Source organism: Haliotis rufescens, unplaced genomic scaffold (genome assembly GCF_023055435.1).
Source record: "Haliotis rufescens isolate VD_foot unplaced genomic scaffold, xgHalRufe1.0.p SCAF_22, whole genome shotgun sequence".
NCBI classification, from domain to species: domain Eukaryota; kingdom Metazoa; phylum Mollusca; class Gastropoda; order Lepetellida; family Haliotidae; genus Haliotis; species Haliotis rufescens.
In genome coordinates, this window is record NW_025963913.1 from 27,663 (window position 1) to 99,751 (window position 72,089).

Below are 72,089 nucleotides of genomic sequence, written 5' to 3' on the forward strand. Positions count from 1 at the left end.
GCCATTCAAAGCAAAAATATAGTAAAAAAACACCTGAAAAAAGCAAACAAAACATCAAAAGAATTTGTACAACAAAAATCAAGAACGAAAAAACAAGAAAACAAACAAGCAATGAACCCAGAAAGGAAAATAACTAACAAGTAACCAAGAAACCAAACAAAGAAACGACCTAAGAAACATTCAAATAACTAACAAAACAAACAAGTAACAAAGCAGCAACAACAAAGCGAACGAATGAAGAAGCAAACAAACAAACTGAAAAATAAAAAGAATAAAAAAACTACAATCAACAGAATAAAACAATAGAAACAAGGTATAACAACTAAACAATGACAAAACCCAGACGAACATCAATAATAAACACAAACAAACAGAAGGTACTCAACCATTCAAACAACAAACAAAAACATCACAAGAATAAAGAAAAGAGACAACCAACAAAACCACTAAATAAATAAACGAAACAATATATAAACAATGAAAACTACAAGCCACTTAACAAAGAAACAAAATTAAGAAAAAAAGGAACTAAACAATCAGCCAAAAAGCAAATCAAACAATCAACAAACTGAACAACTAAACAAAAAGAAACAAAAACACAGAAACAGATACATGCTCAAACAACAACAAAATTAATACCAACCAAACACAGACAGGCAAGAAAATAAACACCAAAAAACAACAACAACAACTGAACAAGTGAATGAAACATACAAACAAAAAGTTAAAAAATGAAAACATACCTATCAACACAAACGAGAACCACAAACAGGAAAATCAAACACTACCTTTGAAATTAAAAACTAACAAAATAAGAAAAAAACCTGCACAAAAACCAACACCAAAACAGTGCATTAAAGAAGCAAACCAATTAGACAGCAAAACTAACAACATAAAATAAAGAAACTAAACAAGAAAAATCAACAAACTAAGCAAACATGCATCTTAACAATAATTTAAAAGAACAAGAATGAAGAATCAAATTTAAAACTTAACAAATGAATCAACAACCAGCCAGCCACTCAAACAAATAACAGAAAGATACAAAGCACTTCCGTTCAACTAAAAAACAAAAAACAAAAAAACAAAAAAATCATCAAAGGGAACAGAATCAAGAAACGATCAATCAGCCACCAAAGGAAACAAAGAAAGACAACAATTAATGAAATAGAGAAACCAAAAGCAAACGAACAAACAGAAAAGAACTAGCATTAAATCAACAAACAACCAGAAATGCTGCGCAACCAAACCAAAGCAACAAAAAAAAGAAACAACCAACTAATTAACCGAACCAAGCAACCAACAGACAAAAAGTCAACTAAAAGACAAAAAGCAAATTATCAATGAGGAAAACAACAGAAACCAAACGAACACATCTATAAACAACAAAATCAGCAAACAACTAGTAACTAAGACTAACAATACGAACTAACAAAACACAGCCATTCAAAGCAAAAATATAGTAAAAAAACACCTGAAAAAAGCAAACAAAACATCAAAAGAATTTGTACAACAAAAATCAAGAACGAAAAAACAAGAAAACAAATAAGCAATGAACCCAGAAAGGAAAATAACTAACAAGTAACAAAGAAACCAAACAAAGAAACAACCTAAGAAACATTCAAATAACTAACAAAACAAACAAGTAACAAAGCAGCAACAACAAAGCGAACGAATGAAGAAGCAAACAAACAAACTGAAAAATAAAAAGAATAAAAAAACTACAAGCAACAGAATAAAACAATAGAAACAAGGTATAACAACTAAACAATGACAAAACCCAGACGAACATCAATAATAAACACAAACAAACAGAAGGTACTCAACCATTCAAACAACAAACAAAAACATCACAAGAATAAAGAAAAGAGACAACCAACAAAACCACTAAATAAATAAACGAAACAATATATAAACAATGAAAACTACAAGCCACTAAACAAAGAAACAAAATTAAGAAAAAAAGGAACTAAACAATCAGCCAAAAAGCAAATCAAACAATCAACAAACTGAACAACTAAACAAAAAGAAACAAAAACACAGAAACAGATACATGCTCAAACAACAACAAAATTAATACCAACCAAACACAGACAGGCAAGAAAATAAACACCAAAAAACAACAACAACAACTGAACAAGTGAATGAAACATACAAACAAAAAGTTAAAAAATGAAAACATACCTATCAACACAAACGAGAACCACAAACAGGAAAATCAAACACTACCTTTGAAATTAAAAACTAACAAAATAAGAAAAAAACCTGCACAAAAGCCAACACCAAAACAGTGCATTAAAGAAGCAAACCAATTAGACAGCAAAACTAACAACATAAAATAAAGAAACTAAACAAGAAAAATCAACAAACTAAGCAAACATGCATCTTAACAATAATTTAAAAGAACAAGAATGAAGAATCAAATTTAAAACTTAACAAATGAATCAACAACCAGCCAGCCACTCAAACAAATAACAGAAAGATACAAAGCACTTCCGTTCAACTAAAAAAAAAAAAAAAAAAAAAAAAAAATTCATCAAAGGGAACAGAATCAAGAAACGATCAATCAGCCACCAAAGGAAACAAAGAAAGACAACAATTAATGAAATAGAGAAACCAAAAGCAAACGAACAAACAGAAAAGAACTAGCATTAAATCAACAAACAACCAGAAATGCTGCGCAACCAAATCAAAGCAAAAAAAAAAAGAAACAACCAACTAATTAACCGAACCAAGCAACCAACAGACAAAAAGTCAACTAAAAGACAAAAAGCAAATTATCAATGAGGAAAACAACAGAAACCAAACGAACACATCTATAAACAACAAAATCAGCAAACAACTAGTAACTAAGACTAACAATACGAACTAACAAAACACAGCCATTCAAAGCAAAAATATAGTAAAAAAACACCTGAAAAAAGCAAACAAAACATCAAAAGAATTTGTACAACAAAAATCAAGAACGAAAAAACAAGAAAACAAACAAGCAATGAACCCAGAAAGGAAAATAACTAACAAGTAACAAAGAAACCAAACAAAGAAACAACCTAAGAAACATTCAAATAACTAACAAAACAAACAAGTAACAAAGCAGCAACAACAAAGCGAACGAATGAAGAAGCTAACAAACAAACTGAAAAATAAAAAGAATAAAAAAACTACAAGCAACAGAATAAAACAATAGAAACAAGGTATAACAACTAAACAATGACAAAACCCAGACGAACATCAATAATAAACACAAACAAACAGAAGGTACTCAACCATTCAAACAACAAACAAAAACATCACAAGAATAAAGAAAAGAGACAACCAACAAAACCACTAAATAAATAAACGAAACAATATATAAACAATGAAAACTACAAGCCACTAAACAAAGAAACAAAATTAAGAAAAAAAGGAACTAAACAATCAGCCAAAAAGCAAATCAAACAATCAACAAACTGAACAACTAAACAAAAAGAAACAAAAACACAGAAACAGATACATGCTCAAACAACAACAAAATTAATACCAACCAAACACAGACAGGCAAGAAAATAAACACCAAAAAACAACAACAACAACTGAACAAGTGAATGAAACATACAAACAAAAAGTTAAAAAATGAAAACATACCTATCAACACAAACGAGAACCACAAACAGGAAAATCAAACACTACCTTTGAAATTAAAAACTAACAAAATAAGAAAAAAACCTGCACAAAAGCCAACACCAAAACAGTGCATTAAAGAAGCAAACCAATTAGACAGCAAAACTAACAACATAAAATAAAGAAACTAAACAAGAAAAATCAACAAACTAAGCAAACATGCATCTTAACAATAATTTAAAAGAACAAGAATGAAGAATCAAATTTAAAACTTAACAAATGAATCAACAACCAGCCAGCCACTCAAACAAATAACAGAAAGATACAAAGCACTTCCGTTCAACTAAAAAAAAAAAAAAAAAAAAAAAAAAATTCATCAAAGGGAACAGAATCAAGAAACGATCAATCAGCCACCAAAGGAAACAAAGAAAGACAACAATTAATGAAATAGAGAAACCAAAAGCAAACGAACAAACAGAAAAGAACTAGCATTAAATCAACAAACAACCAGAAATGCTGCGCAACCAAATCAAAGCAAAAAAAAAAAGAAACAACCAACTAATTAACCGAACCAAGCAACCAACAGACAAAAAGTCAACTAAAAGACAAAAAGCAAATTATCAATGAGGAAAACAACAGAAACCAAACGAACACATCTATAAACAACAAAATCAGCAAACAACTAGTAACTAAGACTAACAATACGAACTAACAAAACACAGCCATTCAAAGCAAAAATATAGTAAAAAAACACCTGAAAAAAGCAAACAAAACATCAAAAGAATTTGTACAACAAAAATCAAGAACGAAAAAACAAGAAAACAAACAAGCAATGAACCCAGAAAGGAAAATAACTAACAAGTAACAAAGAAACCAAACAAAGAAACAACCTAAGAAACATTCAAATAACTAACAAAACAAACAAGTAACAAAGCAGCAACAACAAAGCGAACGAATGAAGAAGCTAACAAACAAACTGAAAAATAAAAAGAATAAAAAAACTACAAGCAACAGAATAAAACAATAGAAACAAGGTATAACAACTAAACAATGACAAAACCCAGACGAACATCAATAATAAACACAAACAAACAGAAGGTACTCAACCATTCAAACAACAAACAAAAACATCACAAGAATAAAGAAAAGAGACAACCAACAAAACCACTAAATAAATAAACGAAACAATATATAAACAATGAAAACTACAAGCCACTAAACAAAGAAACAAAATTAAGAAAAAAAGGAACTAAACAATCAGCCAAAAAGCAAATCAAACAATCAACAAACTGAACAACTAAACAAAAAGAAACAAAAACACAGAAACAGATACATGCTCAAACAACAACAAAATTAATACCAACCAAACACAGACAGTCAAGAAAATAAACACCAAAAAACAACAACAACAACTGAACAAGTGAATGAAACATACAAACAAAAAGTTAAAAAATGAAAACATACCTATCAACACAAACGAGAACCACAAACAGGAAAATCAAACACTACCTTTGAAATTAAAAACTAACAAAATAAGAAAAAAACCTGCACAAAAGCCAACACCAAAACAGTGCATTAAAGAAGCAAACCAATTAGACAGCAAAACTAACAACATAAAATAAAGAAACTAAACAAGAAAAATCAACAAACTAAGCAAACATGCATCTTAACAATAATTTAAAAGAACAAGAATGAAGAATCAAATTTAAAACTTAACAAATGAATCAACAACCAGCCAGCCACTCAAACAAATAACAGAAAGATACAAAGCACTTCCGTTCAACTAAAAAAAAAAAAAAAAAAAAAAAAAAATTCATCAAAGGGAACAGAATCAAGAAACGATCAATCAGCCACCAAAGGAAACAAAGAAAGACAACAATTAATGAAATAGAGAAACCAAAAGCAAACGAACAAACAGAAAAGAACTAGCATTAAATCAACAAACAACCAGAAATGCTGCGCAACCAAATCAAAGCAAAAAAAAAAAGAAACAACCAACTAATTAACCGAACCAAGCAACCAACAGACAAAAAGTCAACTAAAAGACAAAAAGCAAATTATCAATGAGGAAAACAACAGAAACCAAACGAACACATCTATAAACAACAAAATCAGCAAACAACTAGTAACTAAGACTAACAATACGAACTAACAAAACACAGCCATTCAAAGCAAAAATATAGTAAAAAAACACCTGAAAAAAGCAAACAAAACTTCAAAAGAATTTGTACAACAAAAATCAAGAACGAAAAAACAAGAAAACAAACAAGGAATGAACCCAGAAAGGAAAATAACTAACAAGTAACCAAGAAACCAAACAAAGAAACAACCTAAGAAACATTCAAATAACTAACAAAACAAACAAGTAACAAAGCAGCAACAACAAAGCGAACGAATGAAGAAGCAAACAAACAAACTGAAAAATAAAAAGAATAAAAAAACTACAATCAACAGAATAAAACAATAGAAACAAGGTATAACAACTAAACAATGACAAAACCCAGACGAACATCAATAATAAACACAAACAAACAGAAGGTACTCAACCATTCAAACAACAAACAAAAACATCACAAGAATAAAGAAACGAGACAACCAACAAAACCACGAAATAAATAAACGAAGAAATAAATAAACAATGAAAACTACAAGCCACTAAACAAAGAAACAAAATTAAGAAAAAAAGGAACTAAACAATCAGCCAAAAAGCAAATCAAACAATCAACAAACTGAACAACTAAACAAAAAGAAACAAAAACACAGAAACAGATACATGCTCAAACAACAACAAAATTAATACCAACCAAACACAGACAGGCAAGAAAATAAACACCAAACAGCGACAACAACAACTGAACAAGTGAATGAAACATACAAACAAAAAGTTAAAAAAATGAAAACATACTTATCAACACAAACGAGAACCACAAACAGGAAAATCAAACACTACCTTTGAAATTAAAAACTAACAAAATAAGAAAAAAACCTGCACAAAAGCCAACACCAAAACAGTGCATTAAAGAAGCAAACCAATTAGACAGCAAAACTAACAACATAAAATAAAGAAACTAAACAAGAAAAATCAACAAACTAAGCAAACATGCATCTTAACAATAATTTAAAAGAACAAGAATGAAGAATCAAATTTAAAACATAACAAATGAATCAACAACCAGCCAGCCACTCAAACAAATAACAGAAAGATACAAAGCACTTCCGTTCAACTAAAAAACAAAAAACAAAAAAACAAAAAAATCATCAAAGGGAACAGAATCAAGAAACGATCAATCAGCCACCAAAGGAAACAAAGAAAGACAACAATTAATGAAATAGAGAAACCAAAAGCAAACGAACAAACAGAAAAGAACTAGCATTAAATCAACAAACAACCAGAAATGCTGCGCAACCAAACCAAAGCAAAAAAAAAAAGAAACAACCAACTAATTAACCGAACCAAGCAACCAACAGACAAAAAGTCAACTAAAAGACAAAAAGCAAATTATCAATGAGGAAAACAACAGAAACCAAACGAACACATCTATAAACAACAAAATCAGCAAACAACTAGTAACTAAGACTAACAATACGAACTAACAAAACACAGCCATTCAAAGCAAAAATATAGTAAAAAAACACCTGAAAAAAGCAAACAAAACATCAAAAGAATTTGTACAACAAAAATCAAGAACGAAAAAACAAGAAAACAAACAAGCAATGAACCCAGAAAGGAAAATAACTAACAAGTAACAAAGAAACCAAACAAAGAAACAACCTAAGAAACATTCAAATAACTAACAAAACAAACAAGTAACAAAGCAGCAACAACAAAGCGAACGAATGAAGAAGCTAACAAACAAACTGAAAAATAAAAAGAATAAAAAAACTACAAGCAACAGAATAAAACAATAGAAACAAGGTATAACAACTAAACAATGACAAAACCCAGACGAACATCAATAATAAACACAAACAAACAGAAGGTACTCAACCATTCAAACAACAAACAAAAACATCACAAGAATAAAGAAAAGAGACAACCAACAAAACCACTAAATAAATAAACGAAACAATATATAAACAATGAAAACTACAAGCCACTAAACAAAGAAACAAAATTAAGAAAAAAAGGAACTAAACAATCAGCCAAAAAGCAAATCAAACAATCAACAAACTGAACAACTAAACAAAAAGAAACAAAAACACAGAAACAGATACATGCTCAAACAACAACAAAATTAATACCAACCAAACACAGACAGGCAAGAAAATAAACACCAAAAAACAACAACAACAACTGAACAAGTGAATGAAACATACAAACAAAAAGTTAAAAAATGAAAACATACCTATCAACACAAACGAGAACCACAAACAGGAAAATCAAACACTACCTTTGAAATTAAAAACTAACAAAATAAGAAAAAAACCTGCACAAAAGCCAACACCAAAACAGTGCATTAAAGAAGCAAACCAATTAGACAGCAAAACTAACAACATAAAATAAAGAAACTAAACAAGAAAAATCATCAAACTAAGCAAACATGCATCTTAACAATAATTTAAAAGAACAAGAATGAAGAATCAAATTTAAAACATAACAAATGAATCAACAACCAGCCAGCCACTCAAACAAATAACAGAAAGATACAAAGCACTTCCGTTCAACTAAAAAAAAAAAAAAAAAAAAAAAAAAAATTCATCAAAGGGAACAGAATCAAGAAACGATCAATCAGCCACCAAAGGAAACAAAGAAAGACAACAATTAATGAAATAGAGAAACCAAAAGCAAACGAACAAACAGAAAAGAACTAGCATTAAATCAACAAACAACCAGAAATGCTGCGCAACCAAACCAAAGCAAAAAAAAAAAGAAACAACCATCTAATTAACCGAACCAAGCAACCAACAGACAAAAAGTCAACTAAAAGACAAAAAGCAAATTATCAATGAGGAAAACAACAGAAACCAAACGAACACATCTATAAACAACAAAATCAGCAAACAACTAGTAACTAAGACTAACAATACGAACTAACAAAACACAGCCATTCAAAGCAAAAATATAGTAAAAAAACACCTGAAAAAAGCAAACAAAACATCAAAAGAATTTGTACAACAAAAATCAAGAACGAAAAAACAAGAAAACAAACAAGGAATGAACCCAGAAAGGAAAATAACTAACAAGTAACCAAGAAACCAAACAAAGAAACAACCTAAGAAACATTCAAATAACTAACAAAACAAACAAGTAACAAAGCAGCAACAACAAAGCGAACGAATGAAGAAGCAAACAAACAAACTGAAAAATAAAAAGAATAAAAAAACTACAATCAACAGAATAAAACAATAGAAACAAGGTATAACAACTAAACAATGACAAAACCCAGACGAACATCAATAATAAACACAAACAAACAGAAGGTACTCAACCATTCAAACAACAAACAAAAACATCACAAGAATAAAGAAACGAGACAACCAACAAAACCACTAAATAAATAAACGAAGAAATAAATAAACAATGAAAACTACAAGCCACTAAACAAAGAAACAAAATTAAGAAAAAAAGGAACTAAACAATCAGCCAAAAAGCAAATCAAACAATCAACAAACTGAACAACTAAACAAAAAGAAACAAAAACACAGAAACAGATACATGCTCAAACAACAACAAAATTAATACCAACCAAACACAGACAGGCAAGAAAATAAACACCAAACAACAACAACAACAACTGAACAAGTGAATGAAACATACAAACAAAAAGTTAAAAAAATGAAAACATACCTATCAACACAAACGAGAACCACAAACAGGAAAATCAAACACTACCTTTGAAATTAAAAACTAACAAAATAAGAAAAAAACCTGCACAAAAGCCAACACCAAAACAGTGCATTAAAGAAGCAAACCAATTAGACAGCAAAACTAACAACATAAAATAAAGAAACTAAACAAGAAAAATCAACAAACTAAGCAAACATGCATCTTAACAATAATTTAAAAGAACAAGAATGAAGAATCAAATTTAAAACATAACAAATGAATCAACAACCAGCCAGCCACTCAAACAAATAACAGAAAGATACAAAGCACTTCCGTTCAACTAAAAAACAAAAAACAAAAAAACAAAAAAATCATCAAAGGGAACAGAATCAAGAAACGATCAATCAGCCACAAAAGGAAACAAAGAAAGACAACAATTAATGAAATAGAGAAACCAAAAGCAAACGAACAAACAGAAAAGAACTAGCATTAAATCAACAAACAACCAGAAATGCTGCGCAACCAAACCAAAGCAAAAAAAAAAAGAAACAACCAACTAATTAACCGAACCAAGCAACCAACAGACAAAAAGTCAACTAAAAGACAAAAAGCAAATTATCAATGAGGAAAACAACAGAAACCAAACGAACACATCTATAAACAACAAAATCAGCAAACAACTAGTAACTAAGACTAACAATACGAACTAACAAAACACAGCCATTCAAAGCAAAAATATAGTAAAAAAACACCTGAAAAAAGCAAACAAAACATCAAAAGAATTTGTACAACAAAAATCAAGAACGAAAAAACAAGAAAACAAACAAGCAATGAACCCAGACAGGAAAATAACTAACAGGTAACCAAGAAACCAAACAAAGAAACAACCTAAGAAACATTCAAATAACTAACAAAACAAACAAGTAACAAAGCAGCAACAACAAAGCGAACGAATGAAGAAGCTAACAAACAAACTGAAAAATAAAAAGAATAAAAAAACTACAATCAACAGAATAAAACAATAGAAACAAGGTATAACAACTAAACAATGACAAAACCCAGACGAACATCAATAATAAACACAAACAAACAGAAGGTACTCAACCATTTAAACAACAAACAAAAACATCACAAGAATAAAGAAACGAGACAACCAACAAAACCACGAAATAAATAAACGAAGAAATAAATAAACAATGAAAACTACAAGCCACTAAACAAAGAAACAAAATTAAGAAAAAAAGGAACTAAACAATCAGCCAAAAAGCAAATCAAACAATCAACAAACTGAACAACTAAACAAAAAGAAACAAAAACACAGAAACAGATACATGCTCAAACAACAACAAAATTAATACCAACCAAACACAGACAGGCAAGAAAATAAACACCAAACAACAACAACAACAACTGAACAAGTGAATGAAACATACAAACAAAAAGTTAAAAAAATGAAAACATACCTATCAACACAAACGAGAACCACAAACAGGAAAATCAAACACTACCTTTGAAATTAAAAACTAACAAAATAAGAAAAAAACCTGCACAAAAGCCAACACCAAAACAGTGCATTAAAGAAGCAAACCAATTAGACAGCAAAACTAACAACATAAAATAAAGAAACTAAACAAGAAAAATCAACAAACTAAGCAAACATGCATCTAAACAATAATTTAAAAGAACAAGAATGAAGAATCAAATTCAAAACATAACAAATGAATCAACAACCAGCCAGCCACTCAAACAAATAACAGAAAGATACAAAGCACTTCCGTTCAACTAAAAAACAAAAAACAAAAAAACAAAAAAATCATCAAAGGGAACAGAATCAACAAACGATCAATCAACAAAACACAACCATTAAAAAATATAAGCAAAACCAAAGAACAATAGAAATGACTGATCACAAAAACAAAAACCCCAAAACAATCCAACGGAAAGCAGCAACAAAGAAACCAATTGCCAACAACTCCAAAGAACATAAAAGAAAAAAAACAAACAAAATATTCAACTGGAGATACAAACAATAAAACAAATAATAGGACACAAAGCAACCAAATAAGCGTCAAGCCAAGAACTGACTGAAGACATACAAAAGAATGATAAACAACTAAAGAAATGAAATAAACACAAACAACCAAATTGACACTCAGATATAAAAAAAACTAACGAAACAAATGACAAGAGAAATACTAAAGAAAAAACAAGAAAACAAACAAACACATGCAAGGAAACAAACAAAAGAACGACGAAAACAAACAAACACAGAAAATGGAGAAAAAAAAACAAGTAAAGAACTTATATAATAAACAAACCAAGGTAATAACGATTCAAACAAAGCAAGAAACAATCAACCAAACAAACAGATCCAACAAGTTAAACAAAGAATAAAAACACCTTAAAGAATTAAACACATACACAAAGAGAGAAAAGAAAGAAAATCAATGAAACGAAACAGAAAATAACCAACCAACTAAAAGAAGAAACACCTGAACCAATAACGAATCAAACTAAAAAACAAACATGTAGGAAGGAAGAATGCGAAAATGGGAATAATGTCCGGAAAAATAATGAGAGAGGAAGGAGGAGAAGTACGTGTAGGGTATGTAGAGGGGAGAAGTAGGAAGCCTTGATCAGGGTATTGATGACTGCAGATGTATGGATGAACATACATACAAAAAAAACAAAAAAAACAAATACAAGCAACCAACCAACAAAAAAACAAACAACCCATCCAACTAACCAAATAGAAAAACAAACAGAAAACCAAACAGACGACCAAACACATGAGCAAAACAACCAACCAACAAAACAAACACTTAGCAAAACAAAATTTATAAAAAGAACGAGCAAATAACCAAGTAAAAAAACAAAACGAAAGGAAAAATATTTCCTTAAACTAACAAGAAAAAAAAGTAAGAAAACACACAAAAAAATCGACATAAACACCAAAAGCCAAATAAGAATGACAATAAACAAACCACCTAGCTCATCAAACAACAAACAAACAAGTAAAAGAACAATTTAAGTATATATCAACAAAATAAAACAAACAACTCAAAACAAAGAACCTAATAATCCAAGAAAAATATAAACAAGCAACAAAAGAACAAAACATATAAATAAACAACAAACAAACAAGCAAAAGAACAATTTGAATCAACAACCAAAGACAGAACAACAACAAGAACAACCAAACAAGTTGATAACAAACAACCGCTAGAAATGGAAACTAATCAAACCGACACGAACAAAAAAGTATGGAGGATGGAGAGGTAAGTAGGGAGTATGGAAAGTGAAGTATGGAGGATGGAGGGGGAGAATGGAGGATGGAGAGGGAAGTAGGGAGGGTGGAGAGGGAAGTAGGGAGCATGGAGAGGGAACTACAGAGGGTGGATGGAATAGTATGGAGGATGGAGAGGGAAGTTGTGAGGGTGGAGGGTTAAGTAGGGAGCATGGAGGGAGAAGTATAGAGGATGGAGGGGGAGAATGGAGGATGAGTATGGAGGGAGAAGTATGGAGGATGGAGGGGGAGCATGGCGGATGGAGAGGGAAGTAGGGAGGGTGGAGAGGGAAGTAGGGAGCATGGAGAGGGAACTACAGAGGGTGGAGGGAAAAGTATGGAGGATGGAGAAGGAAGCAGGGAGGGTTGATTGAAGTTGGGAGTTTGGAGGGGGAACTACGAAGGATGGAGGGAGAAGTATGGAAGATGGAGAGGGAAGTAGGAAGGGTGGAGAGATAAGTAGGAGCATGGAGGGTGAACTACGGAAGATGGAGGGAGAAGGATGGAGGATGGAGAGGGAAGCAGGGAGAGGAAGAGGGAAGTAGGGAGCATGGAGAGGGAACTATGGAGGGAGTAGGAAGCATGGAGGGGGAACTGCGGAGGATGGAGGAGGAGTATGGAGTATGGAGAGGGAAGCAGGGAGGGTGGAGAGGGAAGTAGGGAGCATGGAGTGGGAACTACGGAGGATGGAGGTAGAAGTATAGAAGATGGAGAGGGAAGTAGGAAGGGTGGAGCGATAGATACGTAGGAGCATGGAGGGTGAACTACGGAAGATGAAGGGAGAAGGATGGAGGATGGAAAGGAAAGCAGGGAGAGGAAGAGGGAATTAGGGAGCATGGAGAGGGAACTATGGAGGGAGTAGGAAGCATGGAGGGGGAACTGCGGAGGATGGAGGAGGAATATGGAGTATGGAGAGGGAAGCAGGGAGGGTGGAGAGGGAAGTAGGGAGCATGGAGTGGGAACTACGGAGGATGGAGGTAGAAGTATGGAAGATGGAGAGGGAAGTAGGCAGGGTGGAGCGATAGATAAGTAGGAGCATGGAGGATGAACTACGGAAGATGGAGGGAGAAGGATGGAGGATGGAGGGGGAAGTAGGGAGAGTTAAGAGGAAAGTAGGGAGCATGGAGAGGGAAGTATGGAGGGAGTAGGGAGTTTCGAGGGGGAACTGCGGAGGATGGAGGAGTATGGAGTATGGAGAGGGAAGTGTAGGGGATGGAAAGGTAAGTGAGATGGTGGAAAGGGAAGAAGGGAGTATGGAGTGGCAACTGCGGAGGATGGAGGTAATAGTATGGAGTATGGAGAGGGAAGTATAGGGGATGGAAAGGGAAGTAGGGGGTGTGGAGTAGGAACTACGGAGGGATGGAAAGGGAAGTAGGGGGTGGAGAGGGAAGAAGGGAGTATGGAGTATGGAGTGGCAACTACGGAGGATGAAGGGAGAAGTATGGAGTATGGAGAGGGAAGTATAGGGGAAGGAAAGGGAAGTAGGGAGGGTGGAGTAGGAACTACGGAGGATTGAGGTAGAAGTATGGTGTATGGAGAGGGAAGTAGAAAGGGTGGAGAGGGAAGTAGGGAGCATGGAGAGGGAACTACAGAGGGTGGAGGGAAAAGTATGGAGGATGGAGAGGGAAGTTGTGAGGGTGGAGGGTTAAGTAGGGAGCATGGAGGGAGAAGTATAGAGGATGGAGGGGGAGAATGGAGGATGGAGAGGGAAGTAGGGAGGGTGGAGAGGGAAGTAGGGAGCATGGAGAGGGAACTACAGAGGGTGGAGGGAAAAGTATGGAGGATTGAGGTAGAAGTATGGAAGATGGAGTGTGAAGTAGGAAGGGTGGAGAGATAGGTAGGATCATGGAGGGGGAATTACGGAAGATGGAGGGAGAAGAATGGAGGATGGAGGGGGAAGCAGGGAGAGTGAAAAGGGAAGTAGGGAGCATGGAGGGGGAACTACGGAGGGTGGAGAGGGAAGTAGGGAGGGTGGAAAAGAAAGTAGGCAGCCTGGAGGGGGACATTCGAAAGATTGAGGAAAAGTAGGGAGGATGGAGAGGGAAGCAGTGAGGGTGAAGAGGGATGTAGGGAGCATGGAGGGGGAACTACGGACGGTGGGGAGGGAAGTAGGGAGCCTGGAGGGGGACATACGAAAGATAGAGGGAGAAGTATGGAGGATGGAAAGGGATGTAGGGAGGGTGGAGAGGGAAGCAGTGAGGGTGAAGAGGGATGTAGGGAGCATGGAGAGGGAACGATGGAGGACGGAGGGAGAAGGATGGTGGGTGAAGTTGGGAGGATAGAGGGTGAAGGATGGAGGATGGAGGGGAAGTAGGGAGTATGGACGATTGAGGGTGAACTTTTGAGTATGGAAAGGAAAGTTGGGAGGATGGAGAGGGAAGTAGGGAGTATGGAGGGGGAACTACGGAGCACTGAGGGAGAAGTTTTGAGGAGGGATAGGGAAATAGGGAGTATGGAAGGGGAACTACGGAGGATGGAGGGAGAAGTATGGAGCATGGAGAGGGAAGTAGGGAGGGAGGAGGAGGAAGTAGGGAGCATGGGGACGGAAGTAGGGAGTATGGAGGGGAAAATACGGGGGATTATAGAGGATGGAAAGGGATGTAGGGAGGGTTGAGAGGTAAGTAGGTAGTATGGAGGGGGAACTACGAAGGATGGAGGGAGAAGTATGGATGATGGAGAGGGAAGTAGGGAGGGTGAGAGGGAAGTAGGGAGCATGGAGGGGGAACTACGGACGGTGGGGAGGGAAGTAGGGAGCCTGGAGGGGGACATACGAAAGATAGAGGGAGAAGTATGGAGGATGGAAAGGGATGTAGGGAGGGTGGAGAGGGAAGTAGTGAGTATGGAGGGGAAGTATGGAGGATGGAGGGAGAAGTATGGAGGACAGAGAGGGAAGTAGTGAGGGTGAAGGGTCAAGTATAGAGGATGGAAAGGGAAGTAGGGAGGGTGGAGGGGAAAATAGGGAGTATGGAGGGGGAACTACGGATGATGAAGGGAAAAGTATGGAGGATGGAGAGGGAAGTTGGGAGGATGGAGAGGGAAGCAGGGAGTATGGAGGGGGAACTGCGGAGGATTGAGGGAGAAGTATGGAGGATGGAGAGGGAAGTAGGGATGGTGGAGGGGGAAGTAGGGAGCATGGAGGGGGAAGTTGGGAGGGTGGAGGGGGAAGTAGGGAGCATGGCGGGGGAAATACGGGGCATGGAGGGGGAAGTAGGGAGGGTCGAGAGGGAAGTAGGGAGCCTGGAGGGGGACATACGAAAGAAAGAGGGAGAAGTATGGTGGATGGAGAGGGAAATAGGGAGTATGGAAGGGGAACTAAGGAGGATGGAGTGAGAAGTTTGAGGATGGATAGGGAAATAGGGAGTATGGAAGGGAACTACGGAGGATGGAGTGAGAAGTAGGGAGGATGGAGAGGAAAGTCGGGAGGATGGAGAGGGAAGTATGGAGTATGGAGGGGGAACTACGGAGGATTGAGGGAGAAGTTTTGAGGGTGGAGAGGGAAATAGGGAGTATGGAAGGGAAACTACGGAGGATGGAGGGAGAAGTATGGAGGATGGAGAGGGAAGTAGGGAGGATGGAGAGAGAAGCAGGGAGTATGGAGGGGGAAATGCGGAGGCTTGAGGGAGAAGTATGGAGGATGGAGAGGGGAGTAGGGAGCATGGAGGGGGAAGTTGGGAGGGTGGAGGGGGAAGTAGGGAGCATGGCGGTGGAAATACGGGGCAGCGAGGTGGAAGTAGGGAGAGTCGAGAGGGAAGTAGGGAGCCTGGAGGGGACATACGAAAGAAAGAGGGAGAAGTATGGAGGATGGAGAGGGAAATGGGAGTATGGAAGGGGAACTACGGAGGATGGAGGGAGAAGTTTTGAGGATGGATAGGGAAATAGGGAGTATAGAAGGGGAACTACGGAGGATGGAGTGAGAAGTAGGGAGGATGGAGAGGAAAGTTGGGAGGATGGAGAGGGAAGTAGGAAGTATGGAGGGGGAACTACGGAGGATGGAGGTAGAAGTTTTGAGGATGGATAGGGAAATAGGGAGTATGGAAGGGGCACTACGGAGGATGGAGGGAGAAGTATGGAGGATGGAGAGGGAAGTTTGGAGGATGGAGAGGGAAGCAGGGAGTATGGAGGGAAACTGCGGAGGATTGAGGGAGAAGTATGGAGGATGGAGAGGGAAGTAGGGATGGTGGAGGGGGAAGTAGGGAGCATGGAGGGGGAAGTTGGGAGGGTGGAGGGGGAAGTAGGGAGCATGGTGGGGGAAATACGGGGCATGGAGGGGGAAGTAGGGAGGGTCGAGAGGGAAGTAGGGAGCCTGGAGGGGGACATACGAAAGAAAGAGGGAGAAGTATGGAGGATGGAGAGGGAAATAGGGAGTATGGAAGGGGAACTACGGAGGATGGAGTGAGAAGTTTGAGGATGGATAGGGAAATAGGGAGTATGGAAGGGAACTACGGAGGATGGAGTGAGAAGTAGGGAGGATGGAGAGGAAAGTCGGGAGGATGGAGAGGGAAGTATGGAGTATGGAGGGGGAACTACGGAGGATTGAGGGAGAAGTTTTGAGGGTGGAGAGGGAAATAGGGAGTATGGAAGGCAAACTACGGAGGATGGAGGGAGAAGTATGGAGGATGGAGAGTGAAGTAGGGAGGATGGAGAGAGAAGCAGGGAGTATGGAGGGGGAAATGCGGAGGATTGAGGGAGAAGTATGGAGGATGGAGAGGGAAGTAGGGAGCATGGAGGGGGAAGTTGGGAGGGTGGAGGGGGAAGTAGGGAGCATGGCGGTGGAAATACGGGGCAGCGAGGTGGAAGTAGGGAGAGTCGAGAGGGAAGTAGGGAGCCTTGAGGGGACATACGAAAGAAAGAGGGAGAAGTATGGAGGATGGAGAGGGAAATGGGAGTATGGAAGGGGAACTACGGAGGATGGAGGGAGAAGTTTTGAGGATGGATAGGGAAATAGGGAGTATAGAAGGGGAACTACGGAGGATGGAGTGAGAAGTAGGGAAGATGGAGAGGAAAGTTGGGAGGATGGAGAGGGAAGTAGGAAGTATGGAGGGGGAACTACGGAGGATGGAGGGAGAAGTTTTGAGGATGGATAGGGAAATAGGGAGTATGGAAGGGGCACTACGGAGGATGGAGGGAGAAGTAGGGAGGATGGAGAGGAAAGTTGGGAGGATGGAGAGGGAAGTAGGAAGTATGGAGGGGGAACTACGGAGGATTGAGGGAGAAGTTTTGATGATGGAGAGGGAAATAGGGAGTATGGAAGGGGAACTATGGAGGATGGAGGGAGAAGTATGGAGGATGGAGAGGTAAGTAGGGAGGGTGAGAGGGAAGTAGGGAGCATGGGGACGGAAGTAGGGAGTATGGAGGGGGAAAATACGGGGGATTATAGAGGATGGCAAGGGATGTAGGGAGGGTTGAGAGGTAAGTAGGTAGTATGGAGGGGGAACTACGAAGGATGGAGGGAGAAGTATGGATGATGGAGAGGGAAGTAGGGAGGGTGAGAGGGAAGTAGGGAGCATGGAGGGGGAACTACGGACGGTGGGGAGGGAAATAGGGAGCCTGGAGGGGGACATACGAAAGATAGAGGGAGAAGTATGGAGGATGGAGAGGGAAGCAGGGAGGGTGAAAAGGGAAGTAGGGGGCTTGAAGAGGGAACTATGGACGGAGGGAGAAGTATGGAGGATGGAGGGTGGAGTATAGAGGATGGAAAGGGAAGTAGGGAGGGTGGAGAGGGAAGTAGGGAGAATGGAGGGGGTACTACGGAGGATGGAGAGGGAAGTAGTGAGGGTGAAGAGGGGAGAAGGGAGCATGGAGAGGGAACTATGGAGGGTGGAGGGAGAAGTTTCGAGGATGGAGAGGGAAGTAGGGAGTGCGGAGACGGAAGTAGGGAGGATGGAGAGGGAAATAGGGAGTATGGAAGGCGAACTACGGAGGATGGAGTGAGAAGTATGGAGGATGGTGAGGGAAGTAGGGAGCATGGAGGGAGAACTACGGATGAATGAGGTAGAAGTATGGAAGATGAAGAGGGAAGTAGAAGGGGTGGAGAGATAAGTAGGTGCATGGAGGGTGAACTCCGGAGGATGGAGTGAGAAGTAGGGAGGATGGAATGGAAAGTAGGGAGCATGGAGGGAAAAGTACAGATGAATGAGGTAAAAGTATGGAACATGAAGAGGGAAGTAGAAGGGGTGGAGAGATAAGTAGGGAGGGTGCAGAGATAAGTAGGTGCATGGAGCGTGAACTCCGGGGGTTGGAGTGAGAAGTATGGAGGATGGAGAGGGAAGTAGGGAGGGTGGAGAGGGAAGTAGGGAGCATGGAGAGGGAAGAAGTAGGACGGTTGCAAGGAGTACAGTGGATAAAAGAGAGGGAAGCTGTGAGGATGGAGGAAGAAGTTAGGAGTATGGTTTTGAGAAATTGAGAATATGAAGGGGGATGTTGGGAGGATGGAGGGGGAAGTAGGGAGGATGGAGGGGGAAATAGGGAGGATGAAGGGTGAAGTAGGGAGGATGGAGGGAGATTTTGGAAAGATGGGTGGAAGTTTATGGAGGATTGAGAGAAGTAGAGAGGATCGTGGTGAAATATGGAGGATGGAGGGGAATGTAGGGAGGATAGGGGATGGGATACGTAGAGGGGAGTGTCTTGGGTAATACTGGATATGGAAGCACAGTATGGAGTGTGGAGAGGAAAGGAGTGATGGAGATGTCAGGACTATAGAGTGGGAAATAGCGAGGATGAAGGGAATTTGGATAAGAAGCAGGGAGGGAGAAGTAAAGAGATGAGACTGAGGGAGAATTCTGGACTATAGAAAGGAAGCAGGGAGGATCGAGGGAGAAGTAGGAAGTTTGGAGGAGGGTAATAGGGAGGGAGATGTTGCGACGACAGAGGGGAAGGCGGGGATGGAGTGCGAAGTAGGAAGGATGTAGGAGGATGGAGGCGTTCGTGGAAGGGTGAGTGTATCCCACCAGCGACACCCGTCACAAACACATGCAAACTGTTTACCTAAAAATATACTCGGTAACATATGGTACAAGTGAAATTAGGGAATTGCACTGGACATCTTTTTTTCACTATTGCGTCAAAATTGGGAAATATCCTCCACATGTCTACCATAAAACCGCTTGAACGCTTTACTGTGTCCTTCGCTGTTGTAAACCTAACACTATTTGAGAGTTTGTTTGTTTGTTTGTTGTTTAACGCCGTTTAACTCAGCAATATTCCAGTCATATGACGGCTGTCTGTAACGTAATCGAGTCTGGACCAGACAATCCAGTGATTGACATCATGAGTATCGATCCACGCAATTTGGATCGATGACATGTATCAACCAAGTCAGCGAGCCTGACCACCCGATCCCGTTAGTCGCCTTTTACGACAAGCATAGTCGCCTTTTACGGCAAGTATGGGTTGCTGAAGACCTATTCTACCCCGGAATCTTCACGGGTCTATTTGAGAGTACTGAATACTTGTGTACCCCCTACTTCCCCATCTGCTCCAACCTCGCCCCGTTTCGTTCCTAATTGCCTTACCCATCCCTACCTCAGTACTCAAGTATTCAGTACTATTTGAGAGTACTGAATACTTAAGTACTGAGGTAGGGACGGGATGGAGCAGATGGGGAAGGAGGGGGTATGGGAAGAGGATAGGAGGAGGGAACTATAGTGCAAGAACAAAGGTAGACGCAGATGGGGAAATGAAACGGAGCACGGTGAGGAACGGTAAGGAGGAGAGAAGTACAGTAGTGGGATTGAGGTATGAGCAAGGGGGGGGGGGGGACTAGGAGCTGGTTCAGAAAGGGGGGACGTGGAAGCAGAAGGGAAGGTAAGACTAGTTCGTTATTTTTTTTAATAATTTTTCGGGGACAATATACTTTTTTGCGATTAAAACCCAGGCCCCCAAAAATATCAAATGGTCGGTCCCTAATGGGAGGAGGGAGGTAGAAACTGGTCGTGAAATTGATGGGAGTAGCTGAGGTGAAAAGAACTATTGTGGAAGGATTTGGTTGGTTTGTTGTTTAACGCCGCACTCAGCAATATTCCAGCTATATTACGGCGGTCTGTAAATAATCGAGTCTGGACCAGACAATCCAGTGATTAATATCATGAGCATCGATCCACGTAAGGGTCATGGGTTATGAGAGAGGATGGGAAGTATAGTGGGGGGACGAAGGTAAGAGAAAAAATATACTGAAATTGAAATTCAAAGGTAGCTTAGCATTGTCCTCAATGGAATAGTGCAAAAGTTCCTTTGTTAATGCTTGTTTACTTGTTGAGACCATTTGTGAAAATTAATGTCGGATAAACAAGAGAAACCTGATATGAACTAGGTCTGGCACATTGTAGTCTTTCAGGACTTGTACAACTAACGTTGAACACTGCCACACGTGTCTCCAGATATGTGTGAAATGGCAAGGGGACTTAATTTCTGGTTCATCATTTGATTGTCTGATTTGTTTACATGCCCCCGTGGCAAGGCAGGCGTACTGCTGTGTTGTGCCAGGAAACACGGATATACTTTCTTATACAACCCGTAGATCAGGAAATGCTTACCACTTTTGTGAACACCTGGTGTCATGACTGATTTTCATTCAAAAAAGATTTCCATGGCTATTTGGCCTTCACGAGCAATTGAATCTACTTATTCGTATATGATATGACAAAATATATACTTGCTATATCCATGCATGTGTCATCAGTGCTCATCAGAGTGACCCACCTTATGTGTCCAGATCATGAAACATTTACCATTCACCCATGCTTGTCTTTAGAACATGTTATTGACAATGGCAGCTAGTTGTGAAAAGTGATCTATGGAGGACCAGCTGTGACATGCATATTATATCAACTTATGATCAGTGTCTCATGAGAGTAACACCTTTTGGTTTCCATATCAGAAAACTTTTACCTGTCACCCATTCTTGTTTTAATAATGTGTGGGTCAAATCAGCTCCTGGCTATGAATATTATATGATGGAGGACCAGCTGTGACATGGTTCGTTGTGTGTCATCGTGGTTTATCTGGTCCAGACTGAAATACCTTACATGCCGCCACAATACAGCTGTAAGATTACCCACTATTTCAAAAACTCACCCATTGGTTTGTTTACCATAACATGTTCCATGTGTGTATTGCTGTATTCAGAGAAACAACTGAGGCTATAGAAGTATAATACCGCTGTATCAGGTCTATTGGTTTGGAAAATGAGACAGGTACTCACTCACATCTTACCAAGTATATTCCACATTTGTTTTACTCCCATCAGAGGAATCCATTCTCACCTTGACAGTACAAACTAAAGCATTTCAGGTACTCACTCACATCTTACCAAGTATATTCCACATTTGTTTTACTCCCATCAGAGGAATCCATTCTCACCTTGACAGTACAAACTAAAGCATTTCTGAGCTTTTCAATGAGAAAATATCAAATTTCCGTCTCAATGGACATATCGTATATTGTCTCTTGTCACTATATTGTGACAATATTGCCAGTGTGACGTAAACGTTTAACTCAATGTCAGACACAGTAATTAGAGCAACTGCCCACATGTTTTCTTAATATTTGGTGCTAAGTATATGACAAATAATCTAAGTTAAATTAAAATTTGATATTTCCCCGAATAAAAGCATTTTCAGTCACGAGTGATGCATAAACATCTCAAAGTCATATATTTGTAGGTTTGTAGAGTGTGCCAACCCCCTTTTGGTATGCTGATGTCCATATATCAGTGTTGAAAATTATATTTCGTCTTTCTTTTCTTGCAAGAAGTGACAATTCGATAATAGATTTGTCTCTAAGCTAATGAGCTTACTTGGCCATGCATCATATGTGAAATACCAGTTTAATTTACCTGCATCAGCTGTGAACACTGATATTACTCAATAATCACTAATGTGACATTGTTGCAATATATGGTTCAAGTTAAATTGCTCTCGTCAAGCGTTGTTTGTGCAACACTTAGGATTAAAATCACAGAATATAATGGTGGCTTTTCGTTGAAGATACATGCTGATACAACCTTGTTCATTTACAACAGTCATACACACTGAATGACATCACCAAGACAATGCTGTTAACTATCTATAATTGGTTACTGAGTCACTTTTGCGATGCTTAGCAATGTACTTTCACTCAAATTGTCCCTCTACTTTAACAAACCACACAATTCAACTTCAGTTGTTAAAATAAAACATAACTACTACTAAGACTGCAAAGTGATATTTTATTATGAAACCATTGTAGACATAAGTTAGAAACAAACACATGTTTTTCAGTTACATACTAAATAAACGGCCTCCAACCTCCCCTCACAGCCGCCCCTTTCCACACCTCACATACACTTACAAAACTGTACAGTGACATGTTTCCACTGTATATTTTTCATTACTTTATAGTAGAGTGAATATTTAGATAATTCACAGTGAAAAAAACAGGAAAGAGTAGGACAGTAGAGACACCATTAAGATAAGAGATAATACAAGTCAGGAAACTTGTTTAGTAGAGGGAACATTAAGATAATAGCTAGTAAAGAGAGGAAAGAGTGGGATAGTAGAGACAACATTAAGATAATAGCTAGTACAAGACAGGGAAGAGTAGGATAGTAGGGGAAACATATAGATGGTTCAAAACACAACGCTGGAGAGACTAGGATACTAGAGAGTAGAACAGTAAGACAGTACATCGTACAAAACAGGAAGAGAAGGATATCAGAGACAACATTAAGATATTAGATAGTACAAGGCAGGAAAGTAGAGGTAGATAGTAGATGGTAGATAGTACAAAGGTGGAGAGAATTGGATAGTAGAGAGGACATTAAGTAGGTAGCAGAAGGAAGGAAAGAGTATGATAGTAGGGGAAAAAAATTAAATAGCAGACAGTACAAGGCAGGGGTGAGTAGGATAGGAGGGACAACAATAAGATAGTAGATAGTACAAGGCAGGAAAGAGTAGGATAATAGAGAGAAGAAAATTAAGATAGCAAATAGTACAAGACAGGAGAGAGAGTAGGATAGGAGAGACAACAATAAGATAGTAGATAGTACAAGGCAGGAAAGAGTAGGATAATAGAGAGAAGAAAATTAAGATAGCAAATAGTACAAGACAGGAGATAGTAAGATAGTAAGATAGAGTAAGATAGGATAGTGAAGTGTAGGACTGTATTTAGGCTAGTGTAGGTCAGTTAGGATAGTGAATGACTGGAGAGTGCATATATGTTTGACAGTACACAGTAGGGTAGTGTTGGACAGTAACTGAGAGGATAGTGTAGGTCAGTAGAGAGTAGGTTAGTGTAGGCCAATACAGTGCAGTGTAGGAGAGTATCCAGACAGGAAAGATAGTAGGATAGATTAGGTAAGTATAGAGTAGGGTAGTAGCGTATTACAGTAGAATAGTGTAGGATAGAATAGGATAGTACAGAAGAGGGCAGAGTACGTCAGTACATGGTTGGGTGGTTTAGGACAGTACAAAGTAAAGAAGAGAATGACAGTGCACGGTAGAGTAGGAGTGAGTGAGTGAGTGTGTATGGTTTTCCGGAGCTTTCAGAAATATTCCAGCAATATCACGGCGGGAGACAACCAGAAATGGGCTTCAGACACTGTACCCATGTCAGGATTCAAACCCACGTTTTCGGTGTCACAAGCAAAAGCTTTAACCACTAGGCTACCCGACTGCCCCAGAGTAGTGTAGGAAAGTATGTAGTAGACTGACTCGAGTAGTGTATCACATTACATGGTAGTGTAGATTAGGCCAGATTAGGGTAAGTAAGTACAGTACATAGTAGAGTAGCATAGGAGTTGTGTGTGACAGTGCACTGTAGAGTAGTGTCAGATAGTACATATCAGAGTAGTGTAGGATAGTACATAGCACAGAAGTGTAGCACAGTAGATGGTAGTGTAGAGCACAACAGTACAAAGTAGTACAAAAACAATGACTGTTAGCGAAAGACATGAAAATCATGTATAAACCTCAACCTAACTATACACCAATCTATACCTACCTGTTCCCTGCCCCTTACACTGTTTAGAAAAAGTCCCTGGTGCCAGATGAGAGACTGGAGCTGTACTCAGCCAGGAGAGCTTCCAGGTCCTCAAGAGTGTCCTGGGGCTCCTCCAGTCTCGCCTGCTTTACAGCTTGGGACACCTCGCTGTTGTCATCTGGGCACTTCCTCTTGCGTGAAGGCAGGGGCTCCTTGCTGGGCTCAGATGTGGGTTTCTTCTTTTTCCTTAAAATGAGTTTGGTAAGATACAGATATTCCACATCATATTCATCATCAGAGTTTGGCTCACATCTGTCCACTGACTTGGCAGAATGTACACTTAATGTTGCAGCAGTGACACCACCTGACTTAGGACTCTCTGGTGCTGAAACAACCTTATCCTTTACATTCTTAACAGGGACAGGGGATGTCTTGCAACCTGTACTGGGCAAGACAGACTTTGGCTTTAAGTATGCACCATCAGCAGACAACAACTGTTCAGCAAAACTCTTAGGTGAGGCCTTAATGATACTATTTCTACCCCCAGACTTAGTGATACGGTTCCCCAGGGGTCTGCTCTGGGTTTTGATGTGCTGAGCTCCAAGAGGCTGAGGCACAAAGTAGGGCTTGCTCTCTGGCTGATGCTTGATCATTTTCTCCTTCAGAATGCGAGGCGTTGGCTGAGGTTTTGGCCTGAACGTGCGGGGCTTGCGTTTGCAGGGCTTGAGCTCGAGTTTCTGCTTTTGATGGACATTGGGTTTGGGGTTGCTTGTTGTAGGCATGGGAGGAGTTTCAACATGGGCCATAGACTGGGGATGAGGAACTGGACTGGGTGGGTCAAGTTGGGGCAGAACACAGGAGAAGGCCTAATGGGCGATACAGTCATTGTATCATTTTTATATTTCATGATTACTTAAGTACAATGGAAGTATATCTCTACTATAAAAGCAAGTATAATTATCTTTTGAGTTACGTTTTATAAATCATCAAAAGAACAAGAATACTCCTGCATACCTCTGGTCTTATCAGCTCCAGGTCTAGCACTGCACTGGGCAGGCTGACAGGCAGCTGGCAGACAGGCATCATCTCCCTACGTCTATTGCAAGATGGTGGCTGGACTGCAGGAGGCAAGGGGATAGCAGTCACAGATGACTGACCTCCAGGCTGAAGGAGTCTTGGCTGTAGGTAACCAGCATCCAGGGAGAGGTTAACAGGATTACCAGCAGGTATCCAGATAGTGTTGTTATCTATCAGACATCTGGTCCCATCTCCCAACACCACTGTTGGCAGCCCGGGGAGCAAGCGGGTCACAGGCACTGTAACAGTGAATAGTTTACTAAACTGCCTACAAGATAATTCGTCATTTCGTTAATAGTGAAAACCAATATCTAACTGTTCATTAGATTTATGTCTTTTGAAAACAAGTTCAGCATGTCTGCAGGAATTCCAAGAAGTCGAAAATGTTGTGTATCATGTTCACGTTTTGTGACAGTACAACTAAAATTCCCTAAAATGTTCAGGTTACCAATCACCATCTAAAGTTAATGTGAAACTCTACAATATAACACACTGGAAATTCCGAAAATTTGAATTGGTTATTGTGCAATTCTGTAATAGAAGACCTTCATACAGACAATGAAAATTGAATATGCGGTGCGGAAACATCAGCGTTTCATTGTTTGTATTGTAAACACATTAAAACAATCACATGTTACTTTGTCACTGGTCAAAATACAAATTTCAAATACCTGTCGTAGTGGGATTCATAGTTTTCTCCACCTCTTCAAGTCGTACACACTTTTAGAGTCGTATTTTGCACAATAAAACTGAGAACACTTCCAGTGATAGCTCTCAAAATGGCTGACACACAGGAAGGGCTAGCTGTTGTCATGACGCCGCTACTCTAGGCAAAACCACGCATGCGTCGACTTTATGCACAACTCGGCACTTCCGTCTGCCTTACATTGTGAATAAAGTTAGATCTACATCAACACTTGGCAGCCATCTATACAGGGTTGAACATGGAGAAGAAACGTTGTGAAATGCGAAGGTCATTCCAAGGGAAGCTACTCTAGTAGAGTTTGCTACTTAAAAAGAGTTACCGTGCTTGAATGAGGATTTTATGATCGCTTGAATGAATCATAAAAAAATACTTCATGTTTGCAATGAGAGTGAGTGAGTGAGTTACTTGTGGGCCACCTGTGACCCCTTTACAATGTTAAAAGAAAATACCCTGACACTACATCTGTTAAGGTTTAGGCAATTCATTACCATTGTATATAGTTAATAATAAGCAAATTACATGAACATATTATTTTCTCTCAGATTTAGGGTGTGTTCAAGATTGGAACTGCCACAATGGCTACTACAGGACTCAAACAGGAGTCACCCGGAAATCCTTATCTTATGCACAATAATTCAATAGAAGGGAAGCCAACTAAGTCACTGTAACATAATTCTTTAACCTTCCCCTGGCAACAATGGTTAGTACAGAAATAAAAATCGCGCCAAGGCAAAGTTGCTCAACAGGAGTATTCAAAGTGAGAAAGAAATAGAGGAGGAGGGGTAAAGGGAAGTCCATTGGTAGGACGGAGGTAGGGGCAGGTGGGGGAAATGGGGATTATAAGAGGAGGACAGGTGAGGGGGGTTACATTGGTAGGACGGAGGTAGGGGCAGACGGGGAAATGGAGGAGGAGAGGTGAAGGGAAGTACATTGTTAGGACGGGAGTAGGGGCAGGTGGGGAAATTGGGGACATTGGAGGAGGAGAGGTGAAGGGAAGTACACTCGTAGGCCGGGGCTAGGGGCAGGTTGGGACATGGAGGATAGGTGAAGGGAAGTACATTGGTGGGTCGGAGGTAGGGGCAGGTGGGGAAATTGAGGACATCGGAGGTGGGGAGGTGAAGGGAAGTACATTGGTAGGTCGGAGGTAGGGGCAGTCGGAGAAATGGAGGAGGAGAGGTTCAGGGAAGTACATTGCTAGGACGGGGGTAGAGGCAGATCGGGAAATAGAGGACATTGGAGGGGGAGAGGGTAAGGGAAGTACATTGGTAGGTCGTAGGTTGGGGCAGGTGGGGAAATTGAGGACATCGGAGGTGGAGAGGTGAAGTGAAGTACATTGGTAGGTCGGAGGTAGGGGCAGTCGGAGAAATGGAGGTGGAGAGGTTCAGGGAAGTTTATTGTTAGGACGGGGGTAGAGGCAGGTGGGGAAATGGAGGACATTGGAGGAGGAGAGGGTAAGGGAAGTACAATGGTAGGTCTTAGGTTGGGGCAGGTGGGGAAATGGAGGACATTGGAGGAGAGGTGAAGGAAAGTACACTGGTAGGACGGAGGAAGGGGAAAGTTGGGAAATGGAGATCATTGAAGCAGGAGAGGTGAAGGGAAGCACACTGTTAAGACGGGGTTAGGAGCAGGTGGGGAAATGGAGGACATCGGAGGAGACAGTAAGGGATGTAATTGGTGTGATGGACGTAGGAGCAAATGGGGGGAAAGGGGGACATGGGAGTATTTGTAGAGAAGGGAAGAGCGGTGGAAGGCCTGACGTAGGTGCAGGTTGGGAAACATAACGGGGTAGATACGTCACGGAGGGGTTGAGGGAAGTACAGTGGTTGGATGGAGGTAGGAGCAAGTGGGGAAAGCAGGAGCTGGTTGAGAAATAGGAGACATGGGAGCAGGAGAGGGGAAGAAAAAGAAAAGAAAAGTGGAGGGAAACAAAGGACATGAGCGAAAGAGACAGGGGAAGGGTTGGATGATACAGAGGCAGGATTAAAGGGGAAATGGAAATTATATAGGAGTAGGACAGGGTAAGGGAAGTTTTATTGGAGAACGGAGGTCGGGGCTGGTGTGGAAATTGGGACATTAGAGTAGGAGAGAGGTGTTGTACTTTAAGGGACCGAAACTGGAGGTAGAAACTGGTCTTGAATTGGTGACATGGGAGTAGCCAAGGTGAAGGAAACTATTGTGGAAATGGTGGGAAATTAGGGTCATGTGTTATGAGAGAGGATAGGTAGTAAAGTGGGAGGACGAAGATAAGAGAAATATTGATAGAAATTGAAATTCTGAGGTAGTTTACCATTGTCCAAAGAAGGTAAATGCGCCATCATGATACTGGTTTCTGGTTCATCATTTCATTGTCTGGTTTGTTTACATGCCCCGTGGCATGGCAGGAGTACTGCTGTGTTGTGCCAGGAAACAAAGACATACTTTCTTGTGCAAATTTGGGAGGTACTATCCGTAGTGCAGGAAATGTTTACCATTTTCGTGAACACCTGGTGTCATCAACTGATTTTCACCCTTCTGTTCATAAACTTTTAATGTCTATTTTGCCTTTACAAGCAATGGAATCTGCTTATTCAAAGGCAAGGCAAGGACGTTCAATAATTTACAGCAGTGTAAAACCATACTCAATCCTTTAGGTTCTGTGTTACTTTAAGTTAAAGAAATTAAAAGGTAAATTGTGCTAGGTAATGACATTATTTCCGTCATGTTATATTATAAATTGGTCATAAAACCGTTTCGGATTTCATATGTCAGAAAAGGAAGTTTCATAGTTTTCATATTTTCATATGACACATTCTCTTAATAGCTGAGAGAACGGCTCTGGCAAATACATGAGCTGAAATTAAACTGTCACAATGCCACAAGTACATCTACATGAGGCAAATCTGTGTCCCACCCGTGTATTGCTCGTGAAGAAGTATATCATATGACAAAATACATACTTGCTATATCAATGCATGTATCATCAGTGGTCATCAGAGTGACCCATCTTTTGTGTCCAGATCATGAAACATTTACCATTCACCCGTGCTTGTCTATAGAATAAGTTAGTGACAATGGCAGCTAGTTGTGAAAAGTGATCTATGGAGGACCAGCTGTGACATGCATATTATATCAACTTATGATCAGTGCTCATGAAAGTAACACCTTTTGGTTTCCATATTAGAAAACTTTTACCTGTCACCCATTCTTGTCTCAAGAATGTGTAGGTCAAATCAGCTCCTGGCTATGAATATTATATGATAAAGGACCAGCTGTGACCTGGTTCGTTGTGTGTCATTGTGATTTATCTGGTCCAGACTGAAATATCTTACATGCCGCCACAATACAGCTGTAAGATTACGAACTACTTCAATCACTCACCCATTGGTTTGTTAACCATAACATGTTCCATGTGTGTATTGCTGCATTCAGAGAAACAACTGAGGCTATAGAAGTATAATACCGCTGTATCAGGTCTATTGGTTTGGAAAATGATACAGGTACTCACTCACATCTTACCAAGTATGTTCCACATTTGTTTTACTCGCATCAGAGGAATCCATTCTCACCTTGGCAGTCATACTAAAGCATTTCTGAGCTTTTGTCTGAGAAAATACAAAACCTCTGTCTCAATGGACATATCGTATATTGTCTCTTGTCACTATATTGTGACAATATTGCAAGTGTGAAGTAAACGTTTAACTCAATGTCAGACACAGTAATTAAAACAATTGCTCACATGTTCTCTTAATATCTGGTCCTAAGTATATGACAAATAATCTAAGTGAAATTAAAATTTGATATTCCCCCTAATAAAAGCATTTTCAGTCTCGAGTGATGCACAAACATCTCAAAGTAATATATGGTGTGGGTTAAAAGAGTGTGCCAACCCCCATTTGGTATGCTGATGCCCATATTTCAATGTTGAAAATTATATTTCGTCTTTTTTTTCTTGCAAGGAGTGACAATTTAATAACAGATTTGTCTCTAAGCTAATGAGCTTACTTGGCCATGCATTGTATGTGAAATACCAGTTTAATTTACTTGCATCAGCTGTGAACACTGATATTACTCATGAATCACTAATGTGACAACTTATCGTTGCAATTTATGGCTCTCGTCAGGCATTGTTTGTGCAACAATGAGGATTAAAATCACAGAATATAATGGTGGCTTTTCGTTGAAGATACAAGCTGATACTTCATGACCATTTACAACCTTGTTCATTTACAACAGTCATACACACTGAGTGACATCACCAAGACAATGCTGTTAACTATCTATAATTGGTTACTGAGTCACTTTTGCGATGCTTAGCAATGTACTTTCACTCAAATTGTTCCTCTACTTTTACAAACCACACAATTCAACTTCAGTTGTTAAAATAAAACATAACTACTACTAAGACTGCAAAGTGATATTTTATTATGAAACCATTGTAGACATAAGTTAGAAACAAACACATGTTTTTCAGTTACATACTAAATAAACGGCCTCCAACCTCCCCTCACAGCCGCCCCTTTCCACACCTCACATACACTTACAAAACTGTACAGTGACATGTTTCCACTGTATATTTTTCATTACTTGATAGTAGAGTGAATATTTAGATAATTCACAGTGAAAAAAACAGGAAAGAGTAGGATAGTAGAGACAACATTAAGATAAGAGATAATACAAGTCAGGAAACTGTTGTTTAGTAGAGGGAACATTAAGATAATAGCTAGTACAAGACAGGAAAGAGTAGGATAGTTGAGACAACATTAAGATAATAGCTAGTACAAGACAGGGAAGAGTAGGATAGTAGGGGAAACATATAAATGGTTCAAAACACAACGCTGGAGAGACTAGGATAGTAGAGAGTAGAACAGTAAGACAGTACATCGTACAAAACAGGAAGAGAAGGATATCAGAGACAACATTAAGATATTAGATAGTACAAGACAGGAAACTGTAGTTTAGTAGAGGGAACATTAAGATAATAGCTAGTACAAGACAGGAAAGAGTAGGATAGTAGGGGAAACATATAGATGGTTCAAAATACAACACTGGAGAGACTAGGATAGTAGAGAGTAGAACAGTAAGACAGTACATCGTACAAAACAGGAAGAGAAGGATATCAGAGACAGCATTAAGATATTAGATAGTACAAGGCAGGAAAGTAGAGGTAGATAGTAGATGGTAGATAGTACAAAGGTGGAGAGAATGGGATAGTAGAGAGGACATTAAGATAGTAGGTAGCAGAAGGAAGGAAAGAGTATGATAGTAGAGAAAAGAAAATGAAATAGCAGACAGTACAAGTCAGGGGAGAGTAGGTTAGGAGAAACAATAAGATAGTAGATAGTACAAGACAGGGAAGAGGATAGTAGAGGTAGATACTGATAGTAGATGGTAGATAGTACAAAGGTGGAAAGAATGGGATAGTAGAGAGGTCCCTACGATAGTAGGTAGTACGAGGAAGGAAAGAGGATGATAGTCATGGTGGTAGAGAGAATAAAATTAAATATAAGACAGCACACAGGAGAGAGTAGGATAGTAGAGGTAGAAAGTAACTCGTAGATAGTACGAAGGTGGAGGGAATGGAATAGTAGAGAGGATATTGAGATAGTAGAAGGAAGGAAAGAGGATGATAGTAGGGGAAAAAATTAAATAGCAGACAGTACAAGGCAGGGGAGAGTAGGATAGGAGAGACAACAATAAGATAGTAGATAGTACAAGGCAGGAAAGAGTAGGATAATAGAGATAAGAAAATTAAGATAGCAAATAGTACAAGACAGGAGATAGTAAGATAGTAAGATAGAGTAAGATAGGATAGTGTAGTGTAGGACTGTATTTAGGCTAGTGTAGGTCAGTTAGGATAGTGAATGACTGGAGAGTGCATATATGTTTGGCAGTACACAGTAGGGTAGTGTTGGACAGTAACTGAGAGGATAGTGTAGGTCAGTAGAGAGTAGGTTAGTGTAGGCCAATACAGTGCAGTGTAGGAGAGTATCCAGACAGGAAAGATAGTAGGATAGATTAGGTAAGTATAGAGTAGGGTAGTAGCGTATTACAGTAGAATAGTGTAGGATAGAATAGGATAGTACAGAAGAGGGCAGAGTACGTCAGTACATGGTTGGGTGGTTTAGGACAGTACAAAGTAAAGAAGAGAATGACAGTGCACGGTAGAGTAGGAGTGAGTGAGTGAGTGTGTATGGTTTTCCGGAGCTTTCAGAAATATTCCAGCAATATCACGGCGGGAGACAACCAGAAATTGGCTTCAGACACTGTACCCATGTCAGGATTCAAACCCACGTTTTCGGTGTCACAAGCAAAAGCTTTAACCACTAGGCTACCCGACTGCCCCAGAGTAGTGTAGGAAAGTATGTAGCAGAGTAGTATATGAAAGTACATAGTAGACTGACTCGAGTAGTGTATCACATTACATGGTAGTGTAGATTAGGCCAGTACATGGTAGGGTAAGGTAGTACAGTACATAGTAGAGTAGCATAGGAGTTGTGTGTGACAGTGCACGGTAGAGTAGTGTCAGATAGTACATAGCAGACTAGTGTAGGATAGTACATAGCACAGAAGTGTAGCACAGTAGATGGTAGTGTAGAGCACAACAGTACAAAGTAGTACAAAAACAATGACTGTTAGCGAAAGACATGAAAACCATGTATAAACCTCAACCTAACTATATTCCAATCTATACCTACCTGTTCCCTGCCCCTTACACTGTTTAGAAAAAGTCCCTGGTGCCAGATGAGAGACTGGAGCTGTACTCAGCCAGGAGAGCTTCCAGGTCCTCAAGAGTGTCCTGGGGCTCCTCCAGTCTCGCCTGCTTTACAGCTTGGGACACCTCGCTGTTGTCATCTGGGCACTTCCTCTTGCGTGAAGGCAGGGGCTCCTTGCTGGGCTCAGATGTGGGTTTCTTCTTTTTCCTTAAAACGAGTTTGGTAAGATACAGATATTCCACATCATATTTATCATCAGAGTTTAGCTCACATCTGTCCACTGACTTGGCAGAATGTACACTTAATGTTGCAGCAGTGACACCACCTGACTTAGGACTCTCTGGTGCTGAAACAACCTTATCCTTTACATTCTTAACAGGGACAGGGGATGTCTTGCAACCTGTACTGGGCAAGACAGACTTTGGCTTTAAGTATGCACCATCAGCAGACAACAACTGTTCAGCAAAACTCTTAGGTGAGGCCTTAATGATACTATTTCTACCCCCAGACTTAGTGATACGGTTCCCCAGGGGTCTGCTCTGGGTTTTGATGTGCTGAGCGCCAAGAGGCTGAGGCACAAAGTAGGGCTTGCTCTCTGGCTGATGCTTGATCATTTTCTCCTTCAGAATGCGAGGCGTTGGCTGAGGTTTTGGCCTGAACGTGCGGGGCTTGCGTTTGCAGGGCTTGAGCTCGAGTTTCTGCTTTTGATGGACATTGGGTTTGGGGTTGCTTGTTGTAGGTATGGGAGGAGTTTCAACATGGGCCATAGACTGGGGATGAGGAACTGGACTGGGTGGGTCAAGTTGGGGCAGAACACAGGAGAAGGCCTAATGGGCGATACAGTCATTGTATCATTTTTATATTTCATGATTACTTAAGTACAATGGAAGTATATCTCTACTATAAAAGCAAGTATAATTATCTTTTGAGTTACGTTTTATAAATCATCAAAAGAACAAGAATACTCCTGCATACCTCTGGTCTTATCAGCTCCAGGTCTAGCACTGCACTGGGCAGGCTGACAGGCAGCTGGCAGACAGGCATCATCTCCCTACGTCTATTGCAAGATGGTGGCTGGACTGCAGGAGGCAAGGGGATAGCAGTCACAGATGACTGACCTCCAGGCTGAAGGAGTCTTGGCTGTAGGTAACCAGCATCCAGGGAGAGGTTAACAGGATTACCAGCAGGTATCCAGATAGTGTTGTTATCTATCAGACATCTGGTCCCATCTCCCAACACCACTGTTGGCAGCCCGGGGAGCAAGCGGGTCACAGGCACTGTAACAGTGAATAGTTTACTAAACTGCCTACAAGATAATTCGTCATTTCGTTAATAGTGAAAACCAATATCTAACTGTTCATTAGATTTATGTCTTTTGAAAACAAGTTCAGCATGTCTGCAGGAATTCCAAGAAGTCGAAAATGTTGTGTATCATGTTCACGTTTTGTGACATTTCAACTAAAATTCCCTAAAATGTTCAGGTTACCAATCACCATCTAAAGTTAATGTGAAACTCTACAATATAACACACTGGAAATTCCGAAAATTTGAATTGGTTATTGTGCAATTCTGTAATAGAAGACCTTCATACAGACAATGAAAATTGAATATGCGGTGCGGAAACATCAGCGTTTCATTGTTTGTATTGTAAACACATTAAAACAATCACATGTTACTTTGTCACTGGTCAAAATACAAATTTCAAATACCTGTCGTAGTGGGATTCATAGTTTTCTCCACCTCTTCAAGTCGTACACACTTTTAGAGTCGTATTTTGCACAATAAAACTGAGAACACTTCCAGTGATAGCTCTCAAAATGGCTGACACACAGGAAGGGCTAGCTGTTGTCATGACGCCGCTACTCTAGGCAAAACCACGCATGCGTCGACTTTATGCACAACTCGGCACTTCCGTCTGCCTTACATTGTGAATAAAGTTAGATCTACATCAACACTTGGCAGCCATCTATACAGGGTTGAACATGGAGAAGAAACGTTGTGAAATGCGAAGGTCATTCCAAGGGAAGCTACTCTAGTACAGTTTGCTACTTAAAAAGAGTTACCGTGCTTGAATGAGGATTTTATGATCGCTTGAATGAATCATAAAAAAATACTTCATGTTTGCAATGAGAGTGAGTGAGTGAGTTACTTGTGGGCCACCTGTGACCCCTTTACAATGTTAAAAGAAAATACCCTGACACTACATCTGTTAAGGTTTAGGCAATTCATTACCATTGTATATAGTTATTAATAAGCAAATTACATGAACATATTATTTTCTCTCAGATTTAGGGTGTGTTCAAGATTGGAACTGCCACAATGGCTACTACAGGACTCAAACAGGAGTCACCCGGAAATCCTTATCTTATGCACAATAATTCAATAGAAGGGAAGCCAACTAAGTCACTGTAACATAATTCTTTAACCTTCCCCTGGCAACAATGGTTAGTACAGAAATAAAAATCGCGCCAAGGCAAAGTTGCTCAACAGGAGTATTCAAAGTGAGAAAGAAATAGAGGAGGAGGGGTAAAGGGAAGTCCATTGGTAGGACGGAGGTAGGGGCAGGTGGGGGAAATGGGGATTATAAGAGGAGGACAGGTGAGGGGGGTTACATTGGTAGGACGGAGGTAGGGGCAGACGGGGAAATGGAGGAGGAGAGGTGAAGGGAAGTACATTGTTAGGACGGGAGTAGGGGCAGGTGGGGAAATTGGGGACATTGGAGGAGGAGAGGTGAAGGGAAGTACACTCGTAGGCCGGGGCTAGGGGCAGGTTGGGACATGGAGGATAGGTGAAGGGAAGTACATTGGTGGGTCGGAGGTAGGGGCAGGTGGGGAAATTGAGGACATCGGAGGTGGGGAGGTGAAGGGAAGTACATTGGTAGGTCGGAGGTAGGGGCAGTCGGAGAAATGGAGGAGGAGAGGTTCAGGGAAGTACATTGCTAGGACGGGGGTAGAGGCAGATCGGGAAATAGAGGACATTGGAGGGGGAGAGGGTAAGGGAAGTACATTGGTAGGTCGTAGGTTGGGGCAGGTGGGGAAATTGAGGACATCGGAGGTGGAGAGGTGAAGTGAAGTACATTGGTAGGTCGGAGGTAGGGGCAGTCGGAGAAATGGAGGTGGAGAGGTTCAGGGAAGTTTATTGTTAGGACGGGGGTAGAGGCAGGTGGGGAAATGGAGGACATTGGAGGAGGAGAGGGTAAGGGAAGTACAATGGTAGGTCTTAGGTTGGGGCAGGTGGGGAAATGGAGGACATTGGAGGAGAGGTGAAGGAAAGTACACTGGTAGGACGGAGGAAGGGGAAAGTTGGGAAATGGAGATCATTGAAGCAGGAGAGGTGAAGGGAAGCACACTGTTAAGACGGGGTTAGGAGCAGGTGGGGAAATGGAGGACATCGGAGGAGACAGTAAGGGATGTAATTGGTGTGATGGACGTAGGAGCAAATGGGGGGAAAGGGGGACATGGGAGTATTTGTAGAGAAGGGAAGAGCGGTGGAAGGCCTGACGTAGGTGCAGGTTGGGAAACATAACGGGGTAGATACGTCACGGAGGGGTTGAGGGAAGTACAGTGGTTGGATGGAGGTAGGAGCAAGTGGGGAAAGCAGGAGCTGGTTGAGAAATAGGAGACATGGGAGCAGGAGAGGGGAAGAAAAAGAAAAGAAAAGTGGAGGGAAACAAAGGACATGAGCGAAAGAGACAGGGGAAGGGTTGGATGATACAGAGGCAGGATTAAAGGGGAAATGGAAATTATATAGGAGTAGGACAGGGTAAGGGAAGTTTTATTGGAGAACGGAGGTCGGGGCTGGTGTGGAAATTGGGACATTAGAGTAGGAGAGAGGTGTTGTACTTTAAGGGACCGAAACTGGAGGTAGAAACTGGTCTTGAATTGGTGACATGGGAGTAGCCAAGGTGAAGGAAACTATTGTGGAAATGGTGGGAAATTAGGGTCATGTGTTATGAGAGAGGATAGGTAGTAAAGTGGGGGGACGAAGATAAGAGAAATATTGATAGAAATTGAAATTCTGAGGTAGTTTACCATTGTCCAAAGAAGGTAAATGCGCCATCATGATACTGGTTTCTGGTTCATCATTTCATTGTCTGGTTTGTTTACATGCCCCGTGGCATGGCAGGAGTACTGCTGTGTTGTGCCAGGAAACAAAGACATACTTTCTTGTGCAAATTTGGGAGGTACTATCCGTAGTGCAGGAAATGTTTACCATTTTCGTGAACACCTGGTGTCATCAACTGATTTTCACCCTTCTGTTCATAAACTTTTAATGTCTATTTTGCCTTTACAAGCAATGGAATCTGCTTATTCAAAGGCAAGGCAAGGACGTTCAATAATTTACAGCAGTGTAAAACCATACTCAATCCTTTAGGTTCTGTGTTACTTTAAGTTAAAGAAATTAAAAGGTAAATTGTGCTAGGTAATGACATTATTTCCGTCATGTTATATTATAAATTGGTCATAAAACCGTTTCGGATTTCATATGTCAGAAAAGGAAGTTTCATAGTTTTCATATTTTCATATGACACATTCTCTTAATAGCTGAGAGAACGGCTCTGGCAAATACATGAGCTGAAATTAAACTGTCACAATGCCACAAGTACATCTACATGAGGCAAATCTGTGTCCCACCCGTGTATTGCTCGTGAAGAAGTATATCATATGACAAAATACATACTTGCTATATCAATGCATGTATCATCAGTGGTCATCAGAGTGACCCATCTTTTGTGTCCAGATCATGAAACATTTACCATTCACCCGTGCTTGTCTATAGAATAAGTTAGTGACAATGGCAGCTAGTTGTGAAAAGTGATCTATGGAGGACCACCTGTGACATGCATATTATATCAACTTATGATCAGTGCTCATGAAAGTAACACCTTTTGGTTTCCATATTAGAAAACTTTTACCTGTCACCCATTCTTGTCTCAAGAATGTGTAGGTCAAATCAGCTCCTGGCTATGAATATTATATGATAAAGGACCAGCTGTGACCTGGTTCGTTGTGTGTCATTGTGATTTATCTGGTCCAGACTGAAATATCTTACATGCCGCCACAATACAGCTGTAAGATTACGAACTACTTCAATCACTCACCCATTGGTTTGTTAACCATAACATGTTCCATGTGTGTATTGCTGCATTCAGAGAAACAACTGAGGCTATAGAAGTATAATACCGCTGTATCAGGTCTATTGGTTTGGAAAATGATACAGGTACTCACTCACATCTTACCAAGTATGTTCCACATTTGTTTTACTCGCATCAGAGGAATCCATTCTCACCTTGGCAGTCATACTAAAGCATTTCTGAGCTTTTGTCTGAGAAAATACAAAACCTCCGTCTCAATGGACATATCGTATATTGTCTCTTGTCACTATATTGTGACAATATTGCAAGTGTGAAGTAAACGTTTAACTTAATGTCAGACACAGTAATTAAAACAATTGCTCACATGTTCTCTTAATATCTGGTCCTAAGTATATGACAAATAATCTAAGTGAAATTAAAATTTGATATTCCCCCTAATAAAAGCATTTTCAGTCTCGAGTGATGCACAAACATCTCAAAGTAATATATGGTGTGGGTTAAAAGAGTGTGCCAACCCCCATTTGGTATGCTGATGCCCATATTTCAATGTTGAAAATTATATTTCGTCTTTTTTTTCTTGCAAGGAGTGACAATTTAATAACAGATTTGTCTCTAAGCTAATGAGCTTACTTGGCCATGCATTGTATGTGAAATACCAGTTTAATTTACTTGCATCAGCTGTGAACACTGATATTACTCATGAATCACTAATGTGACAACTTATCGTTGCAATTTATGGCTCTCGTCAGGCATTGTTTGTGCAACAATGAGGATTAAAATCACAGAATATAATGGTGGCTTTTCGTTGAAGATACAAGCTGATACTTCATGACCATTTACAACCTTGTTCATTTACAACAGTCATACACACTGAGTGACATCACCAAGACAATGCTGTTAACTATCTATAATTGGTTACTGAGTCACTTTTGCGATGCTTAGCAATGTACTTTCACTCAAAATTGTTCCTCTACTTTTACAAACCACACAATTCAACTTCAGTTGTTAAAATAAAACATAACTACTACTAAGACTGCAAAGTGATATTTTATTATGAAACCATTGTAGACATAAGTTAGAAACAAACACATGTTTTTCAGTTACATACTAAATAAACGGCCTCGAACCTCCCCTCACAGCCGCCCCTTTCCACACCTCACATACACTTACAAAACTGTACAGTGACATGTTTCCACTGTATATTTTTCATTACTTGATAGTAGAGTGAATATTTAGATAATTCACAGTGAAAAAAACAGGAAAGAGTAGGATAGTAGAGACAACATTAAGATAAGAGATAATACAAGTCAGGAAACTGTTGTTTAGTAGAGGGAACCTTAAGATAATAGCTAGTACAAGACAGGAAAGAGTTGGATAGTTGAGACAACATTAAGATAATAGCTAGTACAAGACAGGGAAGAGTAGGATAGTAGGGGAAACATATAAATGGTTCAAAACACAACGCTGGAGAGACTAGGATAGTAGAGAGTAGAACAGTAAGACAGTACATCGTACAAAACAGGAAGAGAAGGATATCAGAGACAACATTAAGATATTAGATAGTACAAGACAGGAAACTGTAGTTTAGTAGAGGGAACATTAAGATAATAGCTAGTACAAGACAGGAAAGAGTAGGATAGTAGGGGAAACATATAGATGGTTCAAAATACAACACTGGAGAGACTAGGATAGTAGAGAGTAGAACAGTAAGACAGTACATCGTACAAAACAGGAAGAGAAGGATATCAGAGACAGCATTAAGATATTAGATAGTACAAGGCAGGAAAGTAGAGGTAGATAGTAGATGGTAGATAGTACAAAGGTGGAGAGAATGGGATAGTAGAGAGGACATTAAGATAGTAGGTAGCAGAAGGAAGGAAAGAGTATGATAGTAGAGAAAAGAAAATGAAATAGCAGACAGTACAAGTCAGGGGAGAGTAGGTTAGGAGAAACAATAAGATAGTAGATAGTACAAGACAGGGAAGAGGATAGTAGAGGTAGATACTGATAGTAGATGGTAGATAGTACAAAGGTGGAAAGAATGGGATAGTAGAGAGGTCCCTACGATAGTAGGTAGTACGAGGAAGGAAAGAGGATGATAGTCATGGTGGTAGAGAGAATAAAATTAAATATAAGACAGCACACAGGAGAGAGTAGGATAGTAGAGGTAGAAAGTAACTCGTAGATAGTACGAAGGTGGAGGGAATGGAATAGCAGAGAGGATATTGAGATAGTAGAAGGAAGGAAAGAGGATGATAGTAGGGGAAAAAATTAAATAGCAGACAGTACAAGGCAGGGGAGAGTAGGATAGGAGAGACAACAATAAGATAGTAGATAGTACAAGGCAGGAAAGAGTAGGATAATAGAGATAAGAAAATTAAGATAGCAAATAGTACAAGACAGGAGATAGTAAGATAGTAAGATAGAGTAAGATAGGATAGTGTAGTGTAGGACTGTATTTAGGCTAGTGTAGGTCAGTTAGGATAGTGAATGACTGGAGAGTGCATATATGTTTGGCAGTACACAGTAGGGTAGTGTTGGACAGTAACTGAGAGGATAGTGTAGGTCAGTAGAGAGTAGGTTAGTGTAGGCCAATACAGTGCAGTGTAGGAGAGTATCCAGACAGGAAAGATAGTAGGATAGATTAGGTAAGTATAGAGTAGGGTAGTAGCGTATTACAGTAGAATAGTGTAGGATAGAATAGGATAGTACAGAAGAGGGCAGAGTACGTCAGTACATGGTTGGGTGGTTTAGGACAGTACAAAGTAAAGAAGAGAATGACAGTGCACGGTAGAGTAGGAGTGAGTGAGTGAGTGTGTATGGTTTTCCGGAGCTTTCAGAAATATTCCAGCAATATCACGGCGGGAGACAACCAGAAATGGGCTTCAGACACTGTACCCATGTCAGGATTCAAACCCACGTTTTCGGTGTCACAAGCAAAAGCTTTAACCACTAGGCTACCCGACTGCCCCAGAGTAGTGTAGGAAAGTATGTAGCAGAGTAGTATATGAAAGTACATAGTAGACTGACTCGAGTAGTGTATCACATTACATGGTAGTGTAGATTAGGCCAGTACATGGTAGGGTAAGGTAGTACAGTACATAGTAGAGTAGCATAGGAGTTGTGTGTGACAGTGCACGGTAGAGTAGTGTCAGATAGTACATAGCAGACTAGTGTAGGATAGTACATAGCACAGAAGTGTAGCACAGTAGATGGTAGTGTAGAGCACAACAGTACAAAGTAGTACAAAAACAATGACTGTTAGCGAAAGACATGAAAACCATGTATAAACCTCAACCTAACTATATTCCAATCTATACCTACCTGTTCCCTGCCCCTTACACTGTTTAGAAAAAGTCCCTGGTGCCAGATGAGAGACTGGAGCTGTACTCAGCCAGGAGAGCTTCCAGGTCCTCAAGAGTGTCCTGGGGCTCCTCCAGTCTCGCCTGCTTTACAGCTTGGGACACCTCGCTGTTGTCATCTGGGCACTTCCTCTTGCGTGAAGGCAGGGGCTCCTTGCTGGGCTCAGATGTGGGTTTCTTCTTTTTCCTTAAAATGAGTTTGGTAAGATACAGATATTCCACATCATATTCATCATCAGAGTTTAGCTCACATCTGTCCACTGACTTGGCAGAATGTACACTTAATGTTGCAGCAGTGACACCACCTGACTTAGGACTCTCTGGTGCTGAAACAACCTTATCCTTTACATTCTTAACAGGGACAGGGGATGTCTTGCAACCTGTACTGGGCAAGACAGACTTTGGCTTTAAGTATGCACCATCAGCAGACAACAACTGTTCAGCAAAACTCTTAGGTGAGGCCTTAATGATACTATTTCTACCCCCAGACTTAGTGATACGGTTCCCCAGGGGTCTGCTCTGGGTTTTGATGTGCTGAGCGCCAAGAGGCTGAGGCACAAAGTAGGGCTTGCTCTCTGGCTGATGCTTGATCATTTTCTCCTTCAGAATGCGAGGCGTTGGCTGAGGTTTTGGCCTGAACGTGCGGGGCTTGCGTTTGCAGGGCTTGAGCTCGAGTTTCTGCTTTTGATGGACATTGGGTTTGGGGTTGCTTGTTGTAGGCATGGGAGGAGTTTCAACATGGGCCATAGACTGGGGATGAGGAACTGGACTGGGTGGGTCAAGTTGGGGCAGAACACAGGAGAAGGCCTAATGGGCGATACAGTCATTGTATCATTTTTATATTTCATGATTACTTAAGTACAATGGAAGTATATCTCTACTATAAAAGCAAGTATAATTATCTTTTGAGTTACGTTTTATAAATCATCAAAAGAACAAGAATACTCCTGCATACCTCTGGTCTTATCAGCTCCAGGTCTAGCACTGCACTGGGCAGGCTGACAGGCAGCTGGCAGACAGGCATCATCTCCCTACGTCTATTGCAAGATGGTGGCTGGACTGCAGGAGGCAAGGGGATAGCAGTCACAGATGACTGACCTCCAGGCTGAAGGAGTCTTGGCTGTAGGTAACCAGCATCCAGGGAGAGGTTAACAGGATTACCAGCAGGTATCCAGATAGTGTTGTTATCTATCAGACATCTGGTCCCATCTCCCAACACCACTGTTGGCAGCCCGGGGAGCAAGCGGGTCACAGGCACTGTAACAGTGAATAGTTTACTAAACTGCCTACAAGATAATTCGTCATTTCGTTAATAGTGAAAACCAATATCTAACTGTTCATTAGATTTATGTCTTTTGAAAACAAGTTCAGCATGTCTGCAGGAATTCCAAGAAGTCGAAAATGTTGTGTATCATGTTCACGTTTTGTGACATTTCAACTAAAATTCCCTAAAATGTTCAGGTTACCAATCACCATCTAAAGTTAATGTGAAACTCTACAATATAACACACTGGAAATTCCGAAAATTTGAATTGGTTATTGTGCAATTCTGTAATAGAAGACCTTCATACAGACAATGAAAATTGAATATGCGGTGCGGAAACATCAGCGTTTCATTGTTTGTATTGTAAACACATTAAAACAATCACATGTTACTTTGTCACTGGTCAAAATACAAATTTCAAATACCTGTCGTAGTGGGATTCATAGTTTTCTCCACCTCTTCAAGTCGTACACACTTTTAGAGTCGTATTTTGCACAATAAAACTGAGAACACTTCCAGTGATAGCTCTCAAAATGGCTGACACACAGGAAGGGCTAGCTGTTGTCATGACGCCGCTACTCTAGGCAAAACCACGCATGCGTCGACTTTATGCACAACTCGGCACTTCCGTCTGCCTTACATTGTGAATAAAGTTAGATCTACATCAACACTTGGCAGCCATCTATACAGGGTTGAACATGGAGAAGAAACGTTGTGAAATGCGAAGGTCATTCCAAGGGAAGCTACTCTAGTACAGTTTGCTACTTAAAAAGAGTTACCGTGCTTGAATGAGGATTTTATGATCGCTTGAATGAATCATAAAAAAATACTTCATGTTTGCAATGAGAGTGAGTGAGTGAGTTACTTGTGGGCCACCTGTGACCCCTTTACAATGTTAAAAGAAAATACCCTGACACTACATCTGTTAAGGTTTAGGCAATTCATTACCATTGTATATAGTTATTAATAAGCAAATTACATGAACATATTATTTTCTCTCAGATTTAGGGTGTGTTCAAGATTGGAACTGCCACAATGGCTACTACAGGACTCAAACAGGAGTCACCCGGAAATCCTTATCTTATGCACAATAATTCAATAGAAGGGAAGCCAACTAAGTCACTGTAACATAATTCTTTAACCTTCCCCTGGCAACAATGGTTAGTACAGAAATAAAAATCGCGCCAAGGCAAAGTTGCTCAACAGGAGTATTCAAAGTGAGAAAGAAATAGAGGAGGAGGGGTAAAGGGAAGTCCATTGGTAGGACGGAGGTAGGGGCAGGTGGGGGAAATGGGGATTATAAGAGGAGGACAGGTGAGGGGGGTTACATTGGTAGGACGGAGGTAGGGGCAGACGGGGAAATGGAGGAGGAGAGGTGAAGGGAAGTACATTGTTAGGACGGGAGTAGGGGCAGGTGGGGAAATTGGGGACATTGGAGGAGGAGAGGTGAAGGGAAGTACACTCGTAGGCCGGGGCTAGGGGCAGGTTGGGACATGGAGGATAGGTGAAAGGAAGTACATTGGTGGGTCGGAGGTAGGGGCAGGTGGGGAAATTGAGGACATCGGAGGTGGGGAGGTGAAGGGAAGTACATTGGTAGGTCGGAGGTAGGGGCAGTCGGAGAAATGGAGGAGGAGAGGTTCAGGGAAGTACATTGCTAGGACGGGGGTAGAGGCAGATCGGGAAATAGAGGACATTGGAGGGGGAGAGGGTAAGGGAAGTACATTGGTAGGTCGTAGGTTGGGGCAGGTGGGGAAATTGAGGACATCGGAGGTGGAGAGGTGAAGTGAAGTACATTGGTAGGTCGGAGGTAGGGGCAGTCGGAGAAATGGAGGTGGAGAGGTTCAGGGAAGTTTATTGTTAGGACGGGGGTAGAGGCAGGTGGGGAAATGGAGGACATTGGAGGAGGAGAGGGTAAGGGAAGTACAATGGTAGGTCTTAGGTTGGGGCAGGTGGGGAAATGGAGGACATTGGAGGAGAGGTGAAGGAAAGTACACTGGTAGGACGGAGGAAGGGGAAAGTTGGGAAATGGAGATCATTGAAGCAGGAGAGGTGAAGGGAAGCACACTGTTAAGACGGGGTTAGGAGCAGGTGGGGAAATGGAGGACATCGGAGGAGACAGTAAGGGATGTAATTGGTGTGATGGACGTAGGAGCAAATGGGGGGAAAGGGGGACATGGGAGTATTTGTAGAGAAGGGAAGAGCGGTGGAAGGCCTGACGTAGGTGCAGGTTGGGAAACATAACGGGGTAGATACGTCACGGAGGGGTTGAGGGAAGTACAGTGGTTGGATGGAGGTAGGAGCAAGTGGGGAAAGCAGGAGCTGGTTGAGAAATAGGAGACATGGGAGCAGGAGAGGGGAAGAAAAAGAAAAGAAAAGTGGAGGGAAACAAAGGTCATGAGCGAAAGAGACAGGGGAAGGGTTGGATGATACAGAGGCAGGATTAAAGGGGAAATGGAAATTATATAGGAGTAGGACAGGGTAAGGGAAGTTTTATTGGAGAACGGAGGTCGGGGCTGGTGTGGAAATTGGGACATTAGAGTAGGAGAGAGGTGTTGTACTTTAAGGGACCGAAACTGGAGGTAGAAACTGGTCTTGAATTGGTGACATGGGAGTAGCCAAGGTGAAGGAAACTATTGTGGAAATGGTGGGAAATTAGGGTCATGTGTTATGAGAGAGGATAGGTAGTAAAGTGGGAGGACGAAGATAAGAGAAATATTGATAGAAATTGAAATTCTGAGGTAGTTTACCATTGTCCAAAGAAGGTAAATGCGCCATCATGATACTGGTTTCTGGTTCATCATTTCATTGTCTGGTTTGTTTACATGCCCCGTGGCATGGCAGGAGTACTGCTGTGTTGTGCCAGGAAACAAAGACATACTTTCTTGTGCAAATTTGGGAGGTACTATCCGTAGTGCAGGAAATGTTTACCATTTTCGTGAACACCTGGTGTCATCAACTGATTTTCACCCTTCTGTTCATAAACTTTTAATGTCTATTTTGCCTTTACAAGCAATGGAATCTGCTTATTCAAAGGCAAGGCAAGGACGTTCAATAATTTACAGCAGTGTAAAACCATACTCAATCCTTTAGGTTCTGTGTTACTTTAAGTTAAAGAAATTAAAAGGTAAATTGTGCTAGGTAATGACATTATTTCCGTCATGTTATATTATAAATTGGTCATAAAACCGTTTCGGATTTCATATGTCAGAAAAGGAAGTTTCATAGTTTTCATATTTTCATATGACACATTCTCTTAATAGCTGAGAGAACGGCTCTGGCAAATACATGAGCTGAAATTAAACTGTCACAATGCCACAAGTACATCTACATGAGGCAAATCTGTGTCCCACCCGTGTATTGCTCGTGAAGAAGTATATCATATGACAAAATACATACTTGCTATATCAATGCATGTATCATCAGTGGTCATCAGAGTGACCCATCTTTTGTGTCCAGATCATGAAACATTTACCATTCACCCGTGCTTGTCTATAGAATAAGTTAGTGACAATGGCAGCTAGTTGTGAAAAGTGATCTATGGAGGACCACCTGTGACATGCATATTATATCAACTTATGATCAGTGCTCATGAAAGTAACACCTTTTGGTTTCCATATTAGAAAACTTTTACCTGTCACCCATTCTTGTCTCAAGAATGTGTAGGTCAAATCAGCTCCTGGCTATGAATATTATATGATAAAGGACCAGCTGTGACCTGGTTCGTTGTGTGTCATTGTGATTTATCTGGTCCAGACTGAAATATCTTACATGCCGCCACAATACAGCTGTAAGATTACGAACTACTTCAATCACTCACCCATTGGTTTGTTAACCATAACATGTTCCATGTGTGTATTGCTGCATTCAGAGAAACAACTGAGGCTATAGAAGTATAATACCGCTGTATCAGGTCTATTGGTTTGGAAAATGATACAGGTACTCACTCACATCTTACCAAGTATGTTCCACATTTGTTTTACTCGCATCAGAGGAATCCATTCTCACCTTGGCAGTCATACTAAAGCATTTCTGAGCTTTTGTCTGAGAAAATACAAAACCTTCGTCTCAATGGACATATTGTATATTGTCTCTTGTCACTATATTGTGACAATATTGCAAGTGTGAAGTAAACGTTTAACTTAATGTCAGACACAGTAATTAAAACAATTGCTCACATGTTCTCTTAATATCTGGTCCTAAGAATATGACAAATAATCTAAGTGAAATTAAAATTTGATATTCCCCCTAATAAAAGCATTTTCAGTCTCGAGTGATGCACAAACATCTCAAAGTAATATATGGTGTGGGTTAAAAGAGTGTGCCAACCCCCATTTGGTATGCTGATGCCCATATTTCAATGTTGAAAATTATATTTCGTCTTTTTTTTCTTGCAAGGAGTGACAATTTAATAACAGATTTGTCTCTAAGCTAATGAGCTTACTTGGCCATGCATTGTATGTGAAATACCAGTTTAATTTACTTGCATCAGCTGTGAACACTGATATTACTCACGAATCACTAATGTGACAACTTATCGTTGCAATTTATGGCTCTCGTCAGGCATTGTTTGTGCAACAATGAGGATTAAAATCACAGAATATAATGGTGGCTTTTCGTTGAAGATACAAGCTGATACTTCATGACCATTTACAACCTTGTTCATTTACAACAGTCATACACACTGAGTGACATCACCAAGACAATGCTGTTAACTATCTATAATTGGTTACTGAGTCACTTTTGCGATGCTTAGCAATGTACTTTCACTCAAATTGTTCCTCTACTTTTACAAACCACACAATTCAACTTCAGTTGTTAAAATAAAACATAACTACTACTAAGACTGCAAAGTGATATTTTATTATGAAACCATTGTAGACATAAGTTAGAAACAAACACATGTTTTTCAGTTACATACTAAATAAACGGCCTCCAACCTCCCCTCACAGCCGCCCCTTTCCACACCTCACATACACTTACAAAACTGTACAGTGACATGTTTCCACTGTATATTTTTCATTACTTGATAGTAGAGTGAATATTTAGATAATTCACAGTGAAAAAAACAGGAAAGAGTAGGATAGTAGAGACAACATTAAGATAAGAGATAATACAAGTCAGGAAACTGTTGTTTAGTAGAGGGAACCTTAAGATAATAGCTAGTACAAGACAGGAAAGAGTAGGATAGTTGAGACAACATTAAGATAATAGCTAGTACAAGACAGGGAAGAGTAGGATAGTAGGGGAAACATATAAATGGTTCAAAACACAACGCTGGAGAGACTAGGATAGTAGAGAGTAGAACAGTAAGACAGTACATCGTACAAAACAGGAAGAGAAGGATATCAGAGACAACATTAAGATATTAGATAGTACAAGACAGGAAACTGTAGTTTAGTAGAGGGAACATTAAGATAATAGCTAGTACAAGACAGGAAAGAGTAGGATAGTAGGGGAAACATATAGATGGTTCAAAATACAACACTGGAGAGACTAGGATAGTAGAGAGTAGAACAGTAAGACAGTACATCGTACAAAACAGGAAGAGAAGGATATCAGAGACAGCATTAAGATATTAGATAGTACAAGGCAGGAAAGTAGAGGTAGATAGTAGATGGTAGATAGTACAAAGGTGGAGAGAATGGGATAGTAGAGAGGACATTAAGATAGTAGGTAGCAGAAGGAAGGAAAGAGTATGATAGTAGAGAAAAGAAAATGAAATAGCAGACAGTACAAGTCAGGGGAGAGTAGGTTAGGAGAAACAATAAGATAGTAGATAGTACAAGACAGGGAAGAGGATAGTAGAGGTAGATACTGATAGTAGATGGTAGATAGTACAAAGGTGGAAAGAATGGGATAGTAGAGAGGTCCCTACGATAGTAGGTAGTACGAGGAAGGAAAGAGGATGATAGTCATGGTGGTAGAGAGAATAAAATCAAATATAAGACAGCACACAGGAGAGAGTAGGATAGTAGAGGTAGAAAGTAACTCGTAGATAGTACGAAGGTGGAGGGAATGGAATAGTAGAGAGGATATTGAGATAGTAGAAGGAAGGAAAGAGGATGATAGTAGGGGAAAAAATTAAATAGCAGACAGTACAAGGCAGGGGAGAGTAGGATAGGAGAGACAACAATAAGATAGTAGATAGTACAAGGCAGGAAAGAGTAGGATAATAGAGATAAGAAAATTAAGATAGCAAATAGTACAAGACAGGAGATAGTAAGATAGTAAGATAGAGTAAGATAGGATAGTGTAGTGTAGGACTGTATTTAGGCTAGTGTAGGTCAGTTAGGATAGTGAATGACTGGAGAGTGCATATATGTTTGGCAGTACACAGTAGGGTAGTGTTGGACAGTAACTGAGAGGATAGTGTAGGTCAGTAGAGAGTAGGTTAGTGTAGGCCAATACAGTGCAGTGTAGGAGAGTATCCAGACAGGAAAGATAGTAGGATAGATTAGGTAAGTATAGAGTAGGGTAGTAGCGTATTACAGTAGAATAGTGTAGGATAGAATAGGATAGTACAGAAGAGGGCAGAGTACGTCAGTACATGGTTGGGTGGTTTAGGACAGTACAAAGTAAAGAAGAGAATGACAGTGCACGGTAGAGTAGGAGTGAGTGAGTGAGTGTGTATGGTTTTCCGGAGCTTTCAGAAATATTCCAGCAATATCACGGCGGGAGACAACCAGAAATGGGCTTCAGACACTGTACCCATGTCAGGATTCAAACCCACGTTTTCGGTGTCACAAGCAAAAGCTTTAACCACTAGGCTACCCGACTGCCCCAGAGTAGTGTAGGAAAGTATGTAGCAGAGTAGTATATGAAAGTACATAGTAGACTGACTCGAGTAGTGTATCACATTACATGGTAGTGTAGATTAGGCCAGTACATGGTAGGGTAAGGTAGTACAGTACATAGTAGAGTAGCATAGGAGTTGTGTGTGACAGTGCACGGTAGAGTAGTGTCAGATAGTACATAGCAGACTAGTGTAGGATAGTACATAGCACAGAAGTGTAGCACAGTAGATGGTAGTGTAGAGCACAACAGTACAAAGTAGTACAAAAACAATGACTGTTAGCGAAAGACATGAAAATCATGTATAAACCTCAACCTAACTATACACCAATCTATACCTACCTGTTCCCTGCCCCTTACACTGTTTAGAAAAAGTCCCTGGTGCCAGATGAGAGACTGGAGCTGTACTCAGCCAGGAGAGCTTCCAGGTCCTCAAGAGTGTCCTGGGGCTCCTCCAGTCTCGCCTGCTTTACAGCTTGGGACACCTCGCTGTTGTCATCTGGGCACTTCCTCTTGCGTGAAGGCAGGGGCTCCTTGCTGGGCTCAGATGTGGGTTTCTTCTTTTTCCTTAAAATGAGTTTGGTAAGATACAGATATTCCACATCATATTCATCATCAGCGTTTGGCTCACATCTGTCCACTGACTTGGCAGAATGTACACTTAATGTTGCAGCAGTGACACCACCTGACTTAGGACTCTCTGGTGCTGAAACAACCTTATCCTTTACATTCTTAACAGGGACAGGGGATGTCTTGCAACCTGTACTGGGCAAGACAGACTTTGGCTTTAAGTATGCACCATCAGCAGACAACAACTGTTCAGCAAAACTCTTAGGTGAGGCCTTAATGATACTATTTCTACCCCCAGACTTAGTGATACGGTTCCCCAGGGGTCTGCTCTGGGTTTTGATGTGCTGAGCGCCAAGAGGCTGAGGCACAAAGTAGGGCTTGCTCTCTGGCTGATGCTTGATCATTTTCTCCTTCAGAATGCGAGGCGTTGGCTGAGGTTTTGGCCTGAACGTGTGGGGCTTGCGTTTGCAGGGCTTGAGCTCGAGTTTCTGCTTTTGATGGACATTGGGTTTGGGGTTGCTTGTTGTAGGCATGGGAGGAGTTTCAACATGGGCCATGGACTGGGGATGAGGAACTGGACTGGGTGGGTCAAGTTGGGGCAGAACACAGGAGAAGGCCTAATGGGCGATACAGTCATTGTATCATTTTTATATTTCATGATTACTTAAGTACAATGGAAGTATATCTCTACTATAAAAGCAAGTATAATTATCTTTTGAGTTACGTTTTATAAATCATCAAAAGAACAAGAATACTCCTGCATACCTCTGGTCTTATCAGCTCCAGGTCTAGCACTGCACTGGGCAGGCTGACAGGCAGCTGGCAGACAGGCATTATCTCCCTACGTCTATTGCAAGATGGTGGCTGGACTGCAGGAGGCAAGGGGATAGCAGTCACAGATGACTGACCTCCAGGCTGAAGGAGTCTTGGCTGTAGGTAACCAGCATCCAGGGAGAGGTTAACAGGATTACCAGCAGGTATCCAGATAGTGTTGTTATCTATCAGACATCTGGTCCCATCTCCCAACACCACTGTTGGCAGCCCGGGGAGCAAGCGGGTCACAGGCACTGTAACAGTGAATAGTTTACTAAACTGCCTACAAGATAATTCGTCATTTCGTTAATAGTGAAAACCAATATCTAACTGTTCATTAGATTTATGTCTTTTGAAAACAAGTTCAGCATGTCTGCAGGAATTCCAAGAAGTCGAAAATGTTGTGTATCATGTTCACGTTTTGTGACAGTACAACTAAAGTTCCCTAAAATGTTCAGGTTACCAATCACCATCTAAAGTTAATGTGAAACTCTACAATATAACACACTGGAAATTCCGAAAATTTGAATTGGTTATTGTGCAATTCTGTAATAGAAGACCTTCATACAGACAATGAAAATTGAATATGCGGTGCGGAAACATCAGCGTTTCATTGTTTGTATTGTAAACACATTAAAACAATCACATGTTACTTTGTCACTGGTCAAAATACAAATTTCAAATACCTGTCGTAGTGGGATTCATAGTTTTCTCCACCTCTTCAAGTCGTACACACTTTTAGAGTCGTATTTTGCACAATAAAACTGAGAACACTTCCAGTGATAGCTCTCAAAATGGCTGACACACAGGAAGGGCTAGCTGTTGTCATGACGCCGCTACTCTAGGCAAAACCACGCATGCGTCGACTTTATGCACAACTCGGCACTTCCGTCTGCCTTACATTGTGAATAAAGTTAGATAGATCTACATCAACACTTGGCAGCCATCTATACAGGGTTGAACATGGAGAAGAAACGTTGTGAAATGCGAAGGTCATTCCAAGGGAAGCTACTCTAGTAGAGTTTGCTACTTAAAAAGAGTTACCGTGCTTGAATGAGGATTTTATGATCGCTTGAATGAATCATAAAAAAATACTTCATGTTTGCAATGTGAGTGAGTTACTTGTGGGCCACCTGTGACCCCTTTACAATGTTAAAAGAAAATACCCTGACACTACATCTGTTAAGGTTTAGGCAATTCATTACCATTGTATATAGTTATTAATAAGCAAATTACATGAACATATTATTTTCTCTCAGATTTAGGGTGTGTTCAAGATTGGAACTGCCACAATGGCTACTACAGGACTCAAACAGGAGTCACCCGGAAATCCTTATCTTATGCACAATAATTCAATAGAAGGGAAGCCAACTAAGTCACTGTAACATAATTCTTTAACCTTCCCCTGGCAACAATGGTTAGTACAGAAATAAAAATCGCGCCAAGGCAAAGTTGCTGAACAGGAGTATTCAAAGTGAGAAAGAAATAGAGGAGGAGGGGTAAAGGGAAGTCCATTGGTAGGACGGAGGTAGGGGCAGGTGGGGGAAATGGGGATTATAAGAGGAGGACAGGTGAGGGGGGTTACATTGGTAGGACGGAGGTAGGGGCAGACGGGGAAATGGAGGAGGAGAGGTGAAGGGAAGTACATTGTTAGGACGGGAGTAGGGGCAGGTGGGGAAATTGGGGACATTGGAGGAGGAGAGGTGAAGGGAAGTACACTCGTAGGCCGGGGCTAGGGGCAGGTTGGGACATGGAGGATAGGTGAAGGGAAGTACATTGGTGGGTCGGAGGTAGGGGCAGGTGGGGAAATTGAGGACATCGGAGGTGGGGAGGTGAAGGGAAGTACATTGGTAGGTCGGAGGTAGGGGCAGTCGGAGAAATGGAGGAGGAGAGATTCAGGGAAGTACATTGCTAGAGGCAGATCGGGAATTAGAGGACATTGGAGGGGGAGAGGGTAAGGGAAGTACATTGGTAGGTCGTAGGTTGGGGCAGGTGGGGAAATTGAGGACATCGGAGGTGAAGAGGTGAAGTGAAGTACATTGGTAGGTCGGAGGTAGGGGCAGTCGGAGAAATGGAGGTGGAGAGGTTCAGGGAAGTACATTGTTAGGACGGGGGTAGAGGCAGGTGGGGAAATGGAGGACATTGGAGGAGGAGAGGGTAAGGGAAGTACAATGGTAGGTCTTAGGTTGGGGCAGGTGGGGAAATGGAGGACATTGGAGGAGAGGTGAAGGAAAGTACACTGGTAGGACGGAGGAAGGGGAAAGTTGGGAAATGGAGATCATTGATGCAGGAGAGGTGAAGGGAAGCACACTGTTAAGACGGGGTTAGGAGCAGGTGGGCAAATAGTGGACATCGGAGGAGACAGTAAGGGATGTAATTGGTGTGATGGACGTAGGAGCAAATGGGGGGAAAGGGGGACATGGGAGTATTTGTAGAGAAGGGAAGAGCGGTGGAAGGCCTGACGTAGGTGCAGGTTGGGAAACATAACGGGGTAGATACGTCACGGAGGGGTTGAGGGTAGTACAGTGGTTGGATGGAGGTAGGAGCAAGTGGGGAAAGCAGGAGCTGGTTGAGAAATAGGAGACATGGGAGCAGGAGAGGGGAAGAAAAAGAAAAGAAAAGTGGAGGGAAACAAAGGACATGAGCGAAAGAGACAGGGGAAGGGTTGGATGATACAGAGGCAGGATTAAAGGGGAAATGGAAATTATATAGGAGTAGGACAGGGTAAGGGAAGTTTTATTGGAGAACGGAGGTCGGGGCTGGTGTGGAAATTGGGACATTAGAGTAGGAGAGAGGTGTTGTACTTTAAGGGACCGAAACTGGAGGTAGAAACTGGTCTTGAATTGGTGACATGGGAGTAGCCAAGGTGAAGGAAACTATTGTGGAAATGGTGGGAAATTAGGGTCATGTGTTATGAGAGAGGATAGGTAGTAAAGTGGGAGGACGAAGATAAGAGAAATATTGATAGAAATTGAAATTCTGAGGTAGTTTACCATTGTCCAAAGAAGGTAAATGCGCCATCATGATACTGGTTTCTGGTTCTTCATTTCATTGCCTGGTTTGTTTACATGCCCCGTGGCATGGCAGGAGTACTGCTGTGTTGTGCCAGGAAACAAAGACATACTTTCTTGTGCAAATTTGGGAGGTACTATCCGTAGTGCAGGAAATGTTTACCATTTTCGTGAACACCTGGTGTCATCAACTGATTTTCACCCTTCTGTTCATAAACTTTTAATGTCTATTTTGCCTTTACAAGCAATGGAATCTGCTTATTCAAAGGCAAGGCAAGGACGTTCAATAATTTACAGCAGTGTAAAACCATACTCAATCCTTTAGGTTCTGTGTTACTTTAAGTTAAAGAAATTAAAAGGTAAATTGTGCTAGGTAATGACATTATTTCCGTCATGTTATATTATAAATTGGTCATAAAACCGTTTCGGATTTCATATGTCAGAAAAGGAAGTTTCATAGTTTTCATATTTTCATATGACACATTCTCTTAATAGCTGAGAGAACGGCTCTGGCAAATACATGAGCTGAAATTAAACTGTCACAATGCCACAAGTACATCTACATGAGGCAAATCTGTGTCCCACCCGTGTATTGCTCGTGAAGAAGTATATGATATGACAAAATACATACTTGCTATATCAGTGCATGTATCATCAGTGGTCATCAGAGTGACCCATCTTTTGTGTCCAGATCATGAAACATTTACCATTCACCCGTGCTTGTCTATAGAATAAGTTAGTGACAATGGCAGCTAGTTGTGAAAAGTGATCTATGGAGGACCACCTGTGACATGCATATTATATCAACTTATGATCAGTGCTCATGAAAGTAACACCTTTTGGTTTCCATATTAGAAAACTTTTACCTGTCACCCATTCTTGTCTCAAGAATGTGTAGGTCAAATCAGCTCCTGGCTATGAATATTATATGATGAAGGACCAGCTGTGACCTGGTTCGTTGTGTGTCATTGTGATTTATCTGGTCCAGACTGAAATATCTTACATGCTGCCACAATACAGCTGTAAGATTACGAACTACTTCAATCACTCACCCATTGGTTTGTTTACCATAACATGTTCCATGTGTGTATTGCTGCATTCAGAGAAACAACTGAGGCTATAGAAGTATAATACCACTGTATCAGGTCTATTGGTTTGGAAAATGATACAGGTACTCACTCACATCTTACCAAGTATGTTCCACATTTGTTTTACTCGCATCAGAGGAATCCATTCTCACCTTGGCAGTCATACTAAAGCATTTCTGAGCTTTTGTCTGAGAAAATACAAAACCTTCGTCTCAATGGACATATCGTATATTGTCTCTTGTCACTATATTGTGACAATATTGCAAGTGTGAAGTAAACGTTTAACTCAATGTCAGACACAGTAATTAAAACAATTGCTCACATGTTCTCTTAATATCTGGTGCTAAGTATATGACAAATAATCTAAGTGAAATTAAAATTTGATATTCCCCCTAATAAAAGCATTTTCAGTCTCGAGTGATGCACAAACATCTCAAAGTAATATATGGTGTGGGTTAAAAGAGTGTGCCAACCCCCATTTGGTATGCTGATGCCCATATTTCAATGTTGAAAGTTATATTTCGTCTTTTTTTTCTTGCAAGGAGTGACAATTTAATAACAGATTTGTCTCTAAGCTAATGAGCTTACTTGGCCATGCATTGTATGTGAAATACCAGTTTAATTTACTTGCATCAGCTGTGAACACTGATATTACTCATGAATCACTAATGTGACAACTTATCGTTGCAATTTATGGCTCTCGTCAGGCATTGTTTGTGCAACAATGAGGATTAAAATCACAGAATATAATGGTGGCTTTTCGTTGAAGATACAAGCTGATACTTCATGGCCATTTACAACCTTGTTCATTTACAACAGTCATACACACTGAGTGACATCACCAAGACAATGCTGTTAACTATCTATAATTGGTTACTGAGTCACTTTTGCGATGCTTAGCAATGTACTTTCACTCAAATTGTTCCTCTACTTTAACAAACCACATAATTCAACTTCAGTTGTTAAAATAAAACATAACTACTACTAAGACTGCAAAGTGATATTTTATTATGAAACCATTGTAGACATAAGTTAGAAGCAAACACATGTTTTTCAGTTACATACTAAATAAACGGCCTCCAACCTCCCCTCACAGCCGCCCCTTTCCACACCTCACATACACTTACAAAACTGTACAGTGACATGTTTCCACTGTATATTTTTCATTACTTGATAGTAGAGTGAATATTTAGATAATTCACAGTGAAAAAAACAGGAAAGAGTAGGATAGTAGAGACAACATTAAGATAAGAGATAATACAAGTCAGGAAACTGTTGTTTAGTAGAGGGAACATTAAGATAATAGCTAGTACAAGACAGGAAAGAGTAGGATAGTAGAGACAACATTAAGGTAATAGCTAGTACAAGACAGGGAAGAGTAGGATAGTAGGGGAAACATAAAGATGGTTCAAAACACAACGCTGGAGAGACTAGGATAGTAGAGAGTAGAACAGTAAGACAGTACATCGTACAAAACAGGAAAAGAAGGATATCAGAGACAACATTAAGATATTAGATAGTACAAGGCAGGAAAGTAGAGTTAGATAGTAGATAGTAGATAGTACAAAGGTGGAGAGAATGGGATAGTAGAGAGGACATTAAGATAGTAGGTAGCAGAAGGAAGGAAAGAGTATGATAGTAGAGAAAAGAAAATGAAATAGCAGACAGTACAAGTCAGGGGAGAGAAGGTTAGGAGAAACAATAAGATAGTAGATAGTACAAGACAGGGAAGAGGATAGTAGATGGTAGATAGTACAAAGGTGGAAAGAATGGGATAGTAGAGAGGTCCCTACGATAGTAGGAAGGAAAGAGGATGATAGTCATGGTGGTAGAGATAATAAAATTAAATATAAGACAGCACACAGGAGAGAGTAGGATAGTAGAGGTAGAAAGTAACTCGTAGATAGTACGAAGGTGGAGGGAATGGAATAGTAGAGAGGATATTGAGATAGTAGAAGGAAGGAAAGAGGATGATAGTAGGGGAAAAAATTAAATAGCAGACAGTACAAGGCAGGGGAGAGTAGGATAGGAGAGACAACAATAAGATAGTAGATAGTACAAGGCAGGAAAGAGTAGGATAATAGAGATAAGAAAATTAAGATAGCAAATAGTACAAGACAGGAGATAGTAAGATAGTAAGATAGAGTAAGATAGGATAGTGTAGTGTAGGACTGTATTTAGGCTAGTGTAGGTCAGTTAGGATAGTGAATGACTGGAGAGTGCATATATGTTTGGCAGTACACAGTAGGGTAGTGTTGGACAGTAACTGAGAGGATAGTGTAGGTCAGTAGAGAGTAGGTTAGTGTAGGCCAATACAGTGCAGTGTAGGAGAGTATCCAGACAGGAAAGATAGTAGGATAGATTAGGTAAGTATAGAGTAGGGTAGTAGCGTATTACAGTAGAATAGTGTAGGATAGAATAGGATAGTACAGAAGAGGGCAGAGTACGTCAGTACATGGTTGGGTGGTTTAGGACAGTACAAAGTAAAGAAGAGAATGACAGTGCACGGTAGAGTAGGAGTGAGTGAGTGAGTGTGTATGGTTTTCCGGAGCTTTCAAAAATATTCCAGCAATATCACGGCGGGAGACAACCAGAAATGGGCTTCAGACACTGTACCCATGTCAGGATTCAAACCCACGTTTTCGGTGTCACAAGCAAAAGCTTTAACCACTAGGCTACCCGACTGCCCCAGAGTAGTGTAGGAAAGTATGTAGCAGAGTAGTATATGAAAGTACATAGTAGACTGACTCGAGTAGTGTATCACATTACATGGTAGTGTAGATTAGGCCAGTACATGGTAGGGTAAGGTAGTACAGTACATAGTAGAGTAGCATAGGAGTTGTGTGTGACAGTGCACGGTAGAGTAGTGTCAGATAGTACATAGCAGACTAGTGTAGGATAGTACATAGCACAGAAGTGTAGCACAGTAGATGGTAGTGTAGAGCACAACAGTACAAAGTAGTACAAAAACAATGACTGTTAGCGAAAGACATGAAAATCATGTATAAACCTCAACCTAACTATACACCAATCTATACCTACCTGTTCCCTGCCCCTTACACTGTTTAGAAAAAGTCCCTGGTGCCAGATGAGAGACTGGAGCTGTACTCAGCCAGGAGAGCTTCCAGGTCCTCAAGAGTGTCCTGGGGCTCCTCCAGTCTCGCCTGCTTTACAGCTTGGGACACCTCGCTGTTGTCATCTGGGCACTTCCTCTTGCGTGAAGGCAGGGGCTCCTTGCTGGGCTCAGATGTGGGTTTCTTCTTTTTCCTTAAAATGAGTTTGGTAAGATACAGATATTCCACATCATATTCATCATCAGAGTTTAGCTCACATCTGTCCACTGACTTGGCAGAATGTACACTTAATGTTGCAGCAGTGACACCACCTGACTTAGGACTCTCTGGTGCTGAAACAACCTTATCCTTTACATTCTTAACAGGGACAGGGGATGTCTTGCAACCTGTACTGGGCAAGACAGACTTTGGCTTTAAGTATGCACCATCAGCAGACAACAACTGTTCAGCAAAACTCTTAGGTGAGGCCTTAATGATACTATTTCTACCCCCAGACTTAGTGATACGGTTCCCCAGGGGTCTGCTCTGGGTTTTGATGTGCTGAGCGCCAAGAGGCTGAGGCACAAAGTAGGGCTTGCTCTCTGGCTGATGCTTGATCATTTTCTCCTTCAGAATGCGAGGCGTTGGCTGAGGTTTTGGCCTGAACGTGCGGGGCTTCCGTTTGCAGGGCTTGAGCTCGAGTTTCTGCTTTTGATGGACATTGGGTTTGGGGTTGCTTGTTGTAGGCATGGGAGGAGTTTCAACATGGGCCATAGACTGGGGATGAGGAACTGGACTGGGTGGGTCAAGTTGGGGCAGAACACAGGAGAAGGCCTAATGGGCGATACAGTCATTGTATCATTTTTATATTTCATGATTACTTAAGTACAATGGAAGTATATCTCTACTATAAAAGCAAGTATAATTATCTTTTGAGTTACGTTTTATAAATCATCAAAAGAACAAGAATACTCCTGCATACCTCTGGTCTTATCAGCTCCAGGTCTAGCACTGCACTGGGCAGGCTGACAGGCAGCTGGCAGACAGGCATCATCTCTCTACGTCTATTGCAAGATGGTGGCTGGACTGCAGGAGGCAAGGGGATAGCAGTCACAGATACAGATGACTGACCTCCAGGCTGAAGGAGTCTTGGCTGTAGGTAACCAGCATCCAGGGAGAGGTTAACAGGATTACCAGCAGGTATCCAGATAGTGTTGTTATCTATCAGACATCTGGTCCCATCTCCCAACACCACTGTTGGCAGCCCGGGGAGCAAGCGGGTCACAGGCACTGTAACAGTGAATAGTTTACTAAACTGCCTACAAGATAATTCGTCATTTCGTTAATAGTGAAAACCAATATCTAACTGTTCATTAGATTTATGTCTTTTGAAAACAAGTTCAACATGTCTGCAGGAATTCCAAGAAGTCGAAAATGTTGTGTATCATGTTCACGTTTTGTGACATTTCAACTAAAATTCCCTAAAATGTTCAGGTTACCAATCACCATCTAAAGTTAATGTGAAACTCTACAATATAACACACTGGAAATTCCGAAAATTTGAATTGGTTATTGTGCAATTCTGTAATAGAAGACCTTCATACAGACAATGAAAATTGAATATGCGGTGCGGAAACATCAGCGTTTCATTGTTTGTATTGTAAACACATTAAAACAATCACATGTTACTTTGTCACTGGTCAAAATACAAATTTCAAATACCTGTCGTAGTGGGATTCATAGTTTTCTCCACCTCTTCAAGTCGTACACACTTTTAGAGTCGTATTTTGCACAATAAAACTGAGAACACTTCCAGTGATAGCTCTCAAAATGGCTGACACACAGGAAGGGCTAGCTGTTGTCATGACGCCGCTACTCTAGGCAAAACCACGCATGCGTCGACTTTATGCACAACTCGGCACTTCCGTCTGCCTTACATTGTGAATAAAGTTAGATCTACATCAACACTTGGCAGCCATCTATACAGGGTTGAACATGGAGAAGAAACGTTGTGAAATGCGAAGGTCATTCCAAGGGAAGCTACTCTAGTAGAGTTTGCTACTTAAAAAGAGTTACCGTGCTTGAATGAGGATTTTATGATCGCTTGAATGAATCATAAAAAAATACTTCATGTTTGCAATGAGAGTGAGTGAGTGAGTTACTTGTGGGCCACCTGTGACCCCTTTACAATGTTAAAAGAAAATACCCTGACACTACATCTGTTAAGGTTTAGGCAATTCATTACCATTGTATATAGTTATTAATAAGCAAATTACATGAACATATTATTTTCTCTCAGATTTAGGGTGTGTTCAAGATTGGAACTGCCACAATGGCTACTACAGGACTCAAACAGGAGTCACCCGGAAATCCTTATCTTATGCACAATAATTCAATAGAAGGGAAGCCAACTAAGTCACTGTAACATAATTCTTTAACCTTCCCCTGGCAACAATGGTTAGTACAGAAATAAAAATCGCGCCAAGGCAAAGTTGCTCAACAGGAGTATTCAAAGTGAGAAAGAAATAGAGGAGGAGGGGTAAAGGGAAGTCCATTGGTAGGACGGAGGTAGGGGCAGGTGGGGGAAATGGGGATTATAAGAGGAGGACAGGTGAGGGGGGTTACATTGGTAGGACGGAGGTAGGGGCAGACGGGGAAATGGAGGAGGAGAGGTGAAGGGAAGTACATTGTTAGGACGGGAGTAGGGGCAGGTGGGGAAATTGGGGACATTGGAGGAGGAGAGGTGAAGGGAAGTACACTCGTAGGCCGGGGCTAGGGGCAGGTTGGGACATGGAGGATAGGTGAAGGGAAGTACATTGGTGGGTCGGAGGTAGGGGCAGGTGGGGAAATTGAGGACATCGGAGGTGGGGAGGTGAAGGGAAGTACATTGGTAGGTCGGAGGTAGGGGCAGTCGGAGAAATGGAGGAGGAGAGGTTCAGGGAAGTACATTGCTAGGACGGGGGTAGAGGCAGATCGGGAAATAGAGGACATTGGAGGGGGAGAGGGTAAGGGAAGTACATTGGTAGGTCGTAGGTTGGGGCAGGTGGGGAAATTGAGGACATCGGAGGTGGAGAGGTGAAGTGAAGTACATTGGTAGGTCGGAGGTAGGGGCAGTCGGAGAAATGGAGGTGGAGAGGTTCAGGGAAGTTTATTGTTAGGACGGGGGTAGAGGCAGGTGGGGAAATGGAGGACATTGGAGGAGGAGAGGGTAAGGGAAGTACAATGGTAGGTCTTAGGTTGGGGCAGGTGGGGAAATGGAGGACATTGGAGGAGAGGTGAAGGAAAGTACACTGGTAGGACGGAGGAAGGGGAAAGTTGGGAAATGGAGATCATTGAAGCAGGAGAGGTGAAGGGAAGCACACTGTTAAGACGGGGTTAGGAGCAGGTGGGGAAATGGAGGACATCGGAGGAGACAGTAAGGGATGTAATTGGTGTGATGGACGTAGGAGCAAATGGGGGGAAAGGGGGACATGGGAGTATTTGTAGAGAAGGGAAGAGCGGTGGAAGGCCTGACGTAGGTGCAGGTTGGGAAACATAACGGGGTAGATACGTCACGGAGGGGTTGAGGGAAGTACAGTGGTTGGATGGAAGTAGGAGCAAGTGGGGAAAGCAGGAGCTGGTTGAGAAATAGGAGACATGGGAGCAGGAGAGGGGAAGAAAAAGAAAAGAAAAGTGGAGGGAAACAAAGGACATGAGCGAAAGAGACAGGGGAAGGGTTGGATGATACAGAGGCAGGATTAAAGGGGAAATGGAAATTATATAGGAGTAGGACAGGGTAAGGGAAGTTTTATTGGAGAACGGAGGTCGGGGCTGGCGTGGATATTGGGACATTAGAGTAGGAGAGAGGTGTTGTACTGTAAGGGACCGAAACTGGAGGTAGAAACTGGTCTTGAATTGGTGACATGGGAGTTGCCAAGGTGAAGGAAACTATTGTGGAAATGGTGGGAAATTAGGGTCATGTGTTATGAGAGAGGATAGGTAGTAAAGTGGGAGGACGAAGATAAGAGAAATATTGATAGAAATTGAAATTCTGAGGTAGTTTACCATTGTCCAAAGAAGGTAAATGCGCCATCATGATACTGGTTTCTGGTTCATCATTTCATTGCCTGGTTTGTTTACATGCCACGTGGCATGGCAGGAGTACTGCTGTGTTGTGCCAGGAAACAAAGACATACTTTCTTGTGCAAATTTGGGAGGTACTACCTGTAGTGCAGGAAATGTTTACCATTTTCGTGAACACCTGGTGTCATCAACTGATTTTCACCCTTCTGTTCATAAACTTTTAATGTCTATTTTGCCTTTACAAGCAATGGAATCTGCTTATTCAAAGGCAAGGCAAGGACGTTCAATAATTTACAGAAGTGTAAAACCATACTCAATCCTTTAGGTTCTGTGTTACTTTAAGTTAAAGAAATTAAAAGGTAAATTGTGCTAGGTAATGACATTATTTCCGTCATGTTATATTATAAATTGGTCATAAAACCGTTTCGGATTTCATATGTCAGAAAAGGAAGTTTCATAGTTTTCATATTTTCATATGACACATTCTCTTAATAGCTAACAGAACGGCTGTGGCAAATACATGAGCTGAAATTAAACTGTCACAATGCCACAAGTACATCTGTATGAGGCAAATCTGTGTCCCACCCGTGTATTGCTCGTGAAGAAGTATATGATATGACAAAATACATACTTGCTATATCAATGCATGTATCATCAGTGGTCATCAGAGTGACCCATCTTTTGTGTCCAGATCATGAAACATTTACCATTCACCCATGCTTGTCTATTAAAATAAGTTAGTGACAATGGCAGCTAGTTGTGAAAAGTGATCTATGGAGGACCAGCTGTGACATGCATATTATATCAACTTATGATCAGTGCTCATGAAAGTAACACCTTTTGGTTTCCATATTAGAAAACTTTTACCTGTCACCCATTCTTGTCTCAAGAATGTGTAGGTCAAATCAGCTCCTGGCTATGAATATTATATGATGAAGGACCAGCTGTGACCTGGTTCGTTGTGTGTCATTGTGATTTATCTGGTCCAGACAATGACAATGCTGTTAACTATCTATAATTGGTTACTGAGTCACTTTTGCGATGCTTAGCAATGTACTTTCACTCAAATTGTTCCTCTACTTTAACAAACCACACAATTCAACTTCAGTTGTTAAAATAAAACATAACTACTACTAAGACTGCAGAGTGATATTTTATTATGAAACCATTGTTGACATAAGTTAGAAACAAACACATGTTTTTCAGTTACATACTAAATAAACGGCCTCCAACCTCCCCTCACAGCCGCCCCTTTCCACACCTCACATACACTTACAAAACTGTACAGTGACATGTTTCCACTGTATATTTTTCATTACTTGATAGTAGAGTGAATATTTAGATAATTCACAGTGAAAAAAACAGGAAAGAGTAGGACAGTAGAGACAACATTAAGATAAGAGATAATACAAGTCAGGAAACTGTTGTTTAGTAGAGGGAACATTAAGATAATAGCTAGTACAAGACAGGAAAGAGTAGGATAGTAGAGACAACATTAAGATAATAGCTAGTACAAGACAGGGAAGAGTAGGATAGTAGGGGAAACATATAAATGGTTCAAAACACAACGCTGGAGAGACTAGGATAGTAGAGAGTAGGACAGTAAGACAGTACATCGTACAAAACAGGAAGAGAAGGATATCAGAGACAACATTAAGATATTAGATAGTACAAGACAGGAAACTGTAGTTTAGTAGAGGGAACATTAAGATAATAGCTAGTACAAGACAGGAAAGAGTAGGATAGTAGGGGAAACATATAGATGGTTCAAAATACAACACTGGAGAGACTAGGATAGTAGAGAGTAGAACAGTAAGACAGTACATCGTACAAAACAGGAAGAGAAGGATATCAGAGACAACATTAAGATATTAGATAGTACAAGGCAGGAAAGAAGAGGTAGATAGTAGATGGTAGATAGTACAAAGGTGGAGAGAATGGGATAGTAGAGAGGACATTAAGATAGTAGGTAGCAGAAGGAAGGAAAGAGTATGATAGTAGAGAAAAGAAAATGAAATAGCAGACAGTACAAGTCAGGAGAGAGTAGGTTAGGAGAAACAATAAGATAGTAGATAGTACAAGACAGGGAGGAGGATAGTAGAGGTAGATACTGATAGTAGATGGTAGATAGTACAAAGGTGGAAAGAATGGGATAGTAGAGAGGTCCCTACGATAGTAGGTAGTACGAGGAAGGAAAGAGGATGATAGTCATGGTGGTAGAGAGAATAAAATTAAATATAAGACAGCAAACAACAGGAGAGAGTAGGATAGTAGAGGTAGAAAGTAACTCGTAGATAGTACGAAGGTGGAGGGAATGGAATAGTAGAGAGGATATTGAGATAGTAGAAGGAAGGAAAGAGGATGATAGTAGGGGAAAAAATTAAATAGCAGACAGTACAAGGCAGTGGAGAGTAGGATAAGAGAGACAACAATAAGATAGTAGATAGTACAAGGCAGGAAAGAGTAGGATAATAGAGATAAGAAAATTAAGATAGCAAATAGTACAAGACAGGAGAGAGAGTAGGATAGGAGAGACAACAATAAGATAGTAGATAGTACAAGGCAGGAAAGAGTAGGATAATAGAGAGAAGAAAATTAAGATAGCAAATAGTACAAGACAGGAGATAGTAAGATAGTAAGATAGAGTAAGATAGGATAGTGTAGTGTAGGACTGTATTTAGGCTAGTGTAGGTCAGTTAGGATAGTGAATGACTGGAGAGTGCATATATGTTTGGCAGTACACAGTAGGGTAGTGTTGGACAGTAACTGAGAGGATAGTGTAGGTCAGTAGAGAGTAGGTTAGTGTAGGCCAATACAGTGCAGTGTAGGAGAGTATCCAGACAGGAAAGATAGTAGGATAGATTAGGTAAGTATAGAGTAGGGTAGTAGCGTATTACAGTAGAATAGTGTAGGATAGAATAGGATAGTACAGAAGAGGGCAGAGTACGTCAGTACATATTCGGGTGGTTTAGGACAGTACAAAGTAAAGAAGAGAATGACAGTGCACGGTAGAGTAGGAGTGAGTGAGTGAGTGTGTATGGTTTTCCGGAGCTTTCAGAAATATTCCAGCAATATCACGGCGGGGGACAACCAGAAATGGGCTTCAGACACTGTACCCATGTCAGGATTCAAACCCACGTTTTCGGTGTCACAAGCAAAAGCTTTAACCACTAGGCTACCCGACTGCCCCAGAGTAGTGTAGGAAAGTATGTAGCAGAGTAGTATATGAAAGTACATAGTAGACTGACTCGAGTAGTGTATCACATTACATGGTAGTGTAGATTAGGCCAGTACATGGTAGGGTAAGGTAGTACAGTACATAGTAGAGTAGCATAGGAGTTGTGTGTGACAGTGCACGGTAGAGTAGTGTCAGATAGTACATAGAAGAGTAGTGTAGGATAGTACATAGCACAGAAGTGTAGCACAGTAGATGGTAGTGTAGAGCACAACAGTACAAAGTAGTACAAAAACAATGACTGTTAGCGAAAGACATGAAAATCATGTATAAACCTCAACCTAACTATACACCAATCTATACCTACCTGTTCCCTGCCCCTTACACTGTTTAGAAAAAGTCCCTGGTGCCAGATGAGAGACTGGAGCTGTACTCAGCCAGGAGAGCTTCCAGGTCCTCAAGAGTGTCCTGGGGCTCCTCCAGTCTCGCCTGCTTTACAGCTTGGGACACCTCGCTGTTGTCATCTGGGCACTTCCTCTTGTGTGAAGGCAGGGGCTCCTTGCTGGGCTCAGATGTGGGTTTCCTCTTTTTCCTTAAAATGAGTTTGGTAAGATACAGATATTCCACATCATATTCATCATCAGAGTTTGGCTCACATCTGTCCACTGACTTGGCAGAATGTACACTTAATGTTGCAGCAGTGACACCACCTGACTTAGGACTCTCTGGTGCTGAAACAACCTTATCCTTTACATTCTTAACAGGGACAGGGGATGTCTTGCAACCTGTACTGGGCAAGACAGACTTTGGCTTTAAGTATGCACCATCAGCAGACAACAACTGTTCAGCAAAACTCTTAGGTGAGGCCTTAATGATACTATTTCTACCCCCAGACTTAGTGATACGGTTCCCCAGGGGTCTGCTCTGGGTTTTGATGTGCTGAGCTCCAAGAGGCTGAGGCACAAAGTAGGGCTTGCTCTCTGGCTGATGCTTGATCATTTTCTCCTTCAGAATGCGAGGCGTTGGCTGAGGTTTTGGCCTGAACGTGCGGGGCTTCCGTTTGCAGGGCTTGAGCTCGAGTTTCTGCTTTTGATGGACATTGGGTTTGGGGTTGCTTGTTGTAGGCATGGGAGGAGTTTCAACATGGGCCATAGACTGGGGATGAGGGACTGGACTGGGTGGGTCAAGTTGGGGCAGAACACAGGAGAAGGCCTAATGGGCGATACAGTCATTGTATCATTTTTATATTTCATGATTACGTAAGTACAATGGAAGTATATCTCTACTATAAAAGCAAGTATAATTATCTTTTGAGTTACGTTTTATAAATCATCAAAAGAACAAGAATACTCCTGCATACCTCTGGTCTTATCAGCTCCAGGTCTAGCACTGCACTGGGCAGGCTGACAGGCAGCTGGCAGATAGGCATCATCTCCCTACGTCTATTGCAAGGTGGTGGCTGGACTGCAGGAGGCAAGGGGATAGCAGTCACAGATGACGGACCTCCAGGCTGAAGGAGTCTTGGCTGTAGGTAACCAGCATCAAGGGAGAGGTTAACAGGATTACCAGCAGGTATCCAGATAGTGTTGTTATCTATCAGACATCTGGTCCCATCTCCCAACACCACTGTTGGCAGCCCGGGGAGCAAGCGGGTCACAGGCACTGTAACAGTGAATAGTTTACTAAACTGCCTACAAGATAATTCATCATTTCGTTAATAGTGAAAACCAAATCTAACTGTTCATTAGATTTATGTCTTTTGAAAACAAGTTCAGCGTGTCTGCAGGAATTTCAAGAAGTCGAAAATGTTGTGTATCATGTTCACGTTTTGTGACAGTACAACTAAAATTCCCTAAAATGTTCAGGTTACCAATCACCATCTAAAGTTATTGTGAAACTCTACAATATAACCAACTGGAAATTCCGAAAATTTGAATTGGTTATTGTGCAATTCTGTAATAGAAGACCTTCATACAGACAATGAAAATTGAATATGCAGTGCGGAAACATCAGCGTTTCATTGTTTGTATTGTAAACACATTAAAACAATCACATGTTGCTTTGTCACTGGTCAAAATACAAATTTCAAATACCTGTCGTAGTGGGATTCATAGTTTTCTCCACCTCTTCAAGTCGTACACACTTTTAGAGTCGTATTTTGCACAATAAAACAGAGAACACTTCCAGTGATAGCTCTCAAAATGGCTGACACACAGGAAGGGCTAGCTGTTGTCATGACGCCGCTACTCTAGGCAAAACCACGCATGCGTCGACTTTATGCACAACTCGGCACTTCCGTCTGCCTTACATTGTGAATAAAGTTAGATCTACATCAACACTTGGCAGCCATCTATATAGGTTGAACATGGAGAAGAAACGTTGTGAAATGCGAAGGTCATTCCAAGGGAGGCTACTCTAGTAGAGTTTGCTACTTAAAAAGAGTTACCGTGCTTGAATGAGGATTTTATGATCGCTTGAATTAATCATAAAAAAATACTTCATGTTTGCAATGAGAGTGAGTGAGTGAGTTACTTGTGGGCCACCTGTGACCCCTTTACAATGTTAAAAAAAATACCCTGACACTACATCTGTTAAGGTTTAGGCAATTCATTACCATTGTATATAGTAATTAATAAACAAATTACATGAACATATTATTTTCTCTCAGATTTAGTGTGTGTTCAAGATTGGAACTGCCACAATGGCTACTACAGGACTCAAACAGGAGTCACCCGGAAATCCTTATCTTATGCACAATAATTCAATAGAAGGGAAGCCAATTAGGTCACTGTAACATAATTCTTTAACCTTCCCCTGGCAACAATGGTTAGTACAGAAATAAAAAATCGTGCCAAGGCAAAGTTGCTGAACAGGAGTATTCAAAGTGAGAAAGAAATGGAGGAGGAGGGGTAAAGGGAAGTCCATTGGTAGGACGGAGGTAGGGGCAGGTGGGGGAAATGGGGATTATAAGAGGAGGACTGGTGAGGGGGGTTACATTGGTAGGACGGAGGTAGGGGCAGACGGGGAAATGGAGGAGGAGAGGTGAAGGGAAGTACATTGTTAGGACGGTAGTAGGGGCAGGTGGGGAAATTGGGGACATTGGAGGAGGAGAGGTGAAGGGAAGTACACTCGTAGGCCGGGGCTAGGGGCAGGTTGGGACATGGAGGATAGGTGAAGGGAAGTACATTGGTGGGTCGGAGGTAGGGGCAGGTGGGGAAATTGACGACATCGGAGGTGGAGAGGTGAAGGGAAGTACATTGGTAGGTCGGAGGTAGGGGCAGGTGGGGAAATTGAGGACATCGGAGGTGGAGAGGTGAAGGGAAGTACATTGGTAGGTCGGAGGTAGGGGCAGTCGGAGAAATGGAGGAGGAGAGGTTCAGGGAAGTACATTGCTAGGACGGGGTAGAGGCAGATCGGGAAATGGAGTACATTGGAAGAGGAGAGGTGAAGGAAAGTACACTGGTAGGACGGAGGAAGGGGAAAGTTGGGAAATGGAGATCATTGAAGCAGGAGAGGTGAAGGGAAGCACACTGTTAAGACGGGGTTAGGAGCAGGTGGGAAAATGGAGGACATCGGAGGAGACAGTAAGGGATGTAATTGGTGTGATGGACGTAGGAGCAAATGGGGGGAAAGGGGGACATGGGAGTATTTGTAGAGAAGGGAAGAGCGGTGGAAAGCCTGACGTAGGTGCAGGTTAGGAAACATAATGGGGTAGATACGTCACGGAGGGGTTGAGGGAAGTACAGTGGTTGGATGGAGGTAGGAGCAAGTGGGGAAAGCAGGAGCTGGTTGAGAAGTAGGAGACATGGGAGCAGGAGAGGGAAAGAAAAAGAAAAGAAAAGTGGAGGGAAACAAAGGACATGAGCGAAAGAGACAGGGGAAGGGTTGGATGATACAGAGGCAGGATTAAAGGGGAAATGGAAATTACATAGGAGTAGGACAGGGTAAGGGAAGTTTTATTGGAGAACGGAGGTCGGGGCTGGTGTGGAAATTGGGACATTAGAGTAGGAGAGAGGTGTTGTACTGTAAGGGACCGAAACTGGAGGTAGAAACTGGTCTTGAATTGGTGACATGGGAGTAGCCAAGGTGAAGGAAACTATTGTGGAAATGGTGGGAAATTAGGGTCATGTGTTATGAGAGAGGATAGGTAGTAAAGTGGGAGGACGAAGATAAGAGAAATATTGATAGAAATTGAAATTCTGAGGTAGTTTACCATTGTCCAAAGAAGGTAAATGCGCCATCATGATACTGGTTTCTGGTTCATCATTTCATTGTCTGGTTTGTTTACATGCCCCGTGGCATGGCAGGAGTACTGCTGTGTTGTGCCAGGAAACAAAGACATACTTTCTTGTGCAAATCTGGGAGGTTCTACCCGTAGTGCAGGAAATGTTTACCATTTTCGTGAACACCTGGTGTCAACAACTGATTTTCACCCTTCTGTTCATAAACTTTTAATGTCTATTTTGCCTTTACAAGCAATGGAATCTGCTTATTCCAAGGCAAGGCAAGGACGTTCAATAATTTACAGCAGTGTAAAACCAGTGTTAAAGGTTCTGTGTTACTTTCAGTTAAAGAAATTAAAAGGTAAATTGTGCTAGGTAATGACATTATTTCCGTCATGTTATATTATAAATTGGTCATAAAACCGTTTCGGATTTCATATGTCAGAAAAGGAAGTTTCATAGTTTTCATATTTTCATATGACACATTCTCTTAATAGCTGAGAGAACGGCTCTGGCAAATACATGAGCTGAAATTAAACTGTCACAATGCCACAAGTACATCTACATGAGGCAAATCTGTGTCCCACCCGTGTATTGCTCGTGAAGAAGTATATGATATGACAAAATACATACTTGCTTTATCAATGCATGTATCATCAGTGGTTACCATTCACCCGTGCTTGTCTATAGAATAAGTTAGTGACAATGGCAGCTAGTTGTGAAAAGTGATCTATGGAGGACCACCTGTGACATGCATATTATATCAACTTATGATCAGTGCTCATGAAAGTAACACCTTTTGGTTTCCATATTAGAAAACTTTTACCTGTCATCCATTCTTGTCTCAAGAATGTGTAGGTCAAATCAGCTCCTGGCTATGAATATTATATGATGAAGGACCACCTCTGACCTGGTTCGTTGTGTGTCATTGTGATTTATCTGGTCCAGACTGAAATATCTTACATGCCGCCACAATACAGCTGTAAGATTACGAACTACTTCAATCACTCACCCATTGGTTTGTTTACCATAACATGTTCCATGTGTGTATTGCTGCATTCAGAGAAACAACTGAGGCTATAGAAGTATAATACCGCTGTATCAGGTCTATTGGTTTGGAAAATGATACAGGTACTCACTCACATCTTACCAAGTATGTTCCACATTTGTTTTACTCGCATCAGAGAAATCCATTCTCACCTTGGCAGTCATACTAAAGCATTTCTGAGCTTTTGTCTGAGAAAATACAAAACCTCCGTCTCAATGGACATATCGTATATTGTCCCTTGTCACTATATTGTGACAATATTGCAAGTGTGAAGTAAACGTTTAACTCAATGTCAGACACAGTAATTAAAACAATTGCTCACATGTTCTCTTAATATCTGGTGCTAAGTATATGACAAATAATCTAAGTGAAATTAAAATTTGATATTCCCCCTAATAAAAGCATTTTCAGTCTCGAGTGATGCACAAACATCTCAAAGTAATATATGGTGTGGGTTAAAAGAGTGTGCCAACCCCCATTTGGTATGCTGATGCCCATATTTCAATGTTGAAAATTATATTTCGTCCTTTTTTTCTTGCAAGGAGTGACAATTTAATAACAGATTTGTCTCTAAGCTAATGAGCTTACTTGGCCATGCATTGTATGTGAAATACCAGTTTAATTTACTTGCATCAGCTATGAACACTGATATTACTCATGAATCACTAATGTGACAACTTATCGTTGCAATTTATGGCTCTCGTCAGGCATTGTTTGTGCAACAATTAGGATTAAAATCACAGAATATATTGGTGGCTTTTCGTTGAAGATACAAGCTGATACTTCATGACCATTTACAACCTTGTTAATTTACAACAGTCATACACACTGAGTGACATCACCAAGACAATGCTGTTAACTATCTATAATTGGTTACTGAGTCACTTTTGCGATGCTTAGCAATGTACTTTCACTCAAATTGTTCCTCTACTTTAACAAACCACACAACTCAACTTCAGTTGTTAAAATAAAACATAACTACTACTAAGACTGCAAAGTGATATTTTATTATGAAACCATTGTAGACATTAGTTAGAAACAAACACATGTTTTTCAGTTACATACTAAATAAACGGCCTCCAACCTCCCCTCACAGCCGCCCCTTTCCACACCTCACATACACTTACAAAACTGTACAGTGACATGTTTCCACTGTATATTTTTCATTACTTGATAGTAGAGTGAATATTTAGATAATTCACAGTGAAAAAAACAGGAAAGAGTAGGATAGTAGAGACAACATTAAGATAAGAGATAATACAAGTCAGGAAACTGTTGTTTAGTAATGGGAACATTAAGATACTAGCTAGTACAAGACAGGAAAGAGTAGGATAGTAGAGACAACATTAAGGTAATAGCTAGTACAAGACAGGGAAGAGTAGGATAGTAGGGGAAACATAAAGATGGTTCAAAACACAACGCTGGAGAGACTAGGATAGTAGAGAGTAGA

At 40.9% G+C, this 72,089-nt stretch overlaps 4 protein-coding genes and 2 long non-coding RNA genes across 6 annotated transcripts; 1 reads left to right on the forward strand and 5 right to left on the reverse strand.

Moving 5' to 3' along the window:
- Positions 1 to 18,235: 18,235 nt before the first annotated feature.
- Positions 18,236 to 18,643, forward strand: LOC125383237 (uncharacterized protein DDB_G0290685-like). Its single transcript, XM_048401543.1, has one exon. The coding sequence runs from the start codon at positions 18,236 to 18,238 to the stop codon at positions 18,641 to 18,643; it is 408 nt and encodes a 135-aa protein (XP_048257500.1).
- A 6,009-nt stretch (positions 18,644 to 24,652) lies between these two features.
- Positions 24,653 to 26,856, reverse strand: LOC125383238. The gene is made up of 3 exons (XM_048401544.1): positions 26,357 to 26,856; positions 25,623 to 25,924; positions 24,653 to 25,474 (listed from the first exon to the last, which is right to left on the reverse strand). The coding sequence occupies exons 1-3, from the start codon at positions 26,373 to 26,375 to the stop codon at positions 24,653 to 24,655; spliced, it is 1,143 nt and encodes a 380-aa protein (XP_048257501.1). The 5' UTR covers positions 26,376 to 26,856.
- Positions 26,857 to 30,769: 3,913 nt separating this feature from the next.
- LOC125383198 lies at positions 30,770 to 37,053 on the reverse strand. The gene is made up of 3 exons (XR_007222687.1): positions 34,793 to 37,053; positions 34,059 to 34,360; positions 30,770 to 33,290 (listed from the first exon to the last, which is right to left on the reverse strand). It is a non-coding gene; the product is annotated as an uncharacterized LOC125383198 (long non-coding RNA).
- A 2,153-nt stretch (positions 37,054 to 39,206) lies between these two features.
- On the reverse strand, positions 39,207 to 40,375 carry LOC125383199. The gene is made up of 2 exons (XR_007222688.1): positions 39,725 to 40,375; positions 39,207 to 39,514 (listed from the first exon to the last, which is right to left on the reverse strand). It is a non-coding gene; the product is annotated as an uncharacterized LOC125383199 (long non-coding RNA).
- Positions 40,376 to 41,525: 1,150 nt separating this feature from the next.
- Positions 41,526 to 44,304, reverse strand: LOC125383239. The gene is made up of 3 exons (XM_048401545.1): positions 43,230 to 44,304; positions 42,496 to 42,797; positions 41,526 to 42,347 (listed from the first exon to the last, which is right to left on the reverse strand). Exons 1-3 carry the CDS (start codon positions 43,246 to 43,248, stop codon positions 41,526 to 41,528), a joined length of 1,143 nt encoding a protein of 380 aa, XP_048257502.1. The 5' UTR covers positions 43,249 to 44,304.
- A 21,454-nt stretch (positions 44,305 to 65,758) lies between these two features.
- On the reverse strand, positions 65,759 to 66,800 carry LOC124117358 (titin-like). Its single transcript, XM_046479182.2, has 2 exons — positions 66,729 to 66,800; positions 65,759 to 66,580 (listed from the first exon to the last, which is right to left on the reverse strand). The coding sequence occupies exons 1-2, from the start codon at positions 66,798 to 66,800 to the stop codon at positions 65,759 to 65,761; spliced, it is 894 nt and encodes a 297-aa protein (XP_046335138.1).
- Between the last annotated feature and the right edge of the window lie 5,289 nt (positions 66,801 to 72,089).

Bases quoted from the DNA above. Each gene is read 5' to 3' on its own strand.
- LOC125383238 (XM_048401544.1), bottom strand. The intron at 25,475-25,622 runs GTATGCAGGAGT...ATCGCCCATTAG, and splicing joins TGGAGCTGATAAGACCAGAG to GCCTTCTCCTGTGTTCTGCC.
- LOC125383237 (XM_048401543.1), top strand. From the start codon at position 18,236: ATGGAGGATGGAGAGGGAAGCAGGGAGGGTGAAAAGGGAAGTAGGGGG.
- LOC124117358 (XM_046479182.2), bottom strand. From the start codon at position 66,800: ATGATGCCTATCTGCCAGCTGCCTGTCAGCCTGCCCAGTGCAGTGCTA. The intron at 66,581-66,728 runs GTATGCAGGAGT...ATCGCCCATTAG, and splicing joins TGGAGCTGATAAGACCAGAG to GCCTTCTCCTGTGTTCTGCC.
- LOC125383239 (XM_048401545.1), bottom strand. The intron at 42,348-42,495 runs GTATGCAGGAGT...ATCGCCCATTAG, and splicing joins TGGAGCTGATAAGACCAGAG to GCCTTCTCCTGTGTTCTGCC.